This window comes from Salmo salar, chromosome 05 (genome assembly GCF_965601325.2).
Source record: "Salmo salar chromosome 05, fSalSal1, whole genome shotgun sequence".
In the NCBI taxonomy this organism is placed as follows: domain Eukaryota; kingdom Metazoa; phylum Chordata; class Actinopteri; order Salmoniformes; family Salmonidae; genus Salmo; species Salmo salar.
Window position 1 is genome coordinate 30,807,009 of NC_138295.1, and position 71,336 is coordinate 30,878,344.

The following is a 71,336-nucleotide window of genomic DNA, read 5'->3' on the forward strand; positions in this document are numbered from 1 at the left end:
ATGTATAAATTCGGAGGTGAGTGTATCTCTGTTGCATTGGCTAATCATGTCATCATTGAACAAGGACATGATTTTTCATTTTGTTATGATATAACAATTAATCATGAAATACAAACACTCTTGATTGTGACAGATATACTTTGTACTCCCACCTACAGATATTTCCTACACTGCGGTCTCCTCACTGTAAAGTGTCAGTGAGCATTTCCGGAGAGGCTTACGATAACACTCAAAATACTGGGCGTTTAGCCAAGATGACGGCTTGTCATTATTTATTTGTTATGAATATTCTGAAAACATTTTTCAAAACAAATTGTGAAATCAAATAGGACTATGCAATCTGGAACTGTGTTGGTTAAATTTGGTCAGGTGTGCCTGCTTTCAGAATGATTCAAAATGACAAAACAGAACAACAAATGGCCAATATTACGGTAAGTATACCGGAAGAACGAATTCCGTGGGTGGGGGATCGCCTCTGTTGGCCCTCCACATTAAAAGGGAACCATTGGTTCAACCTACTCAGGAACATACATTTATTCACATAATAGGTACCTATGTGTGCCTCCAAAAGGTTATCAAGGTGAAGGCTTGCTTCACTTAGATCAAATCTAAAACACAAACATGTCAACATATCTCTTTTATTGAATTGAAACCATTTTCCTACTGTGAATAAGTAATCACAGTCTACTACAGCCTGCTGCTTTGTTTTTCATTCATTTTTGTTTGCCTTGAATGCATTATAGTATCCACTTCTTATACTCCTAAATTGAACATTCATAAATTACATACAAATCTCGTTCTGTTTGTTTGATTTGTCCAAAAATGTTTGTTTTTATTCGTTTTTCTATCTGATTTTCCTTACGTTTTATTATGAAAGGGTGACATTCACAGTTTAAACAACCTCATACACAGTGATGAATAACCATCATGCAACAACAGCCGTCATTAAACATGGTACTCTGATAAATACACGTTTATTGATTAAAGATGGATATTTGTCACATGTTTTATAATTGTACATCCTTTTGCAAAAGTGGTTTGATAAACACCTCAAACTCCACTGAATTATACCGATTTACAATTTAAAATCTGGTCTGTTTCTAAATACTTTAATTCAGCAAATGTAATATTTTACAATAACGACACCTCTCCAATTTCTAATACAGAGCTTGAAAGTGACCATTAAAATGATCTGGTGAACTTCAAGAATGTCACATACAGTACTTTCTATTCAAGCTACTCTAGAAGGTTCAACAGAATGGGAGAGTTCCATAATAAAGACATACATACCATTAAGGAAATCACTCTTTGTAAAACTCTACCAAGACCAATGTGCCACTTCTACTTTAGTTTATATCACTGTTTAAATAATGGTTCCTTCTAAATAGTCATAACAATGACACATACTTGACCTTTGGAGTTAACGGCTACCATCTTTTACACGCAACGATGAAAGGGCAGTAGCGCTTTGGTGCTTGGGAAATGGCTTGATTTATGGGAATAGAGAAAAAGCAGCCTGGGTGTGGGAGTCCTTCAACAACTTGGTGAACTCAAGATTTTCAACCACAAGAATAGGGGAATAACACTACATTTATCAGGGAGTTTTGTTTTTACACTGTAACCTGTACCCCCGCACATTGATTCGGTACCGGTACCCCCTGTATATAGCCTCGTTATTATTATAAAACTTTTTTTTTTAAATGTACTTAAGTTTATTTAGTTAATATTTTCTTAACTCCATTGTTGATTAAGGGCTTGTAAGCAAGCAGTTCACGGTAAGGTCTACACCTGTTGTATTCAGCACATGTGACAAATCAAATTTGATTTGAGTCATAGTGAGACCAAGGTCTCTTTTACAAGCAGAAAGAAAAACATGGTCATAAAAAACAAACACATTCATCAGTAATAAGGTCCTCAATCAGCTTTCTGAATTTCCCTAGAGGCACCAGAATGTCAAATTTAAGAACATTTTGAAAATTGTTCCACATAAAGTGCAAGAAAACTAAAAGCTGATTGACCTAACTCAGTAGAGACCAAAGGAATTTCCAGAATTAGCCATCCCTGAGACCGGGTGTGGTAACTTTTATGTCGAATTTTAAGTAAAGATGTTCGGTACAGTGGGACTTTTTGTAAAAGGGCTTTATGAATGAAAATATAGCAATGTATCAATCTACATGACATCAAAGAGGGCCAACCAACTTTCTGGTAGAGAATGTAGTGATGAGTACTAAAATTGTTGCCTGTACTAAAGCGCAGTGCACTAAGATAAACTGCCTCTAACAGCTTTAATGAAGTGGCAGCTATGTTCATATAGATGATGTCGCCATAGTCTACGACTGATAGGAACGTTGACTGAATAATCTGCTTAATACTATTTAGCAAGAGGCAGAATCTATTTCTAGAAGAAACCCATTTTTATTCTCAGCTTCTGAACTAACTCATCAATATGCTTTTTAAATGTCCGTTTTTCATCCATCCAGATGCCCAGATATTTCTATGCAGGGACACGCTAAATATGGACACCATTCATATTTATTTTTATGCGCTATAGACAACAACATATACTTAGTTTTACCTGCATTCAATACTGATTTCAGGTCAAAGTTTTTCTGTAATTGTAATGGCTGTCGTCGCAAGAAAACCAAGATGCAGCGGAGGTTGTGGATTCATTATGAATATTTAATAAAATGAACCACTATAAACAAAACATAAAACAGCAACGATAGCAAACAGTCCTGTCTGGTCAAAAACGAATGAGACAGAAAACAATCACCCACAAAACCCAAAGGAAAAATAGGCTACTTATGTGTGACTCCCAATCAGCAACAACGAACTTCAGCTGTGCCTGATTGGGAGCCACACACGGACCAAAACAAAGAAATACAAAACCATAGAAAAAGGAACATAGAACGCCCACCCAATGTAACACCCTGGCCTAACCAAAAATAAAGAACAAAAACCCCTCTCTATGGCCAGGGCGTTACAGTAATACAATGAAGGCAGACTGTTGTTCAGATAGAGCCTGGTCAACCGTGGGGGCAATCACATACGCAACAGATTCATTGGCATACAAGTGCAGGTTACAAGTCGATATGCCTAATGTAAACAGTAAAAGGTACAGGACCCAGAATCGACCCCTGCGGGACACCTTCCGTGATATCCAGGAAACCTGATTTAACACCATCAGTAGATACACATTGAGTTCTATCTGTCAAGTAATTTTTAAACCAGTTACATGCAGCCTAGTCTAGGCCAATTGAGGAAAGCCTCTGAATTAACAGTGAGTAATCAACAGTATCGAAAGCCTTTGACAGGTCAATGAAGAGGGCACCCCAATGTTGCCTTTTATCCATACAGTTAACCACATAATTTATAACTAGGGATGCAGCAGAGATAGTGCTATGACTGATGTACATTTAGAATACATTTCAAAGATAAGATCTTAGCTGAGAATTCATGAAGAATTCTAGTATTTTAGCTAGGCAATAAAGTTTAGAAATAGGGAGATAATTATTTAGGTCACAAGGGTCATCACCTTTGTGAATATACACTACATGACCAGAAATGTGTGGACACTTGTCAAGCATCTCATTCCAAAATCCTGGGCATTAATATGGAGTTGGTCCCCCCTTTGCTGTTATAACATCCTCCACTCATTTGAGAAGGTTTTCCACTAGATGTTGGAACATTGCTGCACGGACTTGCTTCCATTCAGCCACAAGGGCATTAGTGAGGTTGGGCACTGATGTTGGGCGAATAGGCCTGGCTCGCAGTCAGCGTTCCAATTCATCCTAAAGGTGTTCGATGGGATTGAGGTCAGGGCTCTGTGCAAGCAAGTCAAGTTTTTCCACACAGATCTCGACAAACCATATCTGTATAGACCTAGCTTTGTGCACAGGGGCGTTGTCATGTTGAAACAGGAAAGGGCCTTCCCCAAAATGTTGCCACAATGTTGGAAGCACAGAATCATCTAGAACAGTGGTTCCCAAACTTTTTATAGTCCCATACCCCTTCAAACATTCAACCTCCAGCTGCATACCCCCTCTAGCACAAGGGTCAGTGCACTCTCAAATGTTGTTTTTTGCCACCGCTGTAAGCGGAACACACACTATACGATACATGTATTAAACATAAGAATGAGTGTGAGTTTTGTCACAATCCGGCTCGTGGGAAGTGACAAAGAGCTCTTATAGGACCAGGGCACAAATAATAATTTAATAATAATCAGTAATTGTGCTCTTTATTTAACCATCTTACATATAAAACCTTATTTGTTCAGTGAAAATTGTGAATAACTCACCACAGGTTAATGAGAAGGGTGTGCTTGAAAAGATGCACATAACTCTGCAATGTTGGGTTGTATTGGAGAGAGTCATTTTCCACACACAGTCTGTGCCTGTATTTAGTTTTCATGCTAGTGAGGGCCGAGAATCCTCTCTCACATAGGTATGTGGCTGCAAAGGGCATCAGTGTCTTAACAGCGGCATTTGCCAAGGCAGGATACTCTGAGCACAGCCCAATCCAGAAATCTGGCAGTGGCTTCTGTTAAATTACATTTTCAAAGAACCGCTTGTTGCAATTTCGATGAGGCTCTTTTGTTCAGATATCGGTAAGTGGACTGGAGGCAGGGCATGAAAGGGATAACGAATCCAGTTTGTGTCATCCGTTTCGGGAAAGTACCTGCGTAATTGCACACCCTACTCACTCAGGTGCTTCGCTATACCACATTTGACATTGTCCGTAAGCTTGAGTTAATTTGCACACAAAAAATCATACAATGGAAAGACCTTTGTGTTGTCCTTGTCAATGCAGACAGAGAAGAGCTCCAACTTCTTAATCATAGCCTCAAATTTGTCCGGCACATTGAATATAGTTGCAGAGAGTCCCTGTAATCCTAGATTCAGATCATTCAGGCGAGAAAAAACATCACCCAGATAGGCCAGTCGTGTGAGAAACTTGTCATCATGCAAGCAGTCAGACAAGTGAAAATTATGGTCAGTAAAGAAAAGTTTAAGCTTGTCTCTCAATTTAAAAAAAACGTGTCAATACTTTGCCCCTTGACAACTAGCATACTTCTGTATGTTGTAAAAGCGTTACTTGGCCTAGCTCGAACCATGAAAACAGCCCCAGACCATTATTCCTTCTCCACCAAACTTTACAATTGGCACAATGCATTGGGGCAGGTAGCGTTCTCCTGGCATCCACCAAACCCAGATTAGTCGGACTGCCAGATGGTGAAGAGTGGTTCATCACTCCAGAGAATGCGTTTCCACTGCTTCAGAGTCCAATGGCGGCGAGCTTTACACCACTCAAGCCGACGTTTGGTATTGTGCATGGTGATCTTAGGCTTGTGTGCGGCTGCTTGGCCACGGAAACCCATTTGATGAAGCTCCCAACAAATAGCAATTGTGCTGACGTTACTTCCAGAGGCAGTTTGGAACTCGGTAATGAGTGTTGCAACCGAGAACAGACGATTTTTACGCGCTTGAGCGGTCCCGTTCTGTGAGCTTGTGGCCTACCACTTCGCGGCTGAGCCGTTGTTGCTCCTAGATGTTTCCACTTCACAATAACAGCACTTACAGTTGATCGGGCAGCTCTAGCAGGGCTGGAATTTGACGAACTGACTTGTTGGAAAGGTAGCATCCTGTGACAGTGCCACGTTGAAAGTCACTGAGCTCTTCAGTAAGGCCATTGACTGCCAATGTTTGTTTATGAAGATTGCATGGCTGTGTGCTCGATTTTATAACTGTCAGCAATTGGTATGGCTGAAATAGCTGAATCCACTAATTTGAAGGGGTGTCCACATACTTTTGTATATATTGTGTATCTCCAGCTATCCACTAACTAGACATTTTTATGGGATAACAACAATATATTTCTGAGGGCATGGTGAGTGTTCACTATACACTAGACAGAGGGGGTTCCTTTCTCAAACTCACTTTGGTCATGTTGAGAAAGTGGACTGACTGATTTGACTCATGGACCTATTCTCAAAATGCAATATTCTCTGCTGGTTTGTTATACATTTTGGTTACTTGATTAATACACATTTGTGCATCAGATGCAAGGTACATTTCCCCAGATATATTTTGTTTGTAATATGCACTAATGCTATTCCATCTTAGAGATTTGAGATAAATGTCTTTGATTAATATTTTCCATCTGACTCAATCTATGAATCAGGTTATCAGAACTTTTACAATAACAAGCATTCTCAAAATAATACAGTTCTATGAGGCTTGGAAAAATACGTAAGCATTATATCCTGTTTATTTAGGCAGAGCGGAATGGTTCATTTTCTTACACCTCTACGTGTCATGATTTATCTGCATGTCTGATCATCTCACCGCACATCTCTGTATTGCTATGCTTGTAGTCATTAAAATCAAATCTAAATCAAATAATGTATGTTGTCCATGTTTCTTTTATTGTATTGCATTGCTGTGTTTTGGCCTGTTAGCCAGGAATACTGGTTCTCAGATGACTTGCTTAAAGAAAGACCTGTAAGTCAAACGGCCAAGACCCTGTAAAATGTTCAAATCAATGTAATGATCCATGTAATTACAATGTAATGACCCAGCATTTGTGGGAGCAGGATGGCAGTCTGCCATTGTTTGAATAAGTCAGACCAAATGAGTTATGGTTACTGACTCACCCAGTGATCACTTTTACTGACAGTTACTCATCTTACATTCAACCCAGTCATTTCTTATACCATGCATGGAGTTATCCAAGAGTGACTTAGTCATAACATTCAGCCAGCCATATTTTTATATTTAACTAGGCAAGTCAGTTAAAAACAAATTCTTATTTACAATGACGGCCTAGGAACAGTGGGTTAACTGCCTTGTTCAGTGGCAGAAGGACAGATTTTTACCTTGTCAGCTCGGGGATTCAATCTAGCAACCTTTCGGTTACTGGCCCAACGCTCTAACCACTGGGCTACCTGCTGCCATAGCTTATGTTTATTTGATTCAGAGCTGTAAGTTTGTCTAGATAATGTGAAGCGTATAATCAAAAGCTATTTCAATAAGCAAACTGTTTAACTGAACTTGAGAAAAAGGGCTAAATCATATGTCTAAGTTAAGACAATTATAACTGCACTTCATTTCATATGTCACAAGAGGGAACCAAATAGCAATAGGAGCCATACAGTAATAGGTGCAAGGGTCCTTGGAATAAACAATATCATTTCACTTCCATGGTAAAGAGGAGGCCATAACTTAGATTTTAACTATGATTTAATTAAAATAGTCAAGATAAGTAAAATATGATGAAATATTAAAAAAAACATTAAAATATACAACAACCTGTGTATTGATCTGTTAAATGTACAAGCCATATAAAAAAAAAGCCACTAAACGCTATTTCATAAAGTACCCTTAAAACAATCAAAAGGCATCTAAGTGAGACTCTTCCAGCAGTGGAAGATAAACCTTGGGAAACATAAGACGTTCAATATAGGCTTGTCTTCTTCATTATCCTTAGAAACTCCTGCTCGTTGATCTCTCCATCTCCATCTCGGTCTGCTTCGTCAATCATTTCCTTTGAAAGATGCATTGTTTTAACAGTCAGGATTTCTGCATTGAGTATGTTTAGATGTGAGCAGAACGCCAACAAGTAACATCCTAACATACCTGCAATTCCTCATCTGTCAGGTTTTCACCTAGCTCCTTGGCAACTCTCTTGAGATTTTTGAAGGAAATTTTTCCTGTGCCGTCATCATCAAATAAGCGGAAAGCCTTTAGGATTTCTTCTTTTGAGTCTTTTTCACTCTGATAAAAAAAAAAAATATATATATATCAAGATTATGTAGACAGGAGACAAAATTCCAACCAAAGACCTGCCAAAATTATTGGTCATGTACACAGATTTGCTATCGCAGGTGCAGGGAAATGCTTGTGTTTTCTAGCTCCAACAGTAATATATATTTTGACTGGTACTAATATACACTACCATTCAAAGGTTTGTGGTCATTTAGAAATGTCCTTGTTTTTGAAAGCAAAGCAATTTTGTCTATTAAAATAACATCAAATTGATCAGAAATAGTGTAGACATCGTTAATGACTATTGTAGCTGGAAACGGCTGATTTTTAATGTAATATCTACATAGGCGTACAGAGGCCCATTATCAGCAACCATCACTGTGTTCCAAAGGCACTTTGTGTTAGCTAATCCAAGTTTATCATTCTAAAAGGCTAATTGATCGTAAGAAAACCCTTTTGCAATTATGTTTGCACAGCTGAAAGTTGTTGTCCTGATTAAAGAAGCAAAAATGGCTTTCTTTAGACTAGTTGAGTATCTGGAGCGTCAGCATTTGTGGGTTTGACTGCAGGCTCAAAATGGACAGAAACAAAGACCTTATTTCTGAAACTCGTCAGTCTGTTCTTGTTCTGAGAAATGAAGGCTATTCCATGCGAGAAATTGCCAAGAAACTGAAGATCTCGTACAATGCTGTGTACTACTCCCTTCACAGAACAGCGCAAACTGGCTCTTACCAGAATAGAAAGAGGAGTGGAAGGCCCTGGTGCACAACTGAGCAAGAGGATAAGTACACTAGAGTGTCTAGTTTGAGAAACAGACACCTCACAAGTCCTCAACTTGCAGCTTCATTAAATAGTACCTGCAAAACACCAGTCTCAACATCAACAGTGAAGATGTGACTCCGGGATGCTGGCCTTCTAGGCCAGGTCATCTGATGCAGCACTCCATCACTCTCCTTCTTGGTCAAATAGCCCTTACACAGCCTGGCCAGAGCTTGAGGGGATCTACAGCGAAGAATCGCAGAAACTCCCCAAATATAGACGTTACAAGCTGTAATCTCAGCCAAAGGTGCTTCAAAAAAAGTACTGAGTAAAGGGTCTGAATACTTATGTAAAATGGGATATCCATGTTTTATTTTTAATACATTTGCAACATTTTCTAAAAACCTGTTTTCGCTTGGTCATCATGGGGTATTGTGTGTAGCTCTGGAGCAGATTTTCATTAAGGACCTCTGTACTTTAATCCGTTCATCTTTCCCTCGATTCTGACTATTCTACCAGTCCCTGCTGCTGAAAAACATCACCGCCACCATGCTTCACCATAGGGATGGTACCAGGGTTCCTCCAGACATGATGCTTGGCATTCAGATCAAAAAATGTAATCTTGGTTACACATCAGACCAGATAATCTGGTTTCTCATGGTCAGAGTCCTTTAGGTGCCTTCTGGCAAACTCCAAGTGGGTTGTCATGTGCCTTTTACTGAGGAGTGGCTTCCATCTGGCCCCTCTACCATAAAGGCCTGATTGGTTGAGTGCTGCAGAGATGTCAGAGTAACCATCGGGTTCTTGGTCACCTCCCTGACCAAGGCCCTTCTTCCCCGATTGCTCAGTTTGGCCAGACGGCCAGCTCTAGAAAGAGCCTTGGTGGTTCCAAACATCTTCCATTTAAGAATGATGGAGTCCACTGTGTTCTTGGGGACCTTCAATGCTCCAGAATATTTTTTGGTGCCCTTCCCCAGACAGCAGGAGCGGTAGAGATACTCTGAAAGATCGGCTATGAAAAAGCCAACTGACACTTACTCTTGTGTTACTGACTTGTTGCACCCTCGACAACTACTATGATTATTATTATTTGACCATGCTGGTCATTTATGAACAATTGAACATCTAGGCCATGTGCTGTTATAATCTCCACCCGGCACAGCCAGAAGATGACTGGCCATCCCTCATAGCCTGGTTCCTCTCTAGGTTTCTTCCTAGGTTTTGGCCTTTCTAGGGAGTTTTTCCTAGCCACCGTGCTTCTACACCTGCATTGCTTGCTGTTTGGGGTTTTAGGCTGGGTTTCTGTACAGCACTTTGAGATATCAGCTGATGTAAGAAGGGCTATATAAATACATTTGATTTGATTTGAGCCTTGACACAATCCTGTTTTGGAGCTCTACAGACAATTTCTTCGACTTTATGGCTTGGTTTTTGCTCTGACATGCACTGTCAACTGTGGGACATTATACAGACAGGTGTGTGCCTTAAAATAATAATGTCCAATCAATTGAATTTACCACATGTGACTCCAATCAAGTTGTAGAAACAACTCAAAGATGATCAATGGAAACAGGATGCACCTGAGCTCATTTTCAAGTCTCATAGCAAATGGTCTTATGTAAATATGATGTTTCTTATTTTTTATACATTTGCAAAAATTTCGAAAAACGTGTTTTCACTTTGTTATTATGGGGTATTGTGTGTAGATTGATGAGAGAAAAAAATGAATATAATACATTTTAGCATAAGACTGTAACGTAAAATTTTTTGGAAAAAGTCAAGGGGTCTGAATACTTTCCGAATGCACTGTATATAAAGCAAATAAATAAATAAGGCCCTAATCTATGGATTTCACATGACTTGAATATAGATATGCATCTGTTGGTCACAGATACCTTAAAATATATTTTTGGGGGGGCGTGGATCAGAAAACCAGTCTGTATTGGGTGTGACCACCATTTGCCTCATGCAGTTGATCAGGCTGTTTATAGTGGCCTGTGGAATGTTGTCCCACTCCTCTCCAATGGCTGTGCGAAGTTGCTGGCTATTGGCGGGAACTGGAAAATGCCATCGTACAAATCGATCCAGAGCATCCCAAACATGCTCAATGGGACAGGTGACTATGCCGGCCATGGAAGAACTGGGATATTTTCAGCTTCCAGGAATTGTGTACAGATCCTTGCGACATGGGGCCGTGCATTATCATGCTGAGGTGATGGCGGCGGATGAATGGCATGACAGTGGGCCTCAGGATCTCATCACGGTATCTCTGGGAATTTAATTGCCATCGATAAAATACAATTGTGTTCATTTTACCATAACCCCACCATCAGGCACTCTGTTCACAACGCTGACATCAGCAAACCGCTCGCCTACACGACACCATACACGTTGTCTGCCATCTGCCCGGTACAATTGAAACCGGGATTGAAGTCAGCCCCGAAGTCAGTTACAAAGCCAAACTGCAGTCAGGTCAAGACCCTGGTGAGGATGATGAGAACGCAGATGAGCTTCCCTCAGACAGTTTATGTTGAAATTCTTCAGTTGTACAAACCCACAGTTTCATCAGCTGTCCGGGTGGTTGGTCTCATACAATCCAGCAGGTGAAGAACACAGTCTGCGGTTGTGAGGCCAGTTGGACGTACTACCAAATTCTCGAAAACGACGTTGGAGGCTGCTTGAACATGAAATTCTCTGGCAACAGCTCTGGTGGACATTCCTGCAGTCAGCATGACAATTGCACGCTCCCTCAACTTGAGACATCTGTGGCGTGGCATTGTGTGACAAAACTGCACATTTTAGAGTGGCCTTACTGTTATTGTCCCCAGCACAAGGTGCACCTGTGTAATGATCATGCTGTTTAATCAGCTTCTTGATATGCCACACCTGTCAGGTGGATGCTCACTAACAGGAATGTCAACATTTTTGAGAAATAAGCTTTTTGTGTGTATGAAACAATTCTGGGATCTTTTTTCAGCTCATGAAACATGGGACCAACACATGTTGTGTTTATATTTTTGTTCAGTGTATAATTGTGAACCAATCCTTTAATCTCTTCTTGACTAAGAAAATACATACCATTTTCTGTGTCATCATACAGAGAAAGTCATTAAAATCAATGGTCCCAGAGCCCTCCTTGTCGATGTTTGCTATCATCTTCTTGATCTCTTCTTTCTTTGGTTCAAAGCCAAGGGCACGCATGGCAACCTGGAGCAGCAGAAATAAATTAATTGTTTATATTCAAGAAACAAAATAAATGTTTTTTTGGGGGGGAAAACTAAGCATACGCTGAAACAGTGGATGGCATTATGGTGACTAGCTGAGTGAACCATTTATATTCTACGGTATACCTTGAGTTCCTTCACGTCAATTGTTCCTGAGCCATCTGTATCAAACAAGTCAAAGGCCTCTCTGATCTCCTGCTTTTGTTCCTCTGTCAAGTCTGGTTTAGGACCTGCCTTTTTCCTCTGGTTGGAATTGGTGTTGGGTTTTCGGTAGCCTGAAGCCTGTAACATAACAAACTGTCAGAGTTTACCTGTACAGCTGATCATAAGGGAAACATTGATAGTATCACAACAAGCCTTATTGTAGATGGCTAGCTAATGTTACCCTATGTAACTTGAGTTCATGCGGTGCAGGTCCTAAAATGTTCCTATCTCCCCTACCAGCCAAATGCTGGTAACAGGTCAGATTTAACATCTATTCAGAATAGGAGATTTTGATGCACTCTGTGTATACTGCTGTTCTGAAGTGCATTGATAAATTGGCTATGAATTAAAGGTAGGTTGTTTCCTATTTAACTAAACACCATGTGGCTGGTAAAGGGTCTGTTTTGGGCACTGCTGCTCAGTGAGATGGTACACATTAAAGCTGAAAACATGGGGGAGGAAATTATTTGGAGAAACTATCAAGGAAATGGCACTTGGGCCCCAAGTCAATAACGCTAACGCAATAAGATAACTTAGCTATCTAGCTACATGCAAACGTTTAGCAAACTGAAGCGTTGTAGTGGCTAAACCCTGTGAAAGTGATCTTAAAAAGCTAACGTTATTTTTGCCACCAGCTAGCTAACGTTACTAGCCACAACGTTGCAGAATGGCTGCTGCAAAGAGTTGAGTTGAGTGACGTTACAGTAGCTCACTAGCTTGAAACCCATCTGTGTACCTAGCTCAACGGACAAATAGAAACTGCTAGCTGACTAGCTACGAAACTATAGATAACAGTTACTAAAGTAGAGCTACATACCATCTCCAAATATCAGCCCTGCGACGAACAAAATAGATGTATTTGAACTCAACGAAGTGTATCAGGCGACATGTAAACAAAGCTTGCTTGAAACTATTGTAGTATGCGTTATTTTAATTGACAAGGGAACAGTCCATCAGAAAATCAGTAAACCTTCAGGAAATGACGATGAGGACTTGCTTTGACCAATAGAAAAGTGGGTGGGACATAAGCGACCGTTTATTTGGTTATTTTCGTGTCTCTTAGCAACAAGTGGGCGCTTGTTTGCACACGCGCACACACACGGATTACAGGAGCAGATAACTGGAGCAGAGCTTGAGCCAGGCTGAAGCTCACAGAGAACCTGGAACTGTAGCACGCAACACAAAGTTCTTAGGAAAAAGTAAGTTAATCGTTGTGTTGCGCAATAGATTTGCTAAATTCAAATTATCTTCCTAGCAAGCTAAGCCTTTCAATGTACATTATCCGATGTTTTAGGGCAGGACCAGGTTGATGTTAGCTATCACAGCTAGCTAGCATGCTAGCCAGCTACACTGCAGAACTACACTAAAGTATTTAGTGCTGTATCTCTTACTGTGTGTTAATGATCCTTCTGGTAAATAGTTTGGAAATGTGTTCTATTTTTACACAGAATGACCCTAATAAAAAATTCCTAACATGTCTATCTTACAGGCGTCACAGAAAATGGGAAGTACAATTATTAGTCAAAGACTTCATGTTGGACTGCAGCAGCTCACAGCTTTGGCGGCTGTCACGCATTCCTTTTTGGGCCCCAATAAAAACCACAAGTTTATTCAAGACGAGTCTACGGGGGAGTCGTCCTTGGTGTGCACATGTTTCCGCGTCTTGGAGCACTTAGACCTGACCTGCTCTGTAGGTCAGCTGGCCAATGAGACAATCCAAGCTCACCAGAAGGTCTTCCACTCAGGTGCGGGGTGCCTGCTATTTATGGCTGGGGTCTGGAGCAGGGCTGCCCTCGAATGTCTCCACAGAGGCATTTCAATCCCACATATTGTGTCAGCCATGTCTGAAGGGCTGGATATATGTTGGGAAGTCTGCAGGTCAAACAGTGTGTCGATTGAAGACATTCGACCGGTTGCTTCTGATAGTGGCATATCAGTACTCCAGGGCTCTCCACACACAGTGTTACGTAACCCTGTCACAGGGATGAACTCTAGCCATGGGGCCCTCAACAACAAGAAACAAAGCAGAATAAAACTCACTCACAGCAGACATTTTTGTGCAAATGATAAAGCTGATGGGAACACCACACCAGGGTTATTTCCCCATGCAGTGAGTTCTAAAGGAGTTGATATTCCTCACCTCGCTGAAGCTGTGAGCCATGGATGTGTGGATGCAATGAGCTTAGTGGTTGAGGTGAGCAAGATACAGTCAAAGAACAATGGAAGTGGTGACAGCTGTAGAACATTTGATGTCAACAAGCTGGTAACGTGCACTCTGCCAGGCTTGTCAGAGGACCATTCATGTGTTTTACCAGGTTGTGTTGTTCTGCTCTCTGCAGAGCAGGCTTCCCTTGTTCATCACATGAAAGAACAGAAGTGGCAAGTTGTTCTCATTAATGGAGATCTCAGTGAAAAATATCGCCATCTTGGTTTCAATAACAAGAATGACATCAGCCAAGTGACCGACAAGTTGGACTTGAAAGGCCTCAGCAAAGAAGATGATTGGGAAGACAATGTTTTAACAACTCTGTTGAAAAACAATGTGAATCTAGTTTTAGTCAATGGAGAGGCAAGTGAAAGACTCACCCAGCACTGCATGAGACACCGTATACTTGTGGTTGAGAGGGTGAAGCCTGACATTTTGAAGGACTTTGCAGAAACAACAGGAGCTGTCCCTGTCACCTATGCCACACAACTGAGTAAGCACTGTGTCGGCACCGGGGTAGAAATCTCCATATGGAGAGACTGCAGTGGCAACAGAAGGAGAGCATCAATGGCTGTGAACATTGTCGCTGATCGCACTGCGCTGGTCACAGTGGTCCTCACCACCTCTGTGCACAGCAAGCTGCGCACCTTGGAGGACTGTTTCTGGGGCTGTGCCTATCGCCTACACCACACACTGAAAGACAGGAAACTACTCCCCGGTGCTGGAAAGACTGAATTGCTTTGTGTTCAAACCCTTCAAAAGCACATTGAAGATAACGGTGAGCAAACAAGAGGCAAAGATGTAGCCTCTGCCCCACGAGCTAAACAAGGAAGAGCAGGAAACCCACACAGGGCTGATGTGTTTCAACTCATGGCAGATGGTTGGATGGACTACATTTCCACTCTGATGTTGAACAGTGGAACATGTTCAAAAGTGGATGCTTGGACTACAATCAATCAGCAGCTGAAAGATTTGAATGAGGGATTATCTCTAGATGCTAATTTCGCAAGACTGCTATTGAGAGATGACACCGAGGATGGTATGATGTCCCCAGATATGAAGCGCAGTGCAGGGAAGGTCTATGACAATATGACAGTGAAGTTGGAAGCATGGAGGAAAGCCCTGGATCTTGTTTTCCTTGTGTTACAGACAGACACTGAGATCATTACTGGCATAGATCCTAAACAAGTGGAGGGGCAATCAAATGTTATGGTGCTTTGATGGTTTTAAGTGTACACATTGCTGCGTACTATCATTTTTGTATATTCATGAAATGCATAACATGTCTAAATGTGTTTTATTCTTTGAATCCAAATATGCTGAAAAATGAATAAACTGTTGTAATTTCAGAGGTATAATTTAAGTTATTAGAGCTTGTCAGCCATTCGTAAATTGCACTGGCCCAGCAACATTTTACCACATGGGGGAGACAAAGGATATGAACGTTAAGCCATTTCACATGGTTTCCAACTCTATGGCTATATCAATAAACATGTCAAAATCCAGTCACTGAGGAGCTTGTGTGTTCAGATCTCAGTAAATGTTTTCATGCTTATCCCCATCCTAGAATTACATGTAAATCATCTTACATCCCACCTCGTGCACAAGTTATATTATACGTTCCACCCAGAGCCAAAGAACAAGCATTTGATTAAAACATTTTTTTTAACTAGGCAAGTCAATTAAGAACAAATTCTTATTTACAATGACGGCCTACCCTGGCCAAACCCTAATGACACTGGGCCAATTGTGCGCTGCCCTATGGGACATCTAATCACAGCCATTTGTAATACAGCCTGGAATTGAACCAGGGTCTGTAGTGACATCTCTAGCACTGAGATGCAGTGCCTTAAACCGCTGCGCCACTTGGGAGCCCAGAAGCATAGCATGTGACGTCATATTTTATTAACCTCTTATCACTGACTACAAAGTGAGCATTATAGGCTATTGAGGTGATGTTCACAGTATTGCATTCAAAATGGAAGATTATAGCTCATCTTCTAAAACCCAATGAACAATAAATGCACTGTTCAAGTGTCACTGATATGGCCGAGGGAAATAATTTTTTTCTGTCAGTGTTTGCATGAGTCTCTATTTGCTTCCTTTGTGTTATTTGCCTATGTCTGCACTTCGAACAATGTATAGGTCTAAGTCCCAGCCAACAGGACATGGTTTCATGACTTGCTTGGTCCTGTTTGTCATAACATAGAATAGTTTGCAGAAAAATAAACATTTCTAGACAAAGTAAATGTGTCTGTCAGATCTGTATAATCCACAACATTTCTTATTAGGTCCCAGGAGCTGCCTTGTTTTTATGTAACGGTAAACTTTAATTATGAGCTTGTCACCTTGTTTTGACTGACCATATTTCCATTGGCCATAGTCTAACAAAGGTGCTCCATAGGGATCGTAACAGAGACGCTGAGGGCTTTACTTTGGAATCAAGAGGAATTTTAACTCAAGCATCACTCAGTGGTGGTGTTGCTGTGAATGGGTGGGGGGTGTGATGACCAATGAAAACATGACATCTGAGAAGGAAATGGGTCACACCAAACTAGTGGCAAATTTGGAAGTTCAAACTAGGGCCAGTTTTTTTTTATGTGTCTGCTCACAACCCAACCTACATTGGAGGAGTGTCTGAAGCAAACTAAGGCCTGATGCTTCATCATGGCAAACAGAGAGTGAGACAGTGTACCTGGAGATGAATGCGTTTGTATGTGAAGTAGTGTCTGAAAATGATTCCCTTGGCACACGATTATCAGTCCATCTGAGGATAGCCAAGTGAATAGAAATTCATATTTTGTGCTGAGCCATTGTGGTCGGCCTGTGGTTTAATGTTTCATTGATATGCATGCATCTAATCAAAATGATATGATCAACCCTGCGTACAGTAATCTGTGTTCTGGTATCTGTCTAGTGCACACTGAAAACAGACATTCATAGTTTTGACTCTGGTTAAAGTTCATTAAAAGTAAAACATATCAAAATGGCATAATTGAAATGAGCTGCTTCATACAGTTCACAACTCAAAATAGAGTTTCTATGTGAAGGGTCCTTTCAAATCTTCAATATTTACACATTTCCTTGAATTAAATTAGACAAGCTATTGTAATTTACTCTGTTGTACTTTCTGCTGCATATTTCATTTGTTCTTCAATAATGTGGCACAGAATCACTGATTCTACCCACAAGTTCTAAGAAGCTAAGCTGAAGCCACCACTCAGGTTGCACAAGCCAAGGGTCTCTTATGACGCAGTTCAATCAGTAAGCCCCAGTTTTACCCTCCTTTCTCTGTTTGTGCTGTGTAGGGTTGGCTGGTTCAGTTAGAACGTAAAAGTGGGCTTGTGCAAATCTGTGTGTGTGTGTGTGTGTGTGTGCTTGCCTCGGAGGGCGCATGCGAACTGAGGCCCATAGGGAAAGTCTCCCCAGATTTCAGCCAGCTGCCCTGCTGTAAACATTTCAGCGCTTAAGAGTGGAGGAAGAAGACGATGGAAGGTGGAACACACGAATCCCCATACAAACTACACTCGAATATCAACTCTTAGCACTTTCTTAAAGGAACGAGAAGAGGCCAGAGAGGGGTGGACCTTGCTGTCGCGGCTAACAAGCTCCTTTCCAAGTGCTGCTAGCGCTTAGATTCCTCTCGGCTTGGGAGTAGAGGGCATGCTGCACCAGAGGGGTGTTCTCAAACAAACTATCTGACCCTGGGGGTTAACTAAAATCAGGCTCTGTGAGGCTCGCTGGGGGAGGGAGGGGACAGCAGTTAGCATAAGGCTACTGTGGGGCTGCTGCACTGCTAGCACAGCAACAGGGAAGAGGATAGAGGGAAGAGGAGATGGCCACAGGAGAAATCACCACTCTACCCGCCACACCTGAAGATGGAGGCAGTGGCGGCTTCCTTCCAGGAAACTTTAAGGAGCCCAAGAGGTTGTACTGTAAAAACGGAGGCTACTTCTTGAGGATAAACTCTAACGGAAGCGTGGACGGGATCAGAGATAAGAACGACCCCCACAGTAAGTAGTTCCAGTCCCTTGCATGGCAGACAAAGCTTCTTTATGCGTTTAAAGGATAACAGGGACGTAACCGTGAGGGAAATCATGGAGGACTGAAGGGAATTTTACGAATGAGTGTGTTTATTTATGGCTTCTACAGCATTCAAATGACAGTCGTTCCTGTAGTCCTTTTACATTCGCCTTTGCAAGTGCTTTCATGAATGTGGTGGATTTTGATCTCATTCAAGTCATCTTGATGTGTGTAACACGGCCATTCTTTAAATGTCACTGCTATGACGTCACATGTAAATCAAATGTCCAGAATTAAAATATGATGTAGTTTTCGAGTGAAATGTGCATTAACACATAGATAGACCAACTCGAGTCCACATAAAGGCCATTGATAGAAATTGAAGCTCTAGGTTTGTGTTCTTATCAATTCAGTGTAATATTAAAGTATCATTGATTAGCTTTAAATTTAACATGCAACAACATATTGAAACCACCTCACACATTGAAACCACCTCGTAACTCACTATCTAGTTGTTTTTTCTTCAGTGTATGTCTCTCAGATTGCATCAGTAATTGGGAGGAGGAGAAGGGGCCCATGTAGAAGAGGGGGTTTTCGTCACAGGAAGCACTGCTCAGTAGATCCTTGAGTGACAGATAGGGGATGGGACTTAGAACAGGTGCTATCAAACAGCTGTCCAAAAATCATCACAAGCAATGAACTACTATAGTCAGAATGGAGACAAGAGACTGACTAGTTTTAATGAAAAGGCCATTGGCCATTTCAATTATTGAAAAACAATTAGCATCTCATTTACTTTACAGCAACATTTATCTTCAATCAACAAGGCACATACAATATTCTATAAGCATAGTAGTAACCCATACACTAAACTGGATACACTACACTAAACCCATACACTAAACTACACTTTCTGTCATGACCATTCATTCAAATAGAACCATTGAAAAGGACTCTGTTGATACGCACATTTGCATCCTCAATATGATTAAAGCAAGGGATGATGAAATAAACCATTGCCGAAAGTTTCACTTAGGGATGTGATAACTAGACCTGCTGTACAGATGTTCAGTAAACACTAGATGCTCCCTTGCATGCAACAACTACTAATTATGTACTCCTTCAGAGAGGAATGGATCTTCATGACATTAGTCATTAAACAAACCCTAAGTGCACACAGATGTCTCTTATATAGAAGTTTATAATGTATCATCATGTACTATCTTGCCTTATGAGGTCTGTTTGATAAGAACTCTATTTTAGTTTTTTTTTTAGTTTTTTAACTATGCTATAAATATGCTATTCAAATATGCTCCGTTGGCGCAGGACACCTAGGCTTATCTGACTCCACAAAACGTTTGGAGTATTTACAAGATGATCGCTTCAACCAAATACAAGCTTTCAATAACTATTACGGCATTATCAATATTGTTTCTCAAAATGTGAAAACAATGTGAACTACAACTCTGAATGCTTATCTCGCTAATCTGAAGTTTTATTAAAAAAAATATTGTATCAACTTGTTTGCCTCTGCTAGATACTGAACAAAAATATAAACGCAACATGCAACAATTTCAACGATTTTACTGCGTTACAGTTCATATAAGGAAACCAGTCAATTAAACTAAATAAATTAGGCCCTAATCTATGGATTTCAGATGACTGGGCAGGGGCACAGCTTAGGCCCACCCACTGGGAAGTCAGGCCCAGTCAATCAGAATCAGCTTTTCCCCGGAAAAGGGTTTTATTAGGGTTTCATCAGCTGCCCGGGTGGCTGGTCTCAGACAATCCCGCAGGTGAAGAAGCCAGATGTGGAGGTCATGGACTGGCGTGGTTACACACGGTCTGCAGTTGTGACATACTGCCAAATTCTGTACAACGACATTGGAGGCGACTTATGGTAGAGAAATGAACATTCAATGCTCTGGCAACAGCTCTGGTGGACATTCCTGCAGTCAGCATGCAAATTGCACTTTTCCTCAACTTGAGACATCTGTGGTATTGCGTTGTGTGAAAACTGCACATTTTAGAGAGGCCTTTTATAGTTCCCATCACAAGGTTTTGTAATAATCATGCTGTTTAATTAGCTTCTTGGTATGCCACACCTGTCCGGTGGATGGATTATCTTGACAAAGGAGAAACGCTCACTAACAGGGATGTGAACGAACTTGTGCACAACATTTGAGAGAAATAAGCTTTTTGTGTATATGGGACCTTTTCTGTGATCTTTTATTTCAGCTCATGAAACATGGGACCAACACTTTACATGTTGCGTTTATATTTTTGTTCAGTATAATAGTCTGCTCTATCCGTCTTTGTTCAACACCACTAACAAATAGCATCAATGGAGTTGCTATCAATTCACTCTGAGACTAAAGTCATTTTTCCTCCTCAGATAAGCTTCAACTCCAGGCGACCTCAGTGGGGGAAGTAGTAATCAAAGGGGTCTCAGCCAACCGCTATCTGGCCATGAATGCAGATGGAAGACTGTTTGGAGCGGTGAGTAAGCATTACCTTCCTTATACACTGCTCAAAAAAATAAAGGGAACACTTAAACAACACAATGTAACTCCAAGTCAATCACACTTCTGTGAAATCAAACTGTCCACTTAGGAAGCAACACTGATTGACAATAAATGTCACATGCTGTTGTGCAAATGGAATAGACAACAGGTGGAAATTATAGGCAATTAGCAAGACACCCCCAATAAAGGAGTGGTTCTGCAGGTGGGGACCACAGACCACTTCTCAGTTCCTATGCTTCCTGGCTGATGTTTTGGTCACTTTTGAATGCTGGCGGTGCTTTCACTCTAGTGGTAGCATGAGACGGAGTCTACAACCCACACAAGTGGCTCAGGTACTGCAGCTCATCCAGGATGGTACATCAATGCGAGCTGTGGCAAGGAGGTTTGCTGTGTCTGTCAGCGTAGTGTCCAGAGCATGGAGGCGCTACCAGGAGACAGGCCAGTACATCAGGAGACGTGGAGGAGGCCGTAGGAGGGCAACAACCCAGCAGCAGGACCGCTACCTCTGCCTTTGTGCAAGGAGGAGCAGGAGGAGCACTGCCAGAGCCCTGCAAAATTACCTCCAGCAGGCCACAAATGTGCATGTGTCTGCTCAAACAGTCAGAAACAGACTCCATGAGGGTGGTATGAGGGCCTGACGTCCACAGGTGGGGGTTGTGCTTACATCCCAACACCGTGCAGGACGTTTGGCATTTGCCAGAGAACACCAAGATTGGCAAATTCGCCACTGGCGCCCTGTGCTCTTCACAGATGAAAGCAGGTTCACACTGAGCACATGTGATAGACGTGACAGAGTCTAGAGACGCCGTGGAGAACGTTCTGCTGCCTGCAACATCCTCCAGCATGACCGGTTTGGCGGTGGGTCAGTCATGGTGTGGGGTGGCATTTCTTTGGAGGGCCGCACAGCCCTCCATGTGCTCGCCAGAGGTAGCCTGACTGCCATTAGGTACCGAGATGAGATACTCAGACCCTTGTGAGACCATATGCTGGTGTGGTTGGCCCTGGGTTCCTCCTAATGCAAGACAATGCTAGACCTCATGTGGCTGGAGTGTGTCAGCAGTTCCTGCAAGAGGAAGGCATTGATGCTATGGACTGGCCCGCCCGTTCCCCAGACCTGAATCCAATTGAGCACATCTGGGACATCATGTCTCGCTCCATCCACCAACGCCACGTTGCACCACAGACTGTCCAGGAGTTGGCGGATGCTTTAGTCCAGGTCTGGGAGGAGATCCCTCAGGAGACCATCCGCCACCTCATCAGGAGCATGTCCAGGCGTTGTAGGGAGGTCATACAGGCACGTGGAGGCCACACACACTACTGAGCCTCATTTTGACTTGTTTTAAGGACATTACATCAAAGTTGGATCAGCCTGTAGTGTGGTTTTCCACTTTCATTTTGAGTGTGACTCCAAATCTAGACCTCCATGGGTTGATAAATTGGATTTCCATTGATTATTTTTGTGTCGATTTTGTTGTCAGCACATTCAACTATGTAAAGAAAAAAGTATTTAATAAGATTATTTCATTCATTCAGATCTAGGATGTGTTATTTTAGTGTTCCCTTTATTTTTTTGAGCAGTGTAGTTACCAAGCAGTTACCAAAGCAACTCCATTCCATCTGTTTTGGTATTGTCATGGTCTACAACTCATGCTTTACTCTAACAGGGACAGTCCCATGCCTAAGATGAAAGGTTTTCATTAAGTTCATGCTGAAAGCAAATATTATCTTGTCATACACACTGACAACAGATTTTGCTTTCGTATTACACTTGTTAGTGTGGTAGCAGCAAACTGAGGTACTTCTGGGATACTGCAGAAGTCAGAGCAGATAACTGACTGGTGTGTTTCCTGTCTCTCCTTAATGAGTAACCAGATTAGGCAATGGACACACTTGCAGACACATTACAGACATGGCACCTTCACTGATGTGGTCAATCATCCAGGATCTGTTCTCACACGTTCTCTCAGGGTGGGGGAAAGTTCCAGTTTGGTGTTAGCATTTTGTAAATAGACTGTTGTGTTCAGGTTTAATTGGAAGCTGGAGGTACTGTATGTTGTTCTGTACTTGTCCTTATTCAGCCCCACTCACCAGCTTTATGCACAGGATCATCTTTAAAGATAGAGCTTACTTTCTAATACACTCTAGTCATTTAACAATTACTTCTCACTTTGTCTTTTCACTTTACATTCCCATTTTAGCACTGCCTTCCATGTCGGCATGGATAGTCTATATATATTCAGATATTAGGTCATAGGGATTGAACTTTGTAGTCAATGTAAATGAATACACTTTTATCTTTCCCAGTGTTGCTACCCTCTGAATTGAACTTCCAACTGTTTTTGTTCTGTGTGCCTGTTATAAGTGCCAGGGATTGCTTCCATGTAGGGTTAGGTAGGGCCATAAAAGTGATGCTTTATACTAGGTAGCCATGGTTGAATGGACAACAGTTGTTGGATAGGGCAGGGAATTCTGTTGGCCCTGCTATCAAGAGATATTTCAGCCAGATGTGATTGATGTCATCCACATGAACACAAAATCAGTGTGGACAGGAATAATCATTTATATTTTCCATTATTTCATGTAATAACAAAAATATAATAACAAAAACCTGTCAGAGGGTAGAAAACTGGTAGTTACTTCATTTCTATTGGAGATGAGCAAATCTATTTCTTGCACACGGCCACTAGAACTGAACTGACAGTTTGTTTTGCTAATTTAAGAATGGATGATTATTCACACATCTTTGGCTTGGCAAAACATCTAGTAAAACTATTGAAAAATATCTTCATTAGTGTGTGACATTAAACAGGAGTTCAGACTGTTCTGTAATCTTCAATGAAACAATGGAGGTATTGAGGTCTGATGTGTTTTACTGGGTTAATCAAATAATATTTTTTTTGTCAGCGTTGCAAGCTTTTCCCTTTTCTCCACAGAGCATGTAAAAATGAACTATATTTAATTCTGTCTAAATGAAATGGCTCATTTAGGGGATATCACAATGACTAAACATTTGTTTCAACTTTTCCCCTGGCCGCTAAGACCTAGGCTAAACTCCAGTTATGTACATGAAATGTGGATCTTTTTTTATAATATAAATAACCATCACTGCCCAAAGCTTGTCACTGGTGGACATTACCCATTGAACATGGCTTTTAGTTCAAGAGTAGGTTTATTCATCTTTGTTTGAGAATCCTGCCCATTACGTTTTATTTCATAAGACAAAGACAAGTTTTCAAAAGAGTTTCATTGACATTTATCATTGGTTCAGTTTACAATATGAAAGTGTATCAAGTGTATCAAAGAATAATATAACTGGATTAACAAATGTATTGTAAATTGATCTCTGATTTGCTATCTCATATCTTTCGAACATTCTCTCTCTCTACAGAGACGGACAACAGATGAATGCTACTTCATGGAGAGGCTGGAGAGTAACAACTACAACACCTACCGCTCTCGAAAGTACCCTGAAATGTATGTGGCACTGAAAAGGACTGGCCAGTACAAGTCAGGATCCAAAACTGGACCCGGCCAAAAAGCCATTCTCTTTCTCCCCATGTCGGCCAGACGCTGAGCTCACCTTGTCGTACCAATCTGAAAGTCAGCCTGGCTGCACACAAACAGACAGGACATGAAGAAATACAATGGAGCTTATTAAATGACTGTGACGACATAATCATCCTGTAGTTAGGTACTTTAACGGCAATTCAATTCAACTATATAATGTGAGTTTGACTAGAGCTGCTTCAAATATTCTAGTGTGCTTTGATACTCTGCTTATTTTTCTTGGTTTAACAATTTTGAAGGTACATTATTTAAGACGAAAAAGAAAGTGATAACACACAAGATGCCACTTAGTAGCTCTGGGCTTTAAAAATGTACTTTTTACTGCACTGCAGTACAGGTTAGCTTGGTCATGCCCAGAACTTTACTTGATACAACTTTTAAATAGAACATTGGGTTGGCAAAGATAAATCGAGCACACCATTACTCTAAAGTCATTGCAACACAAACAGTAGACCTAGTACAATACTACAGTATATGATATTGCACCTCTCAAACTGGACATATTAATGATTAATTTGATTTTAGAGCTTAGTGGCCCTGAGGTTCTTCCCAAACAGAGTAGCCTATTTCTTCAAATTGTGTATATTTTTATCTTTACAGACAAGAGGTACGTACGTCTTGTGATTTGTGAAAAATGTCCTTTACAGTGATCATCATCGGTACCATTGGCTACACCCTCCTTCCCGTGTAACAGTTCAGAAAAACCTATTCCAGTCTGTCATAAATATACACTTCAAGTATTATGGTGAAAGGCCATCCACACGCTCATATGACTAGCACTGACGTGTTCGTGCCATTAGCGTCGATGCACTAGGCTAGGCAGGTCCTATCCTCAGGTCTAGTGTTTAAGTGCTGGAGGCAGCACCCTGTGGTACAGCTGGTAGAACCTCCCTGAGTAGACAGCTGGCAGCTCCTCCATAGCCAGGTCAATCTTGTCGAAGCCCTGGTTCAGGCCGTGAAGCAGAAGCCTGGCTAGGCGGCTAGTGATAGGAGTAGTGGAGCTAATCTTGGTTAGCTCGGTTAGCTCCCGCCACTCACAGCGCAGGCACTCCTGGGTGGAGAAGTTGATGTCGTATGTGAGGGGGCTGTGGCGGCAGATGATGTACATCTGGACATACCAAAAAGAACCTGGGAGACTGTGCTGCTGCCTGATGCTCAGGAGGGACTTGAACTCTGAGCGGACTCCAGTCTCCTCAAAGACCTCACGGACCGCAGTGAAGGCTTGGAAAAAGAAAATAAACAGAACAAAAGGAGATTTTATATGTTTGTACTGTTCTTTAAACATCTTTGTTTTGAAAACTCCATTACTGTACATCTTATCTGACTGCATGATAATGCTCACTGGACACAAATAAAAATTGTGTCATACAATGTGAGCGCCCTTAACAACATTTTTACATTGTAATTCATGAAAATGAAATTTGGTTCTAAAAAGGGAATTTGATTGTACTTTAGTCACATACAACGCTGCTTCAGTAGGTGGGGCTTTGTATCAAAAGCTGCTTAAAAAAACAAGTTGAACTTGTAACTAGTAAAACGTTTATTTGAAGTCTGTTTTAAGTCTTAAAATGGTTTAGATATATGCTTGAGTGTAGTTCATATGAATTTCTGAGGAGGTAGTTTGAAAAAGTAAACATTCGTATGAATAGGTATGTGTGTATGCATTTAGATATTGTCTATGTATGGTATATGTTATGTGGTTGTATCACTGACCAATGTTTTCTCCTGGATCCGAGAGCCCTCCAGGGAACTTCCATGCATTTACTGTCTGAAATTAAGTCACAATAATATACTTTGAATTAGGATGCAAATTGAATGGGCTGCATCCAAGTATTTTATTTGTGAAAGTGTCCTCCAGTGTCCTTCAGCATTGATAAGTATGTTACAATTGTATGTGCACAGGGACAAATCTAACTTACATCCACCTAATTCACACTTGTCAAATGTATGCTTTAATGTTAAAAGTTATGCTTTGTACTCAGATCTAAAGATAGGATTCTGCCCGATGCTCTAAATATTAATTTTGATATGATTGTATGTTGTTATTCTTGAGAAAATCTAAGCAATTAAGTTTGGTGTTTAGTTTCACCACTCTTAGACTATATTTAAAGACAGGTCGCTGCTGTTTAAATTATTAAGTAGTTTATTGTAGCTTACATTTATTGTAGCTCTTGATTAATTCAAATGTTACTTTTTGTTTGCAATTATAAAACAATATTTTTCTGTATTTGATTTGCTTGATCTTGTTCAAAGTTTTGATGAACTGTAAAGCACTACACTTTCATAATTTCATTCCTTTTTGTAAACATACATACCTACAAAGTGCTATATTTGTTGAAGCTACTTATATCTGCAACAAGGTAGGACAATTCAAGAATAAACGTATCTTAACAATATACATCAAGTTTTGTGTGGTTTACCAAATTGTGCTCTGGTAAAGTGGCTGTGGTTCTAGATACAGGTTGGCCTAATGGTTATGAGCACATCACAAGTCAGAAAAGTACAAACGGACCGAATAGCAATTAAGAATCATGATCGTAATTCTTATCCCAAATCAACAGCCAATGACTCATATTGTTCTAAAACCTACGTCAACCCATTGCACATTATTTCATCAGATTTCAACACAGCAAATTACAAATCCTTTGTCTCTACCACAAATCACCTAGCTACAACGCAATTACAGGCATTCTTTTCTGTCTGCTACATTTGCCGTCTTGGTGCAGACGTCAGTGATAATGGCCCACAGAGGTTCACTTTCAGGAAACACAACCCTAGAGAATCTCTGGATGGTCTTAGCCTGCCAAACTCTGCCAATGGCCAAGGGCCAGACTGAGTGTATGAGACCCTCTTCCAGTAAATGATGATACTCCTCTTACTTCCCAAACACTGACCGCTCACCTCTGTTTCCTACAATAACTAGCATTGCAGAAATAATGTATCCCTGAAACGTATTCTTCTGTAAGCGTTCCTACAAGTGATGTTTAGTAACTCGGGACAGACTTGCTGATGTGATGTCACGAGGCAAAAGTGGAAGTATTGCTGTCGTATCATAAATGGCACGCCACGATGCTGTCATTGTCTGAATAAATTGACTGATGGATAAAAGGGTTAAACCACTCATATTAAACCACTCAATTCCTGGGCTTCAATACCTCTTTTGCCAATTGGCCTGGACCCTTTGCTGCCGAACATGGAGCCCCGCCGATCCATCACGACTGGTCTGACGACGTTACCGTCCGAGGGGGTTTCAACAGGCTCTTCCATTGTGACGTCCCCCTGAGGCCCATCTGCTAGCCCCGCCCTGCTAGCTGTCTGAATCGCCGTGTCCCCTGCTCGCCTAGCTACTCACTGGACCCTATGATCACTCGGCTACACATACCTCTCCCTAATGTCAATATGCCTTGTCTATTTCTGTTTTGGTTAGTGATTTTTGTCTTATTTCACTGTAGAGCCTCCAACCCTGCTCAATATGCCTTAGCTAGCCCATTTGTTCCACCCTCCACACATGCGGTGACCGCACCTGGCTTAAATGGTGCCTCTAGACACAAAACCTCTCTCATCACTCAATGCCTAGGTTTACCTCCACTGTACTCACATCCTACCATACCCTTGTCTATACATTATGCCTTGAATCTATTCCTCCGCTCCCAGAAATCTGCTCTTTTACACTCTGTTCCGAATGCACCAGACAACCAGTTCTTATAGCCATTAGCCGTACCCTTATCCTACTCCTCCTCTGATCCTCTGGTGATGTAGCGGTTAACCCAGGCCCTGCAGCCCCCAGCATCACTCCCATTCCCCAGGCGCTCTCATTTGTTGACTTCTGTAACCGTAAAAGCCTCGGTTTCATGCATGTTAACATTAGAAGCCACCTCCCTAAGTTTGTTTTAGAGGTCGACCGATTATGATTTTTCAACGCCAATACCGATTATTGGAGGACCAAAAAAAGCCGATACCGATTAATCGGCCGGTTTTATTTATTTGTAATAATGACAATTACAACAATACTGAATGAACACTTATTTTAACTTAATATAATACATCAATAAAATCTATTTAGCCTCAAATAAATAATGAAACATGTTCAATTTGGCTTAAATAATGCAAAAACAAAGTGTTGGAGAAGAAAGTAAAAGTGCAATATGTGCCATGTAAGAAAGCTAACGTTTAAGTGCCTTGCTCAGAACATGGAAACATATGAAAGCTGGTGGTTCGTTTTAACATGAGTCTTCAATATTCCCAGGTAAGAAGTTTTAGGTTGTAGTTATTATAGGAATTATAGGACTATTTCTCTCTATACGATTTGTATTTCGTATACCTTTGACTATTGGATGTTCTTATAGGCACTTTAGTATTGCCAGTGTAACAGTATAGCTTCCGTCCCTCTCCTCGCTCCTACCTGGGCTCGAACCAGGAACACATCGACAACAGCCACCCTCGAAGCAGCGTTACCCATGCAGAGCAAGGGGAACAACTACTCCAAGTCTCAGAGCGAGTGACGTTTGAAACACTATTAGCACGCACCCCGCTAACTAGCTAGACATTTCACATCGGTTATACCAGCCTAATCTTGGGAGTTGATAGGCTTGAAGTCATAAACAGCGCAATGCTTGAAGCATTGCGAAGAGCTGCTGGCAAAACGCACGAAAGTGCTGTTTGAATGAATGCTTACGAGCCTGCTGGTGCCTACCACCGCTCAGTCAGACTGCTCTATCAAATCATAGACTTAATTATAATATAATAAACACACAGAAATACGAGCCTTAGGTCATTAATATGGTCGAATCCGGAAACTATCATCTCGAAAACAAAACATTTTTTCTTTCAGTGAAATACGGAACCGTTCCGTATTTTATCTAACGGGTGTCATCCCTAAGTCTAAATATTCCTGTTACATTGCACAACCTTCAATGTTATGTCATAATTACGTAAACTTCTGGCAAATTAGTTTGCAACGAGCCAGGCGGCCCAAACTGTTGCATATACCCTGACTCTGCGTGCAATGAACGCAAGAGAAGTGACACAATTTCATGTTAGCAGGCAATATGAACTAAATATGCAGGTTTAAAAATATATACTTGTGTATTGATTTTAAAGAAAGGCATTGATGTTTATGGTTAGGTACATTGGTGCAACGACAGTGCTTTTTTTGCAAATGCGCTTGTTAAATCATCACCCGTTTGTCGAAGTAGGCTGTGATTCGATGAGAAATTAACAGGCACCGCATCGAGTATATGCAACGCAGGACACATTAGATAAACTAGTAATATCATTAACCATGTGTAGTTAACTAGTGATTATGTTAAGATTGATAGTTTTTTATAAGATAAGTTTAATGCTAGCTAGCAACTTACCTTGGCTTCTTGCTGCCCTCGCGTAACAGGTAGTCAGCCTGCCATGCAGGCTCCTCGTGGAGTGCAATGTAAGGCAGGTGGTTAGAGCGTTGGACTAGTAACCGGAAGGTTGCAAAAACGAATCCCCCCTGAACAAGGCAGTTAACCCCCGTTCCTAGGCCATCATTTAAAATAAGAATGTGTTCTTAATCTGACTTGCCTAGTTAAATAAAGGTGTAAAAAAGAAAAAAACACGGCAAATCGGTGGGCAAAAATACCGATTACCGATTGTTATGAAAACTTGAAATCGGCCCTAATTAAATCGGCCATTCCGATTAATCGGTCGACCTCTAGTTTGTTTTATTCACTACTTTAGCACACTGCCAACCCGGATGTCCTAGCCGTGTCTGAATCCTGGCTTAGGAAGGCCACCAAAAATCCAGAAATTTCCATCCCTAACTATAAAATTTTCAAACAATATAGAACTGCTAAAGGGGGCAGAGTTGCAATCTACTGCAATCTATCTTCATAGTTCGTACTGTTAGATGACCTAAACTGGGACATGCTTAACACCCGGCCGTCCTACAATCTAAGCTAGATGCCCCCAATCTCACACAAATGATCAAGGAACCTACCAGATACAACCCTAAATCCGTAACAATGGGCAACCTCTTAGATATCAGCCTGGCCAACTTGCCCTCTAAATACACCTCTGCTGTCTTCAACCAGGATCTTTGCGATCACTGCCTCATTGCCTGCGTGCGTAATGGGTCCGCTGTCAAACAACCACCCCTCATCACTGTCAAACACTCCCTAAAACACTTCAGCGAGCAGGCCTTTCTAATCGACCTGGCCCGGGTATCTTGGAAGGATATTGACCTCATCCCGTCAATAGAGGATGCCTGGTTGCTCTTCAAAAGTGCTTTCCTCACCATCTTAAATAAGCATGCCCCACTCAAAAAAGGTAGAACTAAGAACAGATATAGCCCTTGGTTCACCCCAGACTTGACTGCCTTTGACCAGCACAAAAACATCCTGTGGCGTTCGACATTAGCATCGAATAGCCCCCACGATATGAAACTTTTCAGGGAAGTCAGGAACCAATATACTCAGTCAGTTAGGAAAGCTAAGGCGAGCTTTTTCAAATAGAAATTTGATTCCTGTAGCAGTAATTCCAAAACGTTTTGGACACTGTAAAGTCCATGGAGAATAAGAGCACCTCCTCCGAGCAGCCCACTGCACTGAGGATAGGAAACACTGTCACCACCGATAAATCTACGATAATCGATCATTTCAATAAGCATTTTTTCCCCTAGCCCCCCCCCCCCTGCTTATCCTTCACCCAAATCCAGACAGCTGATGTTCTGAAAGAGCTGCAAAACCTGTATCCCTACAAATCAGTTGGGCTAGACAATCTGGACCCTCTCTTTCTAAAATGATCCACCGAAATTGTTGCAACCCCTATTACTAGCCTATTCAACCTCTCTTTCATATTGTCTGAGATCCCCAAAGATTGGAAAGCTGCCGCGGTCTTCCCCCTCTTCAAAGGGGGAGACACTCTAGACCCAAACTGTTACAGACCTATATCCATCCTGCCCTGCCTTTCTAAAATCTTCGAAAGCTAAGTTAACAAACAGATCACCGACCATTTCGAATCCCACCGTACCTTCTCCACTATGCAATCCGGTTTCCGAGCTGGTCATGGGTGCACCTCAGCCACGCTCAAGGTCCTAAACAATATCATAACCGCCATCGATAAAAAACAGTACTGTGCAGCCGTCTTCATCAACCTGGCCAATGCTTTCGACTCTGTCAATCACCGCATTCTTATCGGCAGACTCAATAGCATTGGCTTCTCAAATTACTGCCTCACCTGGTTCACCAACTATTCTCAGATATAGTTCAGTGTGTCAAATCGGAGGGCTTGTTGTTCGGACCTATGGCAGTCTCTTTGGGGGTGCCACAGGGTTCAATTCTCGGGCCGACTCTTTTCTCTGTATATATCAATGATGTCGCTCTTGCTGCTGGTGATTCTCTGATCCACCTCTACGCAGATGACACCCTTCAGTTCACTGGTCACCATGGCAACAGCCACACGTAGCACGTGCTCCAGCACTGGTCATCCCCAAAGCCAACACTTCCTTTGGCTGCCTTTCCTTCCAGGTCTTTGCTGCCAATGACTGGAACGAATTGCTAAAATCACTGAAGCTGGAGTCTTATACAGTGGGGGAAAAAATTATTTGATCCCCTGCTGATTTTGTACGTTTGCCCACTGATAAAGAAAGGATCAGTCTATCATTTTAATGGTAGGATTATTTGAACAGTGAGAGACAGAATAACAACAAAAATATCCAGAAAAACGCATGTCAAAAATGTTATAAATTGATTTGCATTTTAATGAGGGAAAAAAGTATTTGACCCCCTCTCAATCAGAAAGATTTCTGGCTCCCAGGTGTCTTTTATACAGGTAACGAGCTGAGATTAGGAGCACACTCTTAAAGGGAGTGCTGCTAACCGCAGCTTGTTACCTGTATAAAAGACACCTGTCCACAGAAGCAATCAATCAATCAGATTCCAAACTCTCCACCATGGCCAAGACCAAAGAGCTCTCCAAGTATGTCAGGGACAAGATTCTAGACCTACACAATGGGCTACAAGACCATCGCCAAGCAGCTTGGTGAGAAGGTAACAACATTTGGTGCGATTATTCGCAAATGGAAGAAACACAAAAGAACAGTCAATATCTCTCAGCCTGGGGCTCCATGCAAGATCTGACCTCGTGGGGTTGCAATGATCATGAAAACGGTGAGGAATCAGCCCAGAACTACACGGGAGGATCTTGTCAATGATCTCAAGGCAGATGGGACCATAGTCACCAAGAAAACAATTGGTAACACACTACGCCGTGAAGGACTGAAATCCTGCAGCGCCCGCAAGGTCCCCCTGCTCAAGAATATATATATACATGCCCGTCGGAAGTTTGCCAATGAACATCTGAATGATTCAGAGGACAACTGGTGAAAGTGTTGTGGTCAGATGAGACCAAAATGGAGCTCTTTGGCATGAGCTCAACTCACCGTGTTTGGAGGAGGAGGAATGCTGCCTATGACCCGAAGAACACCATCTCCACCGTCAAACATGGAGGTGGAAACATTATGCTTTGGGGGTGTTTTTCTGCTAAGGGGACAGGACAACTTCACCGCATCAAAGGGACGATGGACAGGGCCATGTACCGTCAAATCTCGGGTGAGAACATCCTTCCCTCAGCCAGGGCATTGAAAATGGGTTGTGGATGGGTATTCCAGCCTGACAATGACTGAAAACACACAGCCAAGGCAACAAAGGAGTGGCTCAAGAAGAAGCACATTAAGGTCCTGGAGTGGCCTAGCCAGTCTCCAGACCTTAATCCCATGGAAAATCTGTAGAGGGAGCTGAAGGTTCGAGTTGCCAAACGTCAGCCTCGAAAACTTCATGACTTGGAGAAGATCTGCAAAGAGGAGTGGGATAAAATCCCTCCTGAGATGTGTGCAAACCTGGAGGCCAACTACAAGAAACATCTGACCTCTGATTGCCAACAAGGGTTTTGCCACCAAGTATTAAGTCATGTTTTGCAGAGGGGTCAAATACTTATTTCCCTCATTAAAATGCAAATCATTTTATAACATTTTTGACATGTGTTTTTCTGGATTTTTTGTTGTTGTTATTCTGTCTCTCACTGTTCAAATAAATCTACCATTAAAATTATAGACTGATCATTTCTTTGTAAGTGGGCAAACGTACAAAATCAGCAGGGGATCAAATACTTCCCCCCCCCCCACTGTATCTCCCTCTCTAACTTTAAGCATCAGCTGTCAGAGCAACTTACCTATCACTGTACCTGTACACAGCCAATCTGTAAATAGCACACCCAACTACCTCATCCCCATATTATTACTTACCCTCTTGCACCCCAGTATCTCTACTTGCACATCATCATCTGCCCATTTATCACTCCATTGTTAATGCTAAATTGTAATTATTTTGCCTCTATGGCCTAGTTATTGCCTACCTCTCTACTCTTCTACATTTGCACACACTGTACATAGATTTTTCTTTTTTTTTTTCTATTGCGTTATTGACTGTATGTTTGTTTATGTGTAACTCTGTTGTTTTTGTCGCACTGCTTTGCTTTATCTTGGCCAGGTCGCAGTTGTAAATGACAACTTGTTCTCAACTGGCCTATCTGGTTAAATAAAGGTGAAATAAATAAAATAAATATTACAGTGAATGTGAGCACTGCGCCTGACATTTATTGCAGTGATTGGGTACACTGAGAAATATTCAACCAAAGAGTTGCCATTGAGTCCTGTTATGATACCTCCACACTGCAAATTGCTTCAGAAATACCGGTTAAGTCTTTAAGAGAACAGATGATGGCAATGTATGAAATGTTTGGTGTACTCAGCATACACAAGCAGGAGTTAAGGATGTTTGCTTGAGGTTGCGTAATGCTGTGGGGAGCTATGCTAAGTGAGACGGCGCTGCAGCAGAAGTCAAGGTAAAGTCTGTGAGAGGAGATGAATTCTCCCCATGGAGAGAGACAGACTTAGGGCCAGCAGATGCCAGGAAACTGCCTAAATAAACACAGATAATGATAGCCATTTATAACAGTGGAAAGGAAGGAAAACAACTACTACCATTTACCGCTCAGTGTCGATTGAAGAGGCACATTGAATTCCAGAGCTCAGACAGCATCAGTGTGGCTGAAAAGCTTTAGTTTCAGTAACAAATCTCACAATGGTTTAGTTGCACTTCCCTACACTGACACTTAACCTCTGAAAGTCTAACACTGCGTGCACAGGTTATTGCCGTACAGTACATTTTACGTAGTCTTCACAATCCATGTGCCGCATCACAACAAAAACTGTCACACTACACATTAGAAACTTCTTCGGGGGTTTTCTACTGGTACCGCACGGTGAAGCAAGCAGCAAGTTGAAAATATCCAATGCATGCGACACACTGCACGCAGTGCCACTCACCACAAACTAGTCCTACAGATGAGTCGCAGCAGCACGATTTGCCTCCCAATTAAATGAATGGACTTCTGCCGGAACGCATACAGCTTGACGCAACCGGTGTACACGAGGGAGGGGAGGGGTGTTCTACTAAGCTAACATATGGAATTGTTTAAAGATGGTTACATGGATCATACACAATTATTTGATCAAATATAGAATTTGGCCTTTACTACTATAACCAATAGAAACACTGAAAAACACATTAACAGCAAAAAAGACAGTCAACAAATATATAAGGAATAAGGTTTTTAAGTGTCTGTCCTATATCTAGGAGATATAAGAAAGCTCGGGAAATTATTTTATATATTTTCATTTTTTTGGACACATATTTAACCCCTTATTTTAGTTGCCAAAAAACTAAGCCAAACCTTTAGGACACAGAGGTTGTTGTCTCCCACCAAACATGTTAGCTTATTTTTTTCCTTTAGGTAAAGGCTTTTTTTCTGGCCACTCTTCCATAAAGCCCAGCTCTGTGGAGTGTACAGCTATGGACAGACACTCCAATCTCCACTTCAGGGGGTTTTTTTTAAATTAGGCGTCAATTAAGAACAAATTCTTATTTACAACGACGGCCTAGGAACAGTGGGTTAACTCCCTTGTTCAGGGGCAGAACAACAGATTTTTACCTTCTCAGCTGGGGGATTTGATCTTGCAACCTTTTGGTTACTGGCCCAATGCTCTAACCACTAGGCTACCTGTCACCCCAATATCTTTGGTCTCTTTGTTGCCTATCTGATTAATGCCCTCCTTGCCTAGTCCGTCAGTTTTGTTGTGCTGCCATATTCTTTCCATTTTTTAATAAGGGATTTAATGGTGCTCCGTGGGATGTTCAAAGTTTTGGATATTTTTTTATAACCCCAACCCTGATCTGTACTTCTCCACAACTTTGTCCCTGGCCTGTTTGGAATGCTCCTTGGTCTTCATGGTGCCGCTTGCTTGGTGGTACACCTTGCTTAGTGGGGGTGCAGACTCTAGGGCCTTTCAGAAGAGGTGTATATATACTGAGATCATGTAACAGATCATGTGACACTTAAATAAAGTCCACCTGTGTGCAATCTAACTAATTATGTGACTTCTGAAGGTAATTGGTTGCACCAGATCTTATTTAGGGGCTAGTTAGCAAAGGGGATGAATACATACACACCCACCACTTTTTTTTTTTTAATGAAATATATTTTAATATAATTTTTTGAAACAAGTTATTTTTTACATTTCACTTCACCAATTCGGACTATTTTGTGTATGTCCGTTACATGAAATCCAAATAAAAATCTATTTAAATTACAGGTTGTAATGCAACAATATAGGAAAAAGACCAAGGGGGAATGAATACTTTTGCAAGGCACTGTAGCTCAGCCACCTTCCACCACAGATGCGGGAGGCCAACATAGGCGGATGCAGTGGAATGAGACACATCTCATGCTGAAAAGTATCTCTACTTTAAACTGATAGATTAAGGGGGATTTTTTTGATTATGTTCATTAGATTGACACACGGGTGTGTTAAGCGGAGCGACACCGGGGAACCCAAGAGCAGACTCAGATGAGGAAACAGGGATAAATGAACCAAAATATTTGTTACACAGAGCGATATGGAGTGCAGATCCGGGGAAGCTCGGATGAGTTGCAGAAAAACCAGATGTGGAGACAGAGGTTGGAGTTGGCTGAGTAGAACAGGGTAAACAGATCCTGAGGGGAATCCAAAGTAGTGATGGTGAGTAAAATCCAGAGCAAGGTAGTTGGGTGGTGAGATGTGGAACAGGAGACAGGAGCAAGAAACAGGGCAGTAACTGCAATGAGAGGATAAACAGTGTCAGGCAGGGAAACAGGCACAACAGAGTAACAGGATCTTGCGTAATCATAAATGGCTAGAATAATAACTGACTGAGCAGAGATTACAATCTGGCAGAGTGGAAGTGGCAGGACTGAGTATTTGTAGAGGTCTTGATTATGGAACGAGTTGCAGCTGGAAGGAATTTGCTCTGACTCCAGCACACCTGTCTCCAACCACACAATCACACAGAGAGGGAGAGAGTGTACTGGAGTAACTGCAGGTAAAGAAGACACCGGATGAACACCAGAGGGCGTAGCAGGAGCAAACGTGACAGTGTGTCCAATAGACTCTTATGGATTGGTCCCTAATGAAGTCGACGTATCTCATAAAAGAAAACAAGTTTCAAGTTGAGCCTTATGTAATACATAGAACATGACAGGCAGAGAAACAGTCCGGTACCTTGTTTTTATCTTGTACGACGACAACCTTAACATTTGACTAATCAATGACTGCACCTTGATGGATAGAAAAAAGTTACTAGCCAACTACAGTAAATACCAACCATCATCATAACAACATGCTAATCAATGTGTTATAAAGATAATTATGCAATCATTCCAGAAGGCTAGTGTCTACGTGCTGGTCCATACTCCAAAGAACCTTGACGACAGCTTCCAGACAACTGACTTCAGACCAGGTAATTATTATTGGGTTTGAGAGAACATGAAAAGGTTTCATTAAACTGACCCACGTGGAGTGAGCACTAAGTGCCCTGGGGCCGGGCTTTATTCAGCCTGCCAGAGAGAGGGGCCATCACAACAACTCGGAAAACATCAGGAACTTGACTGATATTCAATCGCTATTCTCTTCCAGTGAGGTATACTTAGTTGCGTCAACAAATGTTGGACTATATATACCACCATGGCCAGGCCAGACTAGAAAACAAGGTAATACTGTAATTTATTATCAATAACTCATCCTAAGTGAGTAAAGGTAGTGACAAATTTCAAGGTCCTTCCTACATTGTACAGTCTGTGTTGACATAGTCTGTAGTGAAACAGAGAGGGTGACTCGGTAACAGTTGTGAAACGTTTGCCATCCCTTTAGGCCTAGTGGGAGCAGTCTTTTTTTGATAACTAAACCCCTTTTTCAACAGGTTCCCATTGGGCAAAAACTGGGTAAATCAACATTGTTTCCACGTCATTTCAACCCAAAAATGCAATGTGATGATGTTGAATCAATGTGGAAAACTGATAAGATTTGAAAATCAATGTAAGGGAATTTCATATTTTTCACCAAACTTAACCTTTTTGTTGATTTCACGTTAAATTCACGTTTAGTTGACAACTCAACCAATGTAAATCAAAACTAGATGTTGAACTAACATTTGTGCCCAGTGGGTTGTGACTAAGAGGGCCAGCTATGTGCCTCTGTTGACAGCTCCAGGGAGAAGGAAATGGGCCCTTGTTTTTCCGTCCGGTGTCTCACCAGGACACACTCTAGTCCTTGAATGAATCCCCCAGATGTGTGACGAGGGATGGGTCGTCTAATCCCCGACTTGGCCTTCCGTGTGGAAATTGATGTCATTCCCAGCCGGCACCGGGCACATCACAGGAGATTGCAAGGGTACCGGCCTGAGAAGCTATCATTAGGTTAGCTGTGGAGGGGGAGAAAAGTTTCCTCCAAAGGCAGTGACTGGGCCTGTAAACTCGGGAATGACGCAGCAAACCAAGTAATCAACGAAGGGGAAGTGTGGATCATGTAAAACTATTGGCTGCTGTGGCTGACAGTTTGGGTCCTGAATCAAGGAAAAATTCTCCCAAAACCACTCATTCCTTTAAATTCATAGTGTTAAATAACACTGAGAATAATATTTTTGGTGAACAAATGTTTCATTTTGGTATTATAATAAGGTTGGTAGCAACATGGGGGGGGGGGGGGGGGGGGAATGTGGAAATCTGTTGCAGCTCAAGTCAACTACAGATGCAATTCTCTCTTTATTGGCTGGCTGGCTAGCTAGCAAACGTAGCTGGGTACAATAATACCAAAGACAATATTAGCATGTAAAGTAGCTAGTTAGCTGTAAAATCACCTAAACAAACTGCACTATCAATTTAGGAGTCTTTAATCTCACCATGTTCAACCTGCAGATCGATGTGCCTGTCATTCGCAACGGTTAAATGACCACAAAATCAAGACTGTACTTAAACCCCATTGAAAACCTGTGGTTTGAATTGAAGAGAGCAGTCCATAAGCGCAGACGAAGGATATCAAGGATCTGGAAAGATGCTGTATGGAGGAATGGTCTAAGAAACCTCCCAGTGTGTTCTCCATTCTCATAAAACATTTTAGAAAAAGGCTCAGTGACATTACCCTCGCAAGGTGAGGTTTCGAAAGGTATTGAAAACAGACGTGGAAATAATTTTGACCCCTATCTTAAAAAAAAAATATAAAGTATATTACTTATTAAACAAAATCTCTTTCTCTGAGCAAATGTATTTGAATAACATAATACATTTGTCACACATTTTTTTCACATACAATATAGCTCATTATTTGTCATATTTATTTTAGTATTTTTTGTTCATCTTTATCAAGAGTGCCAATAATTTTGGACCTAACTGTAAGTGGCAAGGTTATTGGTACACTCACCAATTCATTTTTGACCCCAAAATATCTTCAAGAAAAGGATCTGGTTGCTCGGTTTGACACTAAAACTCCTTGGATGATGATATGACGTAAATTAAATGATTTAATAACACAAATTACCCAGTGTGTTGTGTTGGTGTGTACTCCAACACATATCAGTCCTAAAAACACTGTAAGTCACTGTTGGCAACATGCCATCAGACCATGTGGACCAGGTTTTGGCCATCCTCCTTCCACAGACATGTTCTGACATGCTTGCATCCACTTTGGGGGAGGGATAAAGGAAACAGCATGCCACCTGGTGGATGATTGTGTTGATGTTTATAAAAATTTAAAAAAACTGCCAGCCAACATGCTGTTCCCTTCCCTGAACATTGTTTTCCACCCCCACACAGCCCAAGTCTATTTGTTTGCATGTCAAACACAAACTAAATGTGAAATAACTGATATTTGCCCCATGAATATTTCTGCACAAGCGTGTGTGCAAAGGCTTTAAGATACCTGAAGCAGACCTGATCCTGAGCAGTATAAACCTGTGATATAGGTCAGGTTATACAAGGACTATACTACCTGCCACTCCAATCTGATAAGTAGCAAACCCGGGCAGCCTGCTCTGCCCATCTCCCAGCCACAGAGACAGAATTGAGCGGTCCTGTTTGGCGCGGTGGTAGGTGAAGCCATGAGCAGAGGCAGCTGCGGCACAACGGCTGAAAGAGATAGGCACATGAAGCCATACTGCCACCTGGCCCTCTGTCCTCCACTGAGCCAAAGAGTTTGAAAAACAAACAAAACATCACACAGTCAAAGGAACATGTCTGAGTAGATTCATCATTCAGTATCTGAGTAGATGTATACTCAACAAAAATATAAACTCAACATGCAACAATTTCAAAGATTTTAATGAGTTACAGATCATAAGGAAATTATATATGTATAGTCAATTTAAATAAATTCATTAGACCCTAATCTGTAGATTTCACATGACTGGGAATACATATATTCTTAAGGTATCTGTTGGTCACAGATACCTTAAACATAATAGGCCTCACAATGGGCCTCAGTATCTTGTCAATATATCACTGTTCATTCCAATTGCCATCAATAAAATAAAATGATGTTCATTGTCCGTCGCTTATGCCTGCCCATACCATAACCCCACCAGCGCCATTGGGCACTCTCTTCACAACGTTGACATCAGCAACAGTTGGACGCACTGCCAAATTCTCTAAAACGACGTTGGATGCATATGGTGGAGAAATGAGCATTCAATCATCTAGCAACAGATTTAGTCCTTTGCTGATTATTTTGGCAAAGGAGAAAGGCTCACTAATAGGGATGTCAACAAATTTGTGCACAACATTTCTGAGAAATACGATTTTTGTGCATATGTAAAAAACGCCACTCATGCTCAGTCATGTGGAATCCGTAGATTAGGGCCTAATACATTTATTTCAATTGACTGATTTCATTATATGAACTGTAACTCAGTAAAATCGTTGCATTTACATTTTTGTTCAGCATATATTCGTTTTCCACCACTGGTGAGCGTGGCCAAAGATCTATATTTTCATGTCACCCAATATATAGCGGATGGTTTGAGTAAAAACAAATATATACACTGAGCATATGGAAACATTAAGAACACCTCTTTCCATGACAGACTGACCAGGTGTTCTTAATGTTTTGTACACACAGTGTGTGTATGTTTGACACCCAGGTCTACATACCTCGTAGTAAATGACTAAATACTCTTTCGCTGATATCTGCCGAATCTGTGCACTTTCCCAGACAAAACATTTACATTCCTCCCCTGCTCGTTCTGTAGTTGTAACCGGCTTGCTGAGCATGTGAATTCTCGACCAGCCCTCGACGACCCTATAGTATCCGTAAGGCGAAGCGTTTTATTTGAAGCGCATTTCTTACTATATGTAGTAGTTTGCAAGTAAGAGTTAACATGTTATAAAAGCCTTGAAATATATTTTCATGAAAAAGCGTCCCTGAAATATGACTTACTCGCGGGTTACATAAATACATCAAGTTAACGCTGAAGTTGCATACATACCGTTATATACTACTTCACATTTATGTGGACATCTTTGCTACATTATGTTGTGTTTTTGTAAGTTGCTAGCAAGTAAAATAATATCATACAAAGCTATATTATGTTGTTTTTTTTGTAAATATATAGGTATCTTATATATATATATATTATTCTGATGCTTCATCCGTTTTCGCACCAAAATAGAAAAACAGAGTAGCAAAGCAGAATTACTACGGCATTTACGGTAAAAGTGGCGGTACTGAACTTTAACCAGGAAGTTTATCTCAGTTGATTCACCCATGCTGGTGTTAAAACTTCTGCTTCACATGCACACTGTTGATAAATTAAAGACAAAGAAAGAAAAACAAAACGCAAAGTTAGGAGAGTCAATGATGGTGACAACTCAAGGGAACTGAGAGATGGCTCTAGTGACTTAAATAGCTTGCAAAACTCTGGGCACGAGGCAGCAATCACAACAACAACTAACTTAATTTACAGGTATTGACTCAGTTGAGAAAAGTATCTAGTTAACGTTAATTAGCTAGTTATGTTGCTCTTAAATAATATCATGCCTGAATACGATGTACATTTCATGTACCATATATTTTCGTCATTTAGCAGACGCAGTTATCCAGAGCGACTAACAGGAGTAATTCGGGTTAAGTGCCTTGCTCAAGGGCACATCAATAGATTTTTAATCTGCTCGGGGATACCGGTTACTGGGCCAACGCTCTTTTAACCGCCAGGCTACGTGCCGCCCCAAAAAAGATGTCACAAACCTACCAAGAGAGGGCTGCCCACCAAAACTGACGGACAAGGCAAGGATGGCATTAATCAGATATGCAACAAAGATAACGTGGGGTGGCAGATAGCCTAGTGGTTAGAGCATTGGGCCAGTAGGTTGCAAGATCGAATCCCCCAGCTGACAAGGTAAAAGTCTCGTTCTGCCCCTGAACAAGTTCCTAGGGCGTCATTGAAAATAAGAATTTGTTCTTAACTGACTTGCCTAGTTACATAAAGGTAAAATAAATATACACACCAATTAACATGGATGCATGCACTTACCTGCTGATGATGGATGAAAGTTGCAATGAGTACATACAATGCCTTGCATGTAACCTCCAGCAGGCCACCAACTCCACAAGAAAGCCCCCTCCCTGCAGGGATGTGTGGTATGCCAGTGATTTCACTCTTGACAAAACATTCTCTTTTCAAGTTTAGAAAATCCTAACATTCTATTTCAACATTTGTGTACAGCAGATTATAAACTTCCCAAAATATTCAGGACATCAGCAGGGCTGAGTGTAAAAGCTGGATGACCAGTCCTATTGTCGAGGCATACTGGGCAACAGGAGGTATGTCAACAATGTTTATCAACGTAATGGAATATTGTATATGTGCATGTGCTTATTGACAATGAATTGCACTGTGGGGGGACATTATCAACAATTGACACAGACACAGTTGATATGGTGAATAATATTAGACTGGCACAAAGGCTGTCAGTTTATTTCCAGGCCAAGTTTCTATGCTGGCATCATCTTTCCCCAGGAGTAAAGTAGGCCTACAGAAAAGTACTCAGAACAGTCTGAAAGTGAAGCCTGGGGATGGAGTGACTCTTCACCCCCTGATAGGGCCTGTGTTACAGGCAGAAGATGTGCATCTCTCCACCAGGTAAACTAGTAGGTTTAAAGGCGTCTGCATGCTTCCTATCCAAAACAATTCAGAACAGTTTGTGCATATATTATGATGACGTTTTTGTTCGTTTTGGTCTTCGGCAAGGGTTTTTTCGGGTGTTTGTGCACATTTTTTTTTCTCTCTGTCCATCTTTCTCTCTCTCTCTCCTCTGTGTCCATCTTTCTCTCTCTCTGTGTCCATCTTTCTCTCTGTCCATCTCTCTCTCTGTTCATCTTTCTCTCTCTCTCTCTCTCTCTCTCTCTCTCTCTCTCTCTCTTTCTCTCTGTCCATCTTTCTCTCCTTGGCAAAAATGACATTTCTTGAGCTGTCTTAGATACAGTCTGACTAGTTTGAGGAAGTACACTGGCTACGGCATCTTAAGATGGACAAACAGTACTATTGCTGCTTTTTCAAGTGAAGGTATTTTAAGGGACTATTCGAGGAACACTCGTTTGGAGTTTAGCCGAGTTTGGCTAGGTGCCAGCCGAACTGAAGCATTGGAAGCCTTAAGACTAACCTCACTTTACTTGTAAGTCCCCCCTTATCTCCGCTCACTGGTCACCATAGCAGCACCCACCTGTAGCACGCGCTCCAGTATATCTCTCTGGTCACCCCCAAAGCCAATTCCTCCTTTGGCCGTCTCTCCTTCCAGTTCTCTGCTGCCAATGACTGGAACGAACTACAAAAATCTCTGAAACTGGAAACACTTATCTCCCTCACTAGCTTTAAGCACCAGCTGTCAGAGCAGCTCACAGATCACTGCACCTGTACATAGCCCATCTATAATTTAGCCCAAACAACTACCTCTTCCCCTACTGTATTTATTTATTTTATTTATTTTGCTCCTTTGCACCCCATTATTTATTTTCTACTTTGCACTTTCTTCTACAAATCTACCATTCCAGTGTTTTACTTGCTATATTGTATTTACTTTGCCACCATGGCCTTTTTTGCCTTTACCTCCCTTATCTCACCTCATTTGCTCACATTGTATATAGACTTATTTTTCTACTGTATTATTGACTATGTTTGTTTTACTCCATGTGTAACTCTGTGTTGTTGTATGTTGTCGAACTGCTTTGCTTTATCTTGGCCAGGTTGCAATTGTAAATGAGAACTTGTTCTCAACTTGCCTACCTGGTTAAATAAAGGTGAAATAAAAAATAAAAAAATAAAAGTATAGCCATACGCCATAAAATGTTTTATACTTATAGAAAAATGTCGCCATCTGCTGGTGAGACACCTGCAACAACAGTTTGACAGTCAGTTGAGTGATGACTCACAGTTATACCATCACAGTTACGTTAATTGCATGATGAATGATAAATGCACTCTTTTGCTTTTTATTTCTAAATGCAGACAGAAGGATGATGAACAAATTCTTATTTAAAATGACGTCCTACCGGGGAACAGTGGGTTAACTGCCTTGTTTAGGAGCAGAACGACATATTTTTACCTTTTCAGCTCTGGGATTTGATCCAGCAACCTTTCGGTTACTGGCCCAACGATCTAACCACTAGGCTACCAGCCGCGCCAAATATGTATTGCAACACTTTTCAATGTAACACTTTGCATTACATTACCATACACTCATATTTCAGATGGAAAGATCCAACTCTCTGGAAACTCACTCTCCCTGATGTATTTTGGCAGAGCGTGTAGTCTGCGGGTGACGGGGGTCGACGGCGTCTCCCTGCAGAGACCCCTGCCTACCCCGGAACTGGAGCCTGATACAGAGGAGGCCTCTGACGAGCTCAGCGCTGGGCTCCACCTCCATGGACCTGAGGTGCAGGCCAGGGATCCGGGGCAGCCTGGTCCTGCATCCAGTATCCCCTGCCCTGTGTCCCTCCAACTCTCCCCTGCAACCCCCAGACTCCCGCTGAGTCTGAGCAGGGCAGTCTCAGTCTAGAGGTGGAGCATTAGGTGAAGTTCAGAGACGGGCACAAAGAGGCTCAAGAGGAGGAGGATACGGCAGCCCTGAGGTCAAAAGTCATATACAGTATGATCCCGAGAGAGACTTCGCCAACTACGGTACACAAATATATGGTTTTTCTTTGAATTGGAAAATTCTTCATCAAAAACAATATGCTATATTTCAAATTCATGGAAACTCAACTCTGATTTTATGCATTTCATTCAATTCTTGTGCTAATGTGATGTTGATTTTGTTATTTTTGCATACAGGAATCACACCTCATAGGGGGGTTTTCCATTATGGCCCCCCGGGAACAGGAAAGACTATGACTGGATGAGCCATAGACAATGAGGTCGGGGCACATATGACCGTAATCAACCGTCCAGAAATCATGAGCAAGTATGGTCATATTATTCCTACCTAATGAAATGTGGTTGGGTACCAAGTACAAGATCATGTATTGAGGGTTAGTGATGCTCGTACATCCATATCAAGTGACCTTTGTTTATTTTGTTGTCATGTTCGACCTGTCTTTACAGATTTTATGGTGAAACAGAGGTCAGATTGAGGCAGATATTCACAGGAGCCTCTCAAAGGTAAATATTGAGAGAAAAAATACATATCAACCTCAGAAATGCAGACTGACATCCAAAATATCCCCCTCTTTCCTGGACATCCTTCAGACATTCTCCCTCTGTCTGCTGAGTGCCTGCTGAATCTTGATTTTTGTTCTGTCAGCGAATCAGTCTAATGAGAAAAAGAGAGCGCAGGCCCATGATCAGAGATGGCTCGACAGCCGCCCTCCGCCCCTTTAGAGAACACAGGGAGCCTGGGAAACCCATCACCGCTGGTCGCCATCATGTGCCAAATTGGCATCACGTTATGGCCAAGTATATCTTCATCTCCCCAGCCCAGCTCCTTGGTGCAGATGGTGCACTGAAGTAGCTGCTCTCCCTCCTGCTATCTATTTTCCATACCGATGCTAAGGCTTGTTGTATAATCCAAGGTCACCAACCACCAAGGGCCTGCTGCTGTGGAATGTGGCGAAAGCACTTCCTGCTCCCAGAATTCTTCTCCCTCCACTCTCACTGTAATTTATTTGTGTTTTGGTCCCTCTGCTGGGCCTGTGGTATAGGGGGAGGTGGAAATAGCATTATTTCTCAGCCAGACCACCCATTTTAGAACATAGTACAAGGAGCTCTGTTTATAGTATTAATATTGTATTGCCAGATAATGCCTGATAGTTTCAGAAGATGTAAAACAGTAATTTATTAAGCCTTCAGACACATTTATGGTCTGGAAATGTCCTTTATGTTTGAGCTTTTAGTGTCTGGGTCATTGATTAGGGCTAAGATTATTGATTAATCATTTATTACACCTACATGCTCAAATTCAAGCACAGTCATACTGCCTTAAAAGCATACTTGCTTCATCCTACTCCAATTGCTCTCTTACATTCAAACCCCTCATTGACTGATTTAATGCTTGTTTTACCAGGGAAGTTGACTGAAACTTGGTAACTTTCCTAACTGTCCTGGTTGGTCTCTTCCTCCAGGAGGGCCACTCAGGCCACCTGCTGGTCCTTGTGGCACCAACCGGCCCCACGCCCTGGACCCAGCTCTCTAAATCAAATTTTATTCGTCACATGCGCCGAATACAACAGGTGTAGACCTTAAGTGAAATGCTTACTTACAAGCCCTTAATCAACAATGCAGTTCAAGAAAGAGTTAAGAAAATATTTCCTAAGTAAACTAAAGTAACAAAAATTATAAAAAGTATCACAATAATATAACAATAACGAGGCTATATACAGGGGGTACCGGTGCCAAGTCAATGTTCGGGGGTACAGGTTAGTCGGAGGTAATTTGTACATGTAGGTATGGGTAAAGTGACTATGCATAGATAATAGACAACGCTTAGCAGCAGTGAAAAAACTAATGGAAGGGGGGGGGGGGGGGCTCAATGTAAATAGTTTGGGTGGCCATTTAGTTCAGGTAGGCTGTTGATTACGTGTTCAGCAGTCTCATGGCTTGGGGGTAGAAGCTGTTAAGGAGCCTTTTGGTCCTAGACTTGGCGCTCCAGTACCGCTTGCCGTTCTGGTACCGATTGCTAAACTTCCTCTGACACCGCCTAGTATAAAGGTCCTGGATGGCAGGAAGCTTGGCCCCAGTGATGTACTGGGCCGTACGCACTACCCTCTGTAGCGCCTTATGGTCAGATGCCGAGTAGTTTCCATGCCAGGCGGTGATGCAACCGGTCAGGATGCTTTCGATGGTGCAGCTGTAGAACTTTTTGAGGATTTGGGGAACCATGCCAAATCTTTTCAGTCTCCTGAGGGGGAAAAGGTGTTGTTGTGCCCTCTTCACGATTGTCTTGGTGTGTTTGGACCATGATAGCTCATTGGTGATGTGGACACCAAGGAACTTGAAACTCTCGACCCGTTCCACTTCAGACCCGACAATGTCAATGGGGGCCTGTTCAGCCCTCCTTTTCCTATAGTCCATGATCAGCTCATTTATCTTGCTCACATTGAGGTAGAGGTTGCTGTCCTGGCACCACACTGCCAGGTCTGATCGTTGTCGGTGATCACGCCTACCACTGTTGTATCGTCAGAAAACGTAATGATGGTTTTGGAGTTCTGTTTGGCCACGCAGTCGTGGGTGAGCAGGGAGTACAGGAGGGGACTAAGCACGCGCCCCTGAGGGGCCCCAGTGTTCAGGATCGGCGTGGCAGATGTGTTGTTGCCTACCCTTACCACCTGGGGGTGGCCCATCAGGAAGTTCAGGATCCAGTTGCAGAGGGAGGTGTTTAGTCCCAGGGTCCTGATCTTTCACGTTATAAAAATAAAGAAAAACTCTTGAATGAGTAGGTGTGTCCAAACTTTTGACTGGTAGTATATATGAAAAAGCCATGTTTCTCACCACTCCCATGTTGTGGTTTATTTAGAGCTGGATTACTGTGAGGCCTACGAGACAGAGTGGCTCACCACACCAACCCTCTGAGACTCTCCTGACCTAAGGAAGTGGGCTTGTACTTTGGCTTGTGGATCCCATTGAGAAAAACCTTCTTTAAAGTAAAACCCAAACCATTTACTTGTTGTGAAATTCCTCATGGCCCATACAGCCTTAACCCTGCAACCCAATCCCCCTAGCCGGGAAAACAGTGTCAGGAAACCAGGATGTTGGGGTGTTTCTGTGGTGGTCAGTTGTGTGTGTGTGTGTGCGCTACGCTGAGAGCCTCCTGGGTGGTCCTGGGGATGTGGCATATTGTATTTCCAGAGGAGGCTACTACCTCGGCTCGCAGAAGTGCTGTGGCAAAAATCATGATTTACCGTCCGTAGAGGCCAGACGTGACTGGCAGTGTTTTCAGAGAAAACCTCTGGAGGGAAGAGATTCCCCCTCTCTGTCCGATCCCGAAACACTAAGCACAAGACAAACACAGAACCTCACGTGCGCCACAGGAAAAACTAACAGTCTCCAGAGAAGATTGGAGCTCTTTGCCGTGTCGGACCATGTCATGGCTCAGTTAATAGGTCCGTACTTACCAGTAATGCTATTTCATACAATTTTTCAAGTGAACCCATTACAACCCACTCAGATTTTCCCTCTTCTGTCCTATAAAAGGGTTAACACTACTGTATTGTACTAAGGGGGGGGGGGACAACTGTAGGATGTTTGTGTTTCAGCACGTACAATGTAATAACAACATCATGCAGTGGAGATGGCCATACACAACCTTGTGGTCTTTGTTGAGTTGAGGGACAGACCACTAGCAGACCCTGTTCATCCATCACCATGTTGATGTGTTTTTTCCTCTGCTGCCATCATGAAAACATCTCAAGGAACCCCAGTTGTTTCCCCCAATTCCCTGTCCTCTTCTGGTAACAATGACCTGCAAGGGGGAACGTGCCTCGCTGCAGCCCCTCTTCCTGTAAAGATGGTGGGAGCAGTGAGGTTGTCACACACACGACCGGACCCCAAACCCCCCCCCCCCCACACACGCATCCAGTACAATGGTGCCCTGCCAGACCCGGCTGCATAAGGCTATTTGTAGCTTCTCCTCTTCAGCTCACTCTCCCTCTGTCTCGCTCTCTCTCTCAACTCACTCACCCAGGACCTCTGCCTTGCTACCACACTTGTCTGCTCTCCTGAAGCGTCTTAGGCTATGTAATAACTCAGTGCAGTGATATCATAGAATAAAAGTGGTATTGGAAGTCAACACAAGCTGTTATGCACCATATTCACTGTGAGACTATGCTAAATTGCAAGATAGGTCAGCCTTCAATAGCAGCCTATGAGTAGAATTCATTAGACCAAGTATATTCTGACTTGCTCAATAGAAACCTCTAGTGGAGAACATTAGAACATAATACTTAGTTGAACTGCTAGGAAGTCTTAGTGCAGTGTTCCCCAAATGGTGGCCCAAGGGCCAAATTTTGCCCGCAGTTGAATTGTCAGACATGAAAGACTGTAAAAACACCAGCAAATCAGCTCCAAGTGATTTTAATTTGGAAATCTGCTCCAAAGAATTCCAACGCAGTGGAGAGAGATGTGATCGTATACAAATGTAGGCAAGGTTTAAAATGATTGTTTCAGTCAAATATTATGTCTGTTTGGTTTCTGGCAGTCAATTTTTCACTCAACAAATGATTTCTAATTATGTTCTGTCCCCCTGACCATCCCTTCAAGAAAGCGTCAGCCCACGGCTGAATCTAGTTGATGGGCGACATGTCTTAGGGAGTAGTTACAATATTCCTAAAATCCTACAGTAGTCTTTTTCCCTCTCTCTGTCTTGGGCCGTAATTACATTTCACAATTAATAACATATAAATGGAGAAATCAATGATGGTGAAGAGTTGGTTATATAAACCTCATGAAGAACAATTGAAAGGTGGCCTATTGATTTGAACAGACGTTTTGGTAAATCAATCTCTATTGTAGCCATCCATGATTATCCCTAGGTATTTTTCCACTGTTTTGAGTGGAGATCAGTCGGCTTTTCTGTCATGCTGTCTCTCCCAGGGTTTTGGGCATCTTTGTTGTCGTTGTGTTGGTGAACTGATCGTAGTTGTGGCAGATGAGTCATTTCTTCAGTCTAAACAGTGTCAGTTGTTGTGTGCCACATCTGGACCCACTACAAAGCCTTCTAAACAGGGAACCCCTTTGGTAGGAGAATAGGAGCAATGTACTGTGCTTAGACTATTGGTGGTTAAGTATAACTTATTTTAAAAAAAATACACATTGCCATGTTTAAACTATATGCGTTTGTTTGTCCAAATAGTACTTGAATTACATTTTGTGTTAGGGTTTATGTATGCCTAGCTAGCTTAGTTGATATATAGATTTGATGTGTTACAAGTATTGTTTTTTAACTCTAGGCCTTCAGATCGAAACGTTGGAATTTATTCTTTGAAGATTATTCATTGTAACCAGACAGTGACCTTACTGAGGAGTTCTGGAAATCAGTTTTTGGAATGGCGATTACTTTATTGCGTAGGTATGAGGAGGAAAAAATGGCAGGGAGAAATGAGGTGAGTATTGTGTTTGACATAACTTTTGCGGCAAAGACATGAATGAGATAAACAGTGCTAAATGCTAGATGTGTGTTTACAGAGGCAGCCTTCCATATAAAGCACTTTTCCTGACTCCCCTGTCCTTTTAAAGACACTTTTGGAATTTCTGGACAGGCTACATAAATATTGCCGGGTCAGTATGTGAAGTTTATTTTGGGGCTCTGTTTATAAAATCCGGAAATGTTCGCCGTGTACTCTTTAACCTTGGTCCTTACCTTCACCTAATGACAGCATTCTCGCTCGTTCTCTCGCTCCTTTTTCAAGGGGGCTTTATTGGCATGGGAAACATATGTTAACATTGCCAAAACAAGTGAAGTAGATAATATACAAAAGTGAAATAAACAATAAAAATGAACAGTAAACATTACTCACAGAAGTTCCAAAAGAATAAAGACATTACAAATCTCATTATGTGTGTGTATATATACGGTGTTGTAACAATGTGCAAATGGTTAAAGTACAAAAGGGAAAATAAATAAACATAAATATGGGTTGTATTTACAATGGTGTTTGTTCACTGGTTGCCCTTGTGGCACAGGTCACAAATATTGCTGCTGTGATGGCACACTGGTATTTCACCCAGCAGATATGGGAGTTTATCAAAATCGGGTTTGTTTTCGAATTCTTTGGGCATCTGTGTAATCTGAGGGAAATATATGTCTCTAATATGGTCATACATTGGGCAGGTGGTTAGGAAGTGCAGCTCAGCTTCCACCTCATTTTGTGGGCAGTGTGCACATAGCCTGTCTTGAGAGCCAGGTCTGCCTACGGCAGCCATTCTCAATAGTAAGGCTATGCTCACTGAGTCTGTACATAGTCAAAGCTTTCCTTAAGTTTGGGTCAATCACAGTGGTCAGTTATTCTGCCGCTGTATACTCTCTAATTAAGGCCAAATAGCATTCTTGTTTGCTCAGTTTTTTTGTTTATTACTTGACACGTTGGAAATAATTATCTTTTTGTTTTCCCATGATTTAGTTGGGTCTAATTGTGTTGCTGTCCTGGGGCTCTGTGGGGTGTGTTTGTGTTTGTGAACAGAGCCCAAGGACCAGCTTGCTTAGGGGACTCTTCTCCAGGTTCTTCTCTTTGTAGGTGATGGCTTTATTATGGAAGGTTTGGGAATCGCTTCCTTTTAGGTGGTTGTAGAATTTAACGTCTCTTTTCTGGATTTTGATAATTAGCCGGGTATCGGCCTAATTCTGCTCTGCATGCATTATTTGGTGTTCTACATTGTACACGGAGGATATTTCTTCAGAATTCTGCATGCTGTCTCAATTTGGTGTTTGTCCCATTTTGTGAATTCTTGGTTGGTGAGGGGACCCCAGACCTCAACCATAAATGGCAATGGGTTCTATAACTGATTCAAGTATTTTTAGCCAGATCCTAATTGCTATGTTGAATTTTATGTTTTTTTTGATGGCATAGAATGCCCTTCTTGCCTTGTCTCTCAGATCGTTCACAGCTTTGTGGAAGTTACCTGTGGCGCTGATGTTTAGGCCAAGGTATGTATAGTTTTTCTGTGTGCTCTAGGGCAACAGTGTCTAGATGGAATTTGTATTTGTGGTCCTGGCGACTGGACCTTTTTTGGAACATCATTATTTTGGTCTTACTGAGATTTACTGTTAGCACCCATGTCTGGCAGAATCTGTGCAGAATATCTAGGTGCTGCTGTAGGCCCTCCTTGGTTGGTGACAGAAGCACCAGATCATCAGCAAACAGTAGACATTTGACTTCAGATTCTAGTAGGGGGAGGCCGGGTGCTGCAGACTTTTCTAGTGCCCTCGCCAATTCGTTGATAGATATGTTGAAGAGGGTGGGGCTTAAGCTGCATCCCTGTCTCACCCCACGGCCCTGTGGGAAGAAATCATCTGTGTGTTTTTTGCCTATTTTAACCACACACCTGTTGTTTGTGTACATGGATTTTATAATGTCGTATGTTTTTCCCCCAACACCACTTTCTATCAATTTGTATAGCAGACCCTCATGCCAAATTGAGTCAAAGGCTTTTTTGAAATCAACAAAGCATGAGAAGACTTTGCCTTTGTTTTGGTTTGTTTGTCAATTAGGGTGTGCAGGGTGAATACGTGGTCTGTTGTACGGTAATTTGGTAAAAAGCCAATTTGACATTTGCTCAGTACATTGTTTTCACTGAGGAAATGTACGAGTCTGCTGTTAATGATAATACAGAGGATTTTCCAAAGGTTGCTGTTGACGCATATCCCGCAGTAGTTATTGGGATCAAATTTGTCTCCACTGTCTATCAATTCAATTCAAGGGGCTTTATTGGCATGGGAAATGTGTTAACATTGCCAAAGCAAGTGAGCTCTGACTATCTTTCTCTCTCTCCGACTGTCTATCTCTCTCTCTCTCTGTCTCTCTCTGTCTATCTTTCTCTCTCACAGACAGACAGACAATCTCTCTGTCTATCTTTCTCTCTCTGTCTATCTTTCTCAGACAGACCGAGAGAGACAGACAATCTCTGTCATCTTTCTCGCTCTGTCTGTCTTTCTCACTCTGTCTCTCTCTGTCTGTCTTTCTCTCTCTCTCCCTCTCTGTCTAGCTTTCTCTCAAATTCAAGCTGCTTTATTGGCATGGAAAACATTGTGTCAATATTGCCAAAGCAATAATGTATACTATATACATTGTAATAAAATTAGAAAGAATAAAGAATAGTAATATAAAATGGTAATAAATAATAAGACAAAAATTAAATACAAAAATGATAACAATATAATGGTAACAGTCAATAGCAGAAATGTAATAAATATAAAAATCTAAATATGGAAAATGACTATAACTAACTTATAACTAAAAACGGTCATCTTAACCATTACATCAGTACTACAACATCCATCACCATCATTAAACTGCTATCATTACCATTACCACCCATTCCACTACTATTTGGAATGATAAACAACAATAATAATAGTAATAACAATAATAGTAATAATTGGTAAGTTACTGCTTACTATGCAGATGTTATTATTCAGTGTCCCTCAGGCTATGCAGGCAAATACATATTTGGCTGCAAGAGGAGCCATTGCTCCTTCGTCCATGAGTATTTTTAGTTTTTCCTCTGGGTTTAATAAGTAAAAATTTGGAATAAATGTAGTCATTTCTGTGAATAATGAATCTCTTTGTGAGGAATATTTATCACAGTAAAGGAGAAAGTGCATCTCTGTCTCTACCTCCCCTGTCGTGCAGTGACCACATACACGCTCCTCTTTGGGTAGCCATGTCTTTTTATGTCTGCCGGTTTCTGTTGCCAATCGGTGGTCACTCAGCCTGTAATCAGCCAGTTCATATTCTCTGTTTAGGGTCAGATAGCAATTTAGTAGGCTTTGGGATTTTGTTTCGTTTTTCCAATGTTGTAAATATGAGTCCTTTGATTGGTTCATGATTTTGTTTATTGGAATTCTTTCTTTTGAAGCAGTGCTGGTGTCAGCTTGGTTGTTTAGGTCCAACACAAGCTGACTGAAAGGGCTTGTTTCTAGGCTCGGCTCTTGGGTTTGAAGTGCTTTAAATTGCAGATTTGAATTTGGACTTAAATTTAGATGTAGCCAAATTTTTTATGATATTTTCTGTATTTTCATTATTATTGGAAAGCGGCCCAATTCTGCCCTACATGCATTAGTTGTTGTATTTCTCTGGACTTGTAGGATTTTCCAACAGAATTCTGCATGTATGGCTTCAATTGGATGTTTGTCCCACATATTAAAGTCCAGTTTATTGAGTGGCCCCCAAACCTCACTTCCGTAGAGAGCTATTGGTAGGATTACACTGTCAAATATTTTGGTCCAAATTCTAATTGGGATGTTGATTTTGAATCATTTCATTTTTATTGCCTACAATGCTCTGCAGACTTTTTCTTTGAGTGCATTCACTGCCATATTAAAGTTTCCCGATGCAGATATGGTCAGACCAAGGTAGGTGTAATTTTTTGTGTGTTCAATTATGGTGTTGTTCAGGGTGAATTTATATTTGTGTTTCTGACATCAGTTTTTTTGTTGGAAAAGCATGATTTTCGTTTTTTGGAAATGTACTGCCAGGGCCCAATTATGGCAATATTGCTCTAGAATGTTAAGGTTCTGTTGAAGATCTTCTTTGGTTGGTGATAGAAGTACCAAGTCATCAGCATATAGCAGGTATTTTACCTCTGTGTCAAATAGTGTGAGTCCTGGGGCTGGAGAATGGTCCAACATGTCTGCTAATTCATTGGTATAAATGTTGAAATGATTTGGACTCAAACTGCAGCCTTGTCTCACACCTCGACGTTGTGAAAATAATTCTGTTCTTTGGTTTTTGATTTCTATTGCACACTTGTTTTCTGTGTACATACATTTTATTAAGTCTGACCTTACCACCAAGCCCACTTTGGAGAATTTTGTAGAATAGCCCTTCGTGCCAAATCGAATCAAATGCTTTTTTAAAGTCAATAAAGCAAGCAAAGATTTTGCCCTCTTTTTTTTGGTGGACGTGTTTATTAATTAGTGTGTGTAAGGTGTATATATGGTCAGTAGTGTGATGGTTAGGGAGAAATCCAATTTGACATTTACTTAAATTTTTTTCTTGAATAAAGGTTTGAATTCTTGTATACAAAAGGCTACAGAAAACCTTTCCCAAGTTGCTGTTTACACAAATTCCCCTGTAATTATTGGGGTCTGATTTGTCTCCACTTTTGTGGATAGGGGAGATGAGCCCCTGGTTCCAGACATCAGGGAAGCAGCCAGAAGTTAAAACCATGTTGAACAATTTAAGCACAGCATTTTGCAACTCAGGTGTGTTGTTTTTCAGCATTTCATTTCTCATGTTATCTAGACCACAAACATTCTTTGATTATATAGATTTGAGCTTTTCATTTAGTTCTTGTTGGGTTATTAGGTAATCTAATGGATTTTGGTTGTTTTTAATGACTGATTCAAGGATGTTCAATTGTTCTTTGATTTCTAATTGGTTCTGTTGTAAGTCTTTTTGTGGAATGTTTCGTATAGATTATCAAAATACGTTTTCCAAATTCCTTCATCTTGTATTGCTAATTCTTGTGGCTTTGTCGTGCTTAAATTGTTCCACATGTCCCAGAACTGATTTTGGTCAATTGCCTTTTCAATTTCATCAAGTGTCTTGTTGGTATAATTCAATTTCTTGCGTTTCAGTGTATGTTTATACTGTTTCAGAGTTTCAAAGTATTCATATCGTAGCTCTGGTTTGTCGCTCTCTCTCTGTCTGTCTGTCTGTCTGTCTGTCTGTCTGTCTGTCTGTCTGTCTGTCTGTCTGTCTGTCTGTCTGTCTGTCTGTCTGTCTGTCTGTCTGTCTGTCTGTCTGTCTGTCTGTCTGTCTGTCTGTCTGTCTGTCTGTCTGTCTGTCTGTCTCTGTCTAGCTTTCTCTCTATTTTTCTCTCTCTCTCTGTCTAGCTTTCTCTCTCTCTGTCTAGCTTTCTCTCTCTCTCTCTCTCTCTGTCTAGCTTTTTCTCTCTCTGTCTCTAGCTCTCTTCTCTCTCTCTCTCTAGCTTTCTCTCTCTGTCTCTAGCTCTCTTCTCTCTCTGTCTAGCTTTCTCTCTCTGTGTGTGTCTAGCTTTCTCTCTTGTCTAGCTTTCTGTCTCTCTCTCTCTGTCTATATATTTCTCCCTCTCTCTGTCTTTCTCGCTTCAGAGTTTCAAAGTATTCATATTGTAGCTCTGGGTTGTTTGTCACTCTCTCTCTCTAGCTTTCTCTCTCTCTCTCTCTAGCTTTCTCTCTCTCTCTGTCTAGTTTTCTCTCTCTCTGCATGCTGGGAGTGTTTGGTGCATGCTGGGAATTGTGTGAGTGAGTGCGAGTGTTGTGTAGAGTTAGATATCTTGGTTTTTCTTTTACGTTTCCTTTTCTTGGTGCTATCTTTTTTTTCTTCCTATGGATGATTAAGGTTATCATTATTTTTATTTAGTTGTTGTGGTAGAATTAAGTATATTGTTTTTTGTGATGAAATTACCCTGGTTTTGGCGGGGATGGCGACCCACATGGGGACGCCGTCCCTGTCACTTCGACACGGCTGAAGCTACGGTCACTGTGGAGGAGTTTCTGGTCGCGGTAGGAGAGAATGTTGCTTATGCGTCACGGATGAATAAAGCGGTTGTGGTTTTCCTTAAAGAAGAGCGTCTTGTTGATCGGATGGTTGAGCAAGGCGTACTTCTTAAAGGAATGTTTATTCAAGTTACGCCGCTTTTTTCTCCGTCAACAAGGGTAACGATTTCTAATGTACCGCCGTTTATTCCCAATGAGCTATTGGAGCGCGAGTTATTGCGGTTTGGGAAGTTCGCAAGTTCAATTAAGATTGTCCTGTTGGGTTGCAAACACCCGGCTTTGAAACAGGTTATGTTGTCTCAGCGACAGGTGTTTATGTTTTTGGACTCACCGGAGCAGACTTTGGAGTTATCGTTTAAAGTCAACTATGACAACAGACTGTATATGGCTTATGCTAGTACGGGTAGTCAACGGTGTTTTGAGTATGGTGATGTTGGCCATAAGCAACATGCTTGCCCGAAAAGGGAGAAGGCAGAGGGAGGGGCGCAGGTGGTCCTCGTAATGCCTGGGCCCACTGATGTAGGGAGAGGTGGGCCGACAGCGGTAGAGCAGCCACAAGCACTTGTTGCTGAGGAACAAGTTGTCCGTGTTGAGGGCACGGAGTTGCAGCTTGTACCAGAAGGAAATGTTATGCAGCAGAAAAATATTGTTGTAGAAGGATGGATCTGAAGAGCCATTTCCTCAGACTGGTGTGGAGGTGCCCAGTACGAGTGCTGGGGTACAGGAGGGGGTTCATGTGGAGCTAATCTCCCAGGTAGTGGAGGAGATGCCCACTATGAGTAATGGGGTACAGGAGGGGGTTCAGGTGGGGCTAGTCTCCCAGGTAGTGGAGGAGATGCCTGGTACGAGTGATGGGGTGCAAGTGGGGTGTGTTGAGAGGGATGTGGTAGAGGGGAGTCAGGGGTCTGTGGCCTCAGTTGAGGAGGATCAGGAGAAGGATATGGATATCTCTATTGATAAGATAGCAGCTGGTGACAACTCAATTTACAATCTAGAGGAGGTAAATGGGTTCCTGGATCAGACTTTTGTGAAATCAGTCAATTTTTTATGGTGATGTTGATAAGTTTGTGAGGTCAGCTGTGATGTTACAGAAGACGGTGGGGTTAGACCAGTTGAGTGAGAAGAAGCGTTTTCGCTTGAGGAAATTTGTTACTGCTGTCACAGCAGCAAAAGGTAGTGGGAAACGTGGTCAGGTTAAGAGAAAATTAAAACAATGATGATGATCATCCCTCATAGGGTGTCTTTTTTCTCTTTGGTTTCTCTGTGGTTTCTTCTGCTTTTCCTTTCTCTTTTCTATATGGAGATACTAAGGGTTGGTTCTCTCAATATCAATGTGGGAAAGGACAGGAATAAGAGGGCTTGGGTATTAGAAGTAATACAACAGAAAAGCCTTAATGTAGTAATGTAGGAGACACGTAGTGATGAGGCTAATGAGGTTGACTGGGGTATAGTGGGGGAAAAAGGTATTTGATCCCCTGCTGATTTTGTACGTTTGCCCACTGACAAAGAAAGGATCAGTCTATAATTTTAATGGTAGGTTTATTTGAACAGTGAGAGACAGAATAACAACAAAAATATCCAGAAAAACGCATGTCAGAAATGTTATAAATTGATTTGCATTTTAACCTCCCTGGGCAAGGTGGGACGCTTCAATTTCTCAAACATATGACTATTTTACACCATTTTAAAGACAAGACTCTCGTTAATCTAACCACACTGTCCGATTTCAAAAAGGCTTTACAGCGAAAGCAAAACATTAGATTATGTCAGGAAAGTACCCTGCCAAAAATAATCACACAGCCATTTTCAAAGCATGCATATATGTCACAAAAACCAAAACCACAGCTAAATGCAGCACTAACCTTTGATGATCTTCATCAGATGACACTCCTAGGACATTATGTTATACAATACATGCATGTTTTGTTCAATCAAGTTCATATTTATTTCAAAAACCAGCTTTTTACATTAGCATGTGATGTTCAGAACTAGCATACCCACCGCAAACTTCCGGTGAATTTACTTAATTACTCACGATTAACGTTCACAAAATACATAACAATTATTTTAAGAATTATAGATACAGAACTCCTTTATGCAATCGCGGTGTCAGATTTTAAAATAGCATTTCGGCGAAAGCACATTTTGCAATATTCTGAGTAGATAGCCCGGCCATCACGGCTAGCTAATTTGACACCCACCAAGTTTGGCCCTCACCAAACTCAGATTTACTATAAGAAAAATTGGATTACCTTTGCTGTTCTTCGTCAGAATGCACTCCCAGGACTTCTACTTCAACAACAAATGTTGTTTTGGTTCGAAATAATCCATAGTTATATTGAAATAGCTCCGTTTTGTTCTTGCGTTGAGGTCCCTATCCGAAGGGTGACGCACGGGCGCATTTCGTGACAAAACATTTCAAAATATTCCATTACCGTACTTCGAAGCATGTCAAACGCTGTTTAATGAGGGAAATAAGTATTTGACCCCCTCTCAATCAGAAAGATTTCTGGTTCCCAGGTGTCTTTTAGAAAGGTAACGAGCTGAGATTAGGAGCACACTCTTAAAGGGAGTGCTCCTAACCGCAGCTTGTTACCTGTAAAAAAGACACCTGTCCACAGAAGCAATCAATCAATCAGATTCCAAACTCTCCACCATGGCCAAGACCAAAGAGCTCTCCAAGGATGTCAGGGACAAGATTGTAGACCTACACAAGGCTGGAATGGGCTACAAGACCATCGCCAAGCAGCTTGGTGAGAAGGTGACAACATTTGGTGCGATTATTCGCAAATGGAAGAAACACAAAAGAACTGTCAATATCCCTCGGCCTGGGGCTCCATGCAAGATCTCACCTCGTGGAGTTGCAATGATCATGAGAACGGTGAGGAATCAGGCCAGAACTACACGGGTGGATCTTGTCAATGATCTCAAGGCAGCTGGGACCATTGTCACCAAGAAAACAATTGGTAACACACTATGCCGTGAAGGACTGAAATCCTGCAGCACCCGCAAGGTCCCCCTGCTCAAGAAAGCACATATACATGCCCGTATGAAGTTTGCCAATGAACATCTGAATGACTCAGAGGACAACTGGTGAAAGTGTTGTGGTCAGATGAGACCAAAATGGAGCTCTTTGACATCAACTCAACTCGCCGTGTTTGGAGGAGGATGAATGCTGCCTATGACCCCAAGAACACCATCTCCACCGTCAAACATGGAGGTGGAAACATTATGCTTTGGGGGTGTTTTTCTGCTAAGAGGACAGGACAACTTCACCGCATAAAAGGGACGATGGACGGGGCCATGTACCGTCAAATCTTGGGTGAGAACCTCCTTCCCTCAGCCAGGGCATTGAAAATGGGTCGTGGATGGGTATTCCAGCATGACAATGACCCAAAACACACGGCCAAGGCAACAAAGGAGTGGCTCAAGAAGAAGCACATTAAGGTCCTGGAGTGGCCTAGCCAGTCTCCAGACCGTAATCCCATAGAAAATCTGTGGAGGGAGCTGAAGGTTCGAGTTGCCAAACGTCAGCCTCGAAACCTTAATGACTTGGAGAAGATCTGCAAAGAGGAGTGGGACAAAATCCCTCCTGAGATGTGTGCAAACCTGGTGGCCAACTACAAGAAACATCTGACCTCTGTGACAGCCAACAATGGTTTTGCCACCAAGTACTAAGTCATGTTTTGCAGAGGGGTCAAATACTTATTTCTCTCATTAAAATGCAAATATTTTTATAACATTTTTGACGTGCGTTTTTCTGGATTTTTTTGTTATTCTGTCTCTCACTGTTCAAATAAACCTACTATTAAAATTATAGACTGATAATTTATTTTTAAGTGGGCAAACGTACAAAATCAGCAGGGGATCAAATACTTTTCCCCCCCCACTGTATGTGGTGGGAGGGCAGCGTATACTCAGTCATGGTACTAATTTTAGTGCTGGGGTGGAAATGTTGTTTTCCTCAGGCTTAGGGGTGACTGTGGTATCTACAACAGAGATTGTCAAGGGATGGGTTTTATTGGTCAAGGTGGATGTTATGGGTTTTGAATGTTTATGCTCCTAATGAGGGTACAGAGTGTATTGCTGTATTTGATCAAATAAAGGAAACCTTAAGACAGTGTGACCAAGAGGGGTGTATGGTTTTATGGGGGGACTGGAATTGTACAGTAGATTTTACTGTTGACCACACTGCTGAAGAACCTCACCTGCGGTCAGCCACTTGCCTGTCTGGTCAATTAACTGAGTTTGAGCTTTCTGATGTGTGGAGAGTAAGGAATGCAAAAGATAGGCTGTACACATGGCTAAAAGTTAATGAAGGTCGTGTCAGTGCAGCAAGGTTAGACAGGTTGTATGTATCTGAGCACTACTGTAGTAGGGTTGGAAGGTGTTACATTACTCTTGTGGGTTTCTCTGATCACCATATTGTTACCGTTGATATTCGCTTGTCCTGTCCACGAAGGTCATCACCTTACTGGTATTTTAATGTTAATTAAGTTGTTACATGATGTCATGTTTTGGGAGGGTGTAGTGGAGAAAGTGTGTGCCAGACTGTCAAGGTGGAAATGGGTGCTACCCTAGCTGTCTTATAGGGGAAGGGTACTGGTAGCTAATAATCTTGCTGCCTCTACCCTGTGGCACAGACTAATGATGTTACAGCCACCGGGGAGTCTGATACAAGAGCTTCAGAGGACCCTTGTCAATTTCTTCTGGTCTGGACAACACTGGATTAAAGCTGCAGCCCTGTACCTGCCACTGCACGAGGATGGGCAAGGCTTGGTGGATATTTCTTCCAGGATCATGGCTTTCCGGCTTCAAGCAGCCCAGAGACTGTTGTACAGTGACGGTTCTAGCTGGGTCGACACAGCCTACACAGTGATGAGGAGAGCAGGCTGTTTGGGCTTAGACAAGCACCCTTTCCTCTTAAAGTTAGAGGGGGTGATATGCCTGGCCTGACTCCGTTTTATGAATCTGTTATGCAGGCTTGGAGAGTTCTTGTCAAGTCCCGTAAGGCCGGCACGCCACCAGGGATGTGGCTTTTTGAAGAGCCTCTTTTTCACAAACTGCCTATTGAAAAGAGGACAGCTGACTTCCAATGGAGGATAATACATGGAGCTATTGCCACCAATATACATCTGGTACACCTGGATCCGACAGTTGGGGAAGGGTGTCCATTCTGTGCTGAGTCTGAAACTCTGGCACATCTGTTCTTACAGTGTCCCAGGTTGGTCGGGATGATTGACCTGATGACTTCTTGGTTCTCAGCTTTGTGAGAGGTTTTCTCTTCCCAACTGTTTATATTTGGGCTAAAGTACAGGTTTAGTTGAAGGGGTGTAGTTATTTTGCTTAATTTTGTGTTAGGGGCAGCTAAATTAGCAATATGGAAGACCGAAAGAACAGTATTTGGGAGAGAGCCTATTACAAACTGGTTAACAATATTGATCTGTTTATGAGTATATGGGCTATTCAGTCTGTTGTGTTTAGTTACTGTGGAGGAGGATTTGGTGTTGTGTTTTTAATTGATGTGGAACTATGGTTTTGTATGAATTTTTATTGTTTTGTGGGTTCCCAGACCCTATAAAGATTATTTAAAACTCAAACTCCCTCTCTAGCTTTCTCTCTCTCTCTGTCTGTCCATCTCTCTCTCTGTTTGTCTATCTTGCTCTCTCTCTCTGTCCATCTCTCTCTCTCTCTCTCTCTCTCTCTCTCTCTCTCTCTCTCTCTCTCTCTCTCTCTCTCTCTCTGTCTATCTCTCTCTCTCTGTCTATCTCTCTCTCTCTCTCTCTGTCCATCTCTCTCTCTCTTTCTCTGTCCATCTCTCTCTCTTTCTCTGTCCATCTTTCTCTTTCTCTCTCTCTGTCCATCTCTCTCTCTCTCTCTCTCTCTCTCTTTCCATCTTTCTCTCTCTCTCTCTGTACATCTTTCTCTCTGTCTATATTTCTCCCTGTCCAGCTTTCTCTCTCTCTCTCCTCTCTCTCTCTCTCTGTCCATCTCTCTCTTTCTCTGTCCATCTCTCTCCCTCTCTCTGTCCATCTTTCTCTCTCTGTCCATCTTTCTCTCTCTCTCTCTCTGTCCATCTTTCTCTCTCTGTCCATCTTTCTCTCTGTCTATATTTCTCTGTCTATATTTCTCCCTGACCATCTTTCTCTCTTTCTCTCGCTCTCTGTCCATCTTTCTCTCTTTGTCCATCTCTCTCTCTCTCTCTGTCTGTCTGTCTGTCTGTCTGTCTGTCTGTCTGTCTGTCTGTCTGTCTGTCTGTCTGTCTGTCTGTCTGTCTGTCTGTCTGTCTCTGTCTGTCTCTCTCGCTCTCTCTCTGTCCATCTCTCTCTCGCTCTCTCTCTGTCCATCTCTCTCTCGCTCTCTCTCTGTCCATCTCTCTCTCGCTCTCTCTCTGTCCATCTTTCTCTCTCTCTGTCCATCTCTCTCTCTCTGTCCATCTTTCTCTCTCTCTCCATCTCTTTCTCTCTCTCTGTGTCCATCTTTCTCTCTCTCTGTGTCCATCTTTCTCTGTGTCCATCTTTCTCTCTCTGTCCATCTCTCTCTGTCCGTCTCTCTCGCTCTCTCTCTCTGTCCATCTTTCTCTCTCTCTCTCTGTACATCTTTCTCTCTGTCTATATTTCTCCCTGTCCATCTTTCTCTCTCTTTGTCCATCTTTCTCTTTCTCTGACCATCTTTCTCTCTTTCTCTCGCTCTCTGTCCATCTTTCTCTCTTTGTCCATCTCTCCTCTCTCTCTCTCTGCTCTGTCTGTCTGTCTGTCTGTCTGTCTGTCTGTCTGTCTGTCTCTCTCGCTCTCTCTCTGTCCATCTCTCTCTCGCTCTCTCTCTGTCCATCTCGCTCTCTCTCTGTCCATCTCTCTCTCGCTCTCTCTCTGTCCATCTTCCTCTCTCTGTCCATCTTTCTCTCTCTCTCTGTCCATCTCTCTCTCTCTCTCCATCTCTTTCTCTCTCTCTGTGTCCATCTTTCTCTCTCTCTGTGTCCATCTTTCTCTGTGTCCATCTTTCTCTCTCTGTCCATCTCTCTCTGTCCGTCTCTCTCGCTCTCTCTCTCTTTGTCCATCTTTCTCTGTCAATCTCACTCTCTCTCTGTCCATCTTTCTCTCTCTCTCTGTACATCTTTCTCTCTGTCTATATTTCTCCCTGTCCATCTTTCTCTCTCTTTGTCCATCTTTCTCTTTCTCTGTCCATCTTTCTCTCTGTCCATCTTTCTGTCTCTCTCTGTCCATCTTTCTCTCTCTCTCTGTCCATCTCTCTGTCCGTCTTTCTCTCGCTGTCCGTCTTTCTCTCTCTCTCTCTCTCTCTCTCTCTCTCTCTCTCTCTCTGTCTGTCCTCTCTCTCTGTCTGTCCTTCTCTCTCTCTGTCCGTCTTTCTCTCTCTCTCTCTCTCTGTCCATCTTTCTGTCTCTCTCTGTGTCCATCTTTCTCTCTCTCTCTGTCCATCTTTCTGTCTCTCTCTGTGTCCATCTTTCTCTCTCTCTCTGTCCATCTTTATCTCTCTCTGTGTCCATATTTCTCTCTGTCCATATTTCTCCCTGTCCATCTTTCTCTTTCTTTCTCTCTCTCTGTCCATCTCTCTGTCCATCTTTTTCTCTCTACTCTGTGTCCATCTTTCTCTCTCTCTCTCAGACAGAGAGTCACACAGAGACTGTCCATTTCTCTCTCTGTCCATCTCTCTCATGCTCTGTCCATCTTTCTCATGCTCTATCCATCTTTCTCTCTCTCTGTCTATATTTCTTCCTGTCCATCTTTCTCTCTCTGTCCATCTTTCTCTCTTTCTCTCGCTCTCTGTCCATCTTTCTCTCTCTCTGTCCATCTCTGTCCATCTTTCTTTCTCTCTCTGTCCATCTCTCTCCTCTGTGTCCATCTTTCTGTCTCTCTCATCTGTCTCTCTCTATCCTTCTGTCTCTCTCAGGCAGAGACAGACAGAGAGAGAGGCTGTCCATTTCTCTCTCTGTCCGTCTTTCTTTCTCTCTGTCCGTCTTTCTCCGACTCTCTGTCCATCTCTCTGTCTATATTTCTCCCTGTCCATCCTTCTCTCTCTGTGTCCATCTCTCTCTCTCTCTCTCTCTCTGTCCATCTCTCTGTCCATCTTTCTCTCTCTCTCCATCTCTTTGTCCTTCTCTCTCTCTCCTCTGTGTCCATCTCTCTGTCCATCTCTCTTTCTTTCTCTCTCTGTCCATCTCTCTGTCCATCTTTCTCTCTCTCTCTCTGTCCATCTCTCTGTCATCTTTCTCTCTCTGTCCATCTCTCTGTCCATCTTTCTCTCTCCTCTGTGTCCATCTTTCTCTCTCTCTCACTGTCCATCTCTCTCTCTGTCCATCTCTCTCTCTCTGTCCATCTTTATGTCCATCTCTCTCTCTCTGTCCATCTCTCTGTCCATCTTTCTCTCTCTCTGTCCATCTCTCTCCTCTGTGTCCATCTTTCTCTCTCTCTGTGTCCATCTTTCTCTCTCTCTCTGTCTCTCTCACAGACAGACTGTATCTCTCTCTCTCTGTCCATCTCCCTCTCTCTGTCCATCTCTCTCTCTGTCCATCTTTCTCTCTCTCGGTCTCTGTCTATATTTCTCTGTCTATTTCTCTCTGTCCATCTTTCTCTCTCTGTCTCGCTTTCTGTCCATATTTGTCTCTTTTGCTCTCTGTCCATCTTTCTCTCTTTCTGTGTCTAGCTTTCTCTCTGTCTCTCTATTTCTCTCTATCTATTTCTCCCTCTTTTTCTCTCTCTCGCGCTCTGTCTGTCTGAGAATAAGAAAATATCTCTCTGTCTTTGTCTCTCTCTGTCTTTCTCTCTCTGTCTATCTCTCGCGCTTTCTCCTTGGTGTCAGTCTTATCTTTCACTCTCTCTCAATTCAAGGGCTTTATTGCCATGGGAAATATATGTTAACATTGCCATAGCAAGTGAAGTAGATAATACACAAAAATGAAATAAACAATAAAACCTCTCTCTGTCTCTCGTTCTCGCTGTCTCTCTGTCTATCTTGCTCACTGTCTCTCTTTTTGTCTGTCTAACTCTGTGTTTTAAGAGCACATGTTATTGCAGTTTTTCAGAGTTGGAACAGATGTTGGGTATTGTAAATACAGTTGCAAAGAGTGTTCCGGAAGACCCTCGGAGTAATGAAAATGTTCCTGTTTTTTAATGGTGTAATGCCAAAAGTATTTCACAATTCATTTGAGGACAATGTCGCTTGAGACCCACACAGCTCTGCTAACAAGTGCCTGGGGATGGGGGAGGGGTGTTAAGTAGGCTACTTCTGGAGGGTGTTTCCTGTCTAAAGGAAGTGTGGAACGTGTTGTAGGAGTGCAGATGGACACTTACATCTCTAGTTACATAAATGACTTACTGTTGTTGTTGTTATCCTATCAAGACAATAATGGTCTATAAGACGCCCTTGAGGTCAGCAGGGGGAATCTTACTTCACTTCTACTAGACTTCTGTCAGTTTCCTCTGCCTGTCTGAAAACGGTAGGCTTTAACTGGCCAAATCCATCCAAGGTAGTCATTTTTGAATGGTGTTAGTTGTAGTAGAATGCACCAGTGTCTTCGATATATTTACCTTGTGGACTTGGCTCACGTTCTATCGGAGGATAATGTTGTTTTTACTCAAGGGGTTGTTTCTTTTTAATACTCAGGTCCAGGGTGAGACCAGGGTTGCTGGAGTTGACTCCTGATAAAAGGCCTTGAGTCGGGGAGGGCGTGTTTTGGGGCCAGATAATTGGGAACATCCCTTCTTCTTACCAGGCCACAGCCCTCATGTTCACCTTGTCTGCTCTTCCTCCCCAAGCCAATATTAGCAATGATAAAAAGTAATTGCCGTCCCATACCTATTTTGGGTCCAGTTGCATTGTTTTCAAATGCGCATTCTTGGAAGTGGCGGAGCCCCCATTCTCAATTCCCCGCAGGTTGCTGGTGAATTTGAAGCATTCAGCAAAGAACAAGTGGGGAAAAAAGAGAGTCCACAAAATTTTCAAATTAAACACTGTTGTGTTGCTTCTTTTTTCACTCCTAACAGTGCATCATATGTTTTCCTAACTAAACCAAATGTTTGCTGGGATCGAGCCAAGCCTGGCCAGAGGATAGAATCCCTGAAGCGAAAATGCTTGATGCACATTGTTGAATTACATTTATTTAGCCTTTTGGCTATCCAGAGTCAAGGCTGGATACCTCATTAATCAGGCTCATGAATATACTTGCTAACTAGGCATTTGCTAGGGATGTGTTTGTCTGACTTTCCTTCGGTGTATTTGTTCAGTAAGTTATACCTTAACCACTGTAGCACGTTGTGTCCAGCGATTGGTGAGAGAAATATCATTAGCTGGACGAAACGTTTGTCAATCCAGGAAGATTGAGCCTTATGAGCGCAGACTTTTCTTTCTCATGCTGTCGACAATTTTGTGTTGAAGCACCACAGACAATCTTTGTTTTTTTGTACTATGCACTTGAACACATCTGACAGTGAACAGTAAGGTGAGAGGGTGCGAATGCTTTCATGGTCACCCCACTGTGAAGTGGGCTTCTTTTTCAAAGGCAAATAGATGTGGCCTGATGAACCAAGGCCTAAACTCCATTACCCTTTGACCATCCCTCTATCCCTGATGAGGAGGCTGAGCAGTGGAGGAGAAGACGATGAGGGGAGTTACGGGGGAAGAGTCGGCTGGGTAGCAGATGTGGTAGCCCACATTCCCCCCTCTCCCCAGAAAATGTGCTTGCCTCCCCTCCTTTCTACCCTGTGCATGGTCCCAGGCTGAGGCAGATGTTTTTGTGCTGCTAGTCGAGGATTCCTGGAGCTTTTAACGGAGAAGAGAAGAGACGTCCATGTCATCGGGCAGGGCCAGGTCAGGCTAAGTTGATGTGGGGGGACTCAGGGGAGAGGAGACTGTACACAGCAAGGACAGGGCCCGGGACCTGGAACACACTGACCTTGGCTGACTCCTCTCACGTACCCTCTCTCTCTGTCGCTCTGTCTCTCTCCGCATTAATTGTGTTTTTCTTTTTTCCTCCGTCCCTTTTTTCAGTCCTCGTATCCTGGAAAATATAAACAGGATGCAGTCTTGTCTGATCGTAAATCCTCTCTCGTCTGCCCTGGCCCCCAGTCCCCCTCGGTCCCTTGCCCCAGCCTCCATGCTGAGTTGGAGCTAGGGCCATTTTAACTGGAGCTTGGACTGGGCGGGAAGGAGGAGAAGGGTGGTGATGGGTAGAGGGCTGAAATTTTTCCTGAGAAGAAAACATTGTTTGTGGGTTCAGTGCGTCAGTTGTAATCATGCCTTCAGCCACCATGTAATTTTTTCATCAAATGCCTGCTATCCTACCTGCATGTCTTGGAATCTATACAACAAATGGTTATGAGTGGAGGCTACTCTAGTCGAGTGCAGGTTTTTCTGTAATGTTATGGGGTAGGGTTCTTTAAAAGTCAGGCTGATTTACTCCTAGCAGCAGCTTTTCATTAAGCATTTTCACATTCATATTTGTAAAAACAATCTATTGCACAAAGAGTTCCACCAGCCTTATTCAGAATGTGTTTTACCCTTGATCCTTGCACATCATTTCACTTATCTCATATTGGCTGGACTCGTGACATGTTTATCTAGTCCAGTCTTAAACATAGACTGTTTAAGACAAATTACCTACAACCAACAGGAAGAACCCTTTCTCCTTTGTGTTAAACACGCACTGTGAGGATCTTAGAGATTTCCCGAAATCTTAAAGAAAAGCCAACCCAGAATTCAAATCCCACAGTATTCCATGAGACACTTGGAAAACAAGGCATTCTCCCTGTTCTAATCATGACCTGTTAATGACACTAATGTAGCCTAGGTGATTGTCAAGCCCTATTCTCGCACCCTTCCTCCTTCTAGCCTGTTCCCTATCTTCGTCGCCAGTGCCAATATGGCCTATTCATAAGCTATCATCACCCTGGCCCCTTGGAATGCTGACTGACTGTACAAGGGCCTACTCTTATCTGTGGTTCATCGTTTTGTGACCCTACTCTGCAATGCCCAACACGAACTCAACATCCTCTGCTGATATTGATGCACAGATGAATTTATTTGTACCGTTGTCCTTTTGTGTCCTTTTTCTACTCAGCAGGTAACGGAGTTGCCTCGAGTCAAGAGAGAGTTAATCTCAAACATAAAGCGTCAATTAAAGTTCCTCTCCAGCTTTTCTTCTTGGCTATGCGTGTCCAATGTTCCCTGTTGAATTGAAAGAGTGAAGGAAAATAGCGTTCATTTAGAGATTAGGCATTCGTCGGGGATTCGTCATCACGACATGTCGGAGCCTGAGAGGTGAGGTGAAAGTTCTACTGTGTGAAATTAAGTGTGTGTTTGGAGACGTGGAGCGGCTGCCAGGGACTTATGTGGGAAACTGTCCGTCACTGAAAGGCTTGTTGTTAGAAAAAGGAGGAAAGGGAGGCTTAGCCTATTGTTGACATTTTGACAATGTCTTGTCTCTGAAGACTAGCCTAGAGAAAGGTGGCATTACTGAACAACAGTCTTGATGTTCCCCTCAGGCCATAACTTTCAATGTTTCAAACATGACTTACTGCAGCTAGGGCATCTTTCCTCCAAGTAACTGTACACATCATCACAACATCTTAGACTTGCCAAATATCCATCTCTAACAAAATCATGTTCTTTATCAGAATTGTCTCTCTTATTACCCACCATGCACTATTCTCTTTATACCACCCCAAACCTAGAGATTCGGAAATCTCGGTACATCAACAAATATGTTGATATCATGCTGGTCTTTTTACAGGAGTGAATGCATTGAGGAGTGCTCTCGGCAGTGGCTCCCAGCCATCGGACCTCCAATTAATGGGGACAGTGACGGTCACTTTCCAGGACCTTCAGTGGGCCATGTCGGAGGTCAAACCAGGTGCCATGAGGCAGGTCGCCATCGATGTCCCCAAGGTATGTCTGGATTATGGCCCTTTGGTTTTCTTTTTAGTTTAGAAACCGATTTAGTCTTTTGAAGGTCGGCATTAAAATGTCCTTTTAACCGCCATTAGATTTATAGAGTGACACAAAAGATGGAACAACAACTCTGCTGATGTCACCGGCACAACGGAAAGTGTCTTCTAGTCTCATGTTCAGAAACGTCAACAAACTTCCACAGGGATCGACAGATATCATTTTTTTTTATTATTATTATTATTTTTACCTTTTATTTAACTAGGCAAGTCAGTTAAGAACAAATTCTTATTTTCAATGACGGCCTAGGAACAGTGGGTTAACTGCCTTGTTGAGGGGCAGAACGAACTTGTCAGCTCAGGGATTCGATCTTGCAACCTTTCGGTTACTAGTCCAACGCTCTAACCACTAGGCTACCTGCCACCCCGCATCATCTCTCAGCAGCGAAAATTGCTTAATTACTCATTGGACTACCAGTCAATTTATTATGCCAATAGTACAGTGAGGCATTAAGTAATTTGTGCATTAGACAAGATGCTTTCAGATCCCCAATGACTTTAGTTTACGTGCGGGGTTTAAACCGAGGAAACGTCGGATGGAAATGACCCACAGGCCATACTGCTGCCCTCCCTGAAATGGAGATGAATCACACACTCGGGGGAGGTGGGGGGACAGCCATCCATGATGTTTTGGACTTTGCATGTGCAAGACATAACGGACAGGAAGAGGCTATCATCATCTCTAGTACTAATTGAAAGCAGATCGGGTCGATGTCGGTTCCTGCCAGAGAGTGAGAGAGAAAAAAAGGCCCTTCTCCTCCTTCCTCCTAATGCTCCTCTGCACTGAGCTCACCCCGAGACGTTCAGTTCTTGCGGCCAGTTCCTGGAAACAAAATAGGGACTTTAGTTTTTTCCTTCCCCCAGTGCACTGCAGCTGAAGGGTCGGCCGCAGAGCTCCGACTTGATTATATCCACATGAGTGCAAACATTTGTTTCTAATCCATTTATATAAGAAACTTCCAGTGAATCCCGGGTGAGGCGAAAGCAAGAGCAGAGCACGCCTCTCTCTCAGGCCAACCGGACCTTTAATATTTTGATCTGGTCGAGAGATCCGTTACGTTGTTCTTCTTCCTCATCTTTCTCTCCTCTCCAAGTTCTTGTCGGGAGAAGTACCCACCACAACTCCTCCTCCCACCCTCCTTCTCTCCCACCTCCCCAGCAACCCCATCAAAGCCCGGACCCTGAGAATCTCCTTGTAAACTTCAGACAACAACAGTAAAAGATAATAACTGGGTCTCGGAGAGAGAGAAAGAGGCAGGGGGAATGAAATCAACACAGCAAGGTGTGACTCAAACGGCGCCCTCTAATTCCACATCCGCCATGTTCGTGACAAAAGCACCTTGGAATTAATGGTGCCTTTTTGTTACGCCAGCTCTATGTTCTTTTGTCTGCAGACAACCTGAACAGAAACAAAACTAAATAGGGGGGAGGGGGAGAAAAGGTGTATAAATCTTTACTGTGCACATCTGCTGCTAGCCTGGCACCTGAAGCTGCCTGATTTGATTTACACCCCATAGACTCTGGCAGGAGGAGGCTGTCTCTCTCTCGCTCTCTCTCTCTCCTTCCATGCTCTCTCCCATGCTCTCTCTTCCCATCTCCCTCACCATCTTTATCATCTCTCTCTCCTCTCTCTCTCCATAAATTGTTCAGCATGTGGTATTTACAGTATGTGGCCGGATGCCAGGTTTCCATTAGGTGCTCCGTTCCCGGGAGACGGCGCCGGTTGCCTGGGATGTGTTACCACAGAGGAAGGGAGGAACGGAGGGGGGGGGGGGAGACAGAGGAAAAGTCATGCTGATGAAGGGGGGGGACGACTTATTGCTCTGGCCAACCCCTGCTTTCCTTATCTGTTTTATCTCCTGTAGTCGTACGCCTCGGCCCGTCATCTGTCAAAGGGACAGCTGCTGGCTCTGTTCAATGTCTGCTGATTCACCCTCAGCCCAGATCAGGCCCAATACTTTTCCTGACGTATACTACATTTTCATTTTCTTGTACTGTATGCCTATTATTCCAAAGAATTCGCA

General features: G+C 42.3%; 4 protein-coding genes and 1 long non-coding RNA gene across 7 annotated transcripts; 3 read left to right on the forward strand and 2 right to left on the reverse strand.

Annotated features, from left to right (window-relative positions):
* Positions 1-7,223: 7,223 nt before the first annotated feature.
* On the reverse strand, positions 7,224-12,942 carry LOC106604590 (uncharacterized). The gene is made up of 5 exons (XM_014199377.3): positions 12,771-12,942; positions 11,876-12,031; positions 11,604-11,732; positions 7,638-7,775; positions 7,224-7,545 (listed from the first exon to the last, which is right to left on the reverse strand). Exons 1-5 carry the CDS (start codon positions 12,771-12,773, stop codon positions 7,456-7,458), a joined length of 516 nt encoding a protein of 171 aa, XP_014054852.1. The 5' UTR covers positions 12,774-12,942; the 3' UTR covers positions 7,224-7,455.
* A 68-nt stretch (positions 12,943-13,010) lies between these two features.
* Positions 13,011-16,408, forward strand: LOC106604585 (chaperonin-containing T-complex member BBS12). The gene is made up of 2 exons (XM_014199372.3): positions 13,011-13,152; positions 13,443-16,408. Exon 2 carries the CDS (start codon positions 13,455-13,457, stop codon positions 15,378-15,380), a length of 1,926 nt encoding a protein of 641 aa, XP_014054847.2. The 5' UTR covers positions 13,011-13,152; positions 13,443-13,454; the 3' UTR covers positions 15,381-16,408.
* A 1,120-nt stretch (positions 16,409-17,528) lies between these two features.
* Positions 17,529-26,672, forward strand: LOC106604591 (fibroblast growth factor 2). The gene is made up of 3 exons (XM_014199378.3): positions 17,529-18,172; positions 20,578-20,681; positions 24,096-26,672. The coding sequence occupies exons 1-3, from the start codon at positions 17,995-17,997 to the stop codon at positions 24,279-24,281; spliced, it is 468 nt and encodes a 155-aa protein (XP_014054853.1). The 5' UTR covers positions 17,529-17,994; the 3' UTR covers positions 24,282-26,672.
* Positions 23,886-41,329, reverse strand: LOC106604589 (nudix hydrolase 6). 3 transcript variants are annotated; one of them, XM_014199375.3, is made up of 4 exons: positions 39,096-40,803; positions 36,252-36,459; positions 25,988-26,042; positions 23,886-25,495 (listed from the first exon to the last, which is right to left on the reverse strand). In XM_014199375.3, exons 1-4 carry the CDS (start codon positions 39,101-39,103, stop codon positions 25,113-25,115), a joined length of 654 nt encoding a protein of 217 aa, XP_014054850.1. In that variant the 5' UTR covers positions 39,104-40,803; the 3' UTR covers positions 23,886-25,112. The 3 variants fall into 3 exon arrangements, 1 of the variants encoding a protein (XP_014054850.1); XR_014392298.1 differs by lacking the exons at positions 23,886-25,495; positions 25,988-26,042; positions 39,096-40,803 and adding exons at positions 40,820-40,967; positions 41,155-41,329 and having other exon boundaries at positions 33,309-36,459; XR_014392297.1 differs by lacking the exons at positions 23,886-25,495; positions 25,988-26,042; positions 39,096-40,803 and adding an exon at positions 40,820-41,329 and having other exon boundaries at positions 33,309-36,459.
* Positions 41,330-41,398: 69 nt separating this feature from the next.
* On the forward strand, positions 41,399-54,760 carry LOC106604586 (uncharacterized). Its single transcript, XR_001328699.3, has 6 exons — positions 41,399-41,631; positions 42,391-42,488; positions 42,685-42,807; positions 44,464-44,841; positions 44,995-45,124; positions 45,265-54,760. It is a non-coding gene; the product is annotated as an uncharacterized LOC106604586 (long non-coding RNA).
* The last annotated feature ends 16,576 nt before the right edge of the window (positions 54,761-71,336 follow it).

Excerpts from the sequence above, each read along its gene's own strand:
- LOC106604590 (XM_014199377.3), bottom strand. Across the intron at positions 11,733-11,875 it reads TTGACGTGAAGGAACTCAAG|GTTGCCATGCGTGCCCTTGG; the intron begins GTATACCGTAGA and ends CTGCTGCTCCAG. Across the intron at positions 7,776-11,603 it reads GTATGATGACACAGAAAATG|AGTGAAAAAGACTCAAAAGA; the intron begins GTATGTATTTTC and ends TTTTTTTATCAG.
- LOC106604585 (XM_014199372.3), top strand. The coding sequence starts at position 13,455 with ATGGGAAGTACAATTATTAGTCAAAGACTTCATGTTGGACTGCAGCAG.
- LOC106604591 (XM_014199378.3), top strand. The coding sequence starts at position 17,995 with ATGGCCACAGGAGAAATCACCACTCTACCCGCCACACCTGAAGATGGA. Across the intron at positions 18,173-20,577 it reads AGATAAGAACGACCCCCACA|ATAAGCTTCAACTCCAGGCG; the intron begins GTAAGTAGTTCC and ends TTTCCTCCTCAG. Across the intron at positions 20,682-24,095 it reads ATGGAAGACTGTTTGGAGCG|AGACGGACAACAGATGAATG; the intron begins GTGAGTAAGCAT and ends CTCTCTCTACAG.
- LOC106604589 (XM_014199375.3), bottom strand. Across the intron at positions 26,043-36,251 it reads TGCACTCCATATCGCTCTGT|ACAGTAAATGCATGGAAGTT; the intron begins GTAACAAATATT and ends ACTTAATTTCAG. Across the intron at positions 25,496-25,987 it reads GGATCCAGGAGAAAACATTG|CCTTCACTGCGGTCCGTGAG; the intron begins GTCAGTGATACA and ends TCTTTTTCCAAG.